This window comes from Ruditapes philippinarum, unplaced genomic scaffold, assembly GCF_026571515.1.
Source record: "Ruditapes philippinarum isolate M1 unplaced genomic scaffold, ASM2657151v2 ctg5869_1_1_1_1, whole genome shotgun sequence".
NCBI lineage: Eukaryota > Metazoa > Mollusca > Bivalvia > Venerida > Veneridae > Ruditapes > Ruditapes philippinarum.
The window spans coordinates 1-55382 of record NW_026856350.1 but is presented as its reverse complement, the minus strand read 5'-3'; the positions used below and the strand labels follow the sequence as shown (position 1 = coordinate 55382).

Sequence of the window (55382 nt, the reverse complement as noted above, 5' to 3'; positions counted from 1 at the left end):
AAATATAATTTTTATAAAAAAATCTAAACTAATAACAAAATTTACTTATCTAAAATGAACTGTATACAAAACCTGGTCAAGGATTTACAATTTTTGTTCCCAGTCAGGTTAATTTTTGATGTTCTGAAAAATATTTGTTCAAAACTACATTTACGCTCTAAGGTAGTGGTACGTATGTAGGCTAATAAAATATTCCTCTATTCCTCTTTAAAAAAGATGTGGGAAAAAAATCAACAACAAAGAATTCAAGAAGCAAGTTTGAAACCGATATGGACTACAGAGAAAAGAATGAAACTCTTGAATATCAATATTAAAAACCGTGGATGATTTATTTTAATTTTTACAAAAACCCTTTTTTCTCCAAAAAACATTAATTATGGATGTGAAAGAAATTGCAACAGCTATGTACACTTTAGGCAGACTGGTCTGGGCTTCTTTTCCTGCGAAACTACATGTACCCATACCAAAAATTATCTTACGAAAACTCCCAAAAATTATATCTTTGCCTGAGCAGGCACTGACTTTGTTCTCCATGCAGATTTGTACTTAAACATTTTTATAACTGTCTTACCAATGTGGAAGATTTCAAGAAGACATCACACTATTTTGTCTTGCTCTAGAAAAAGCAAAAAAAAAAAACTGTTCAAAAGCATCTATCTTAAGTTTTGATTTTTAAAAAACTTTAAAAAAATTTATTTAACATAAAGGCTCTGTTAAGTAGTAACAACATAATTATCACGTTTTCCATCACAACTTTAATGCAATTCTGGTTCTGACTCGCCTTAGGCTTTAGGTTAACAACTTATCTTAACACACATAGTTATATACATGTTCTATACACATTTTAAAAAATGATTAAATTTTCATTTAAAAAAGCGCCTAGTTGATTTTCTCCACATAATTTGAAGGTAAAAATCCACGCTTTCCGGTTCTCTCTACCGTGCCTTCAGACCATCCAGCTTCAAACTGCTTACAGAATACGATCAAATCTCCCTCTCGCATATCAACCTCGTCCGTGTCAACTGCGTCATAATCGTACATTGCTTTACAAACCATCTGCTCAAATGCAAATACATCCTAAATTATGATTAATAAATACATCATAAATATGTATTCATAAAAAAACAATATCCTTCACATCATATAGCTATACCCTTAGTGTTTTTAACTTGCAAATAAAATTATGGGATAAAATATTTTTGCATTGTCATTCCTTTTTATGACCCAGGGCTTCTAGTTATTGAAATTTGTTCATTCTTTTGTCTGTAAATACCGGGTTAACTTAAACCTTAAACCTACATACTAAATACATGTAAAGTTCTAGTTGTATAAATGGTTTCACACTTCTTTACCAATGCTTCTTGATAAGGCTGTAGGCTTGATTTTAGATAACAATATAAGAACATCTCTTTTTCTCAAAATTGAGCATTCTGACTTTTTTACAGCATCATAACAAAATGTGCATTCCCTTTCAAATAATTCTGCATTGCTTTATTATTTGCGTTTTAAGATGATTTTCATCAGACTGTAAATGTAACTCATCTCAAGGAAGGAGAACTTAAGTTCACAATTCAAATAGGAAAAAACTACAAAACAAATAGAAAACTCACCCCTTTGCCTGCTGATTTATCTCTTGGTCGCTTGGGTTCTAGTGGGGGCTGATATTGTTGAGGTGGGGGCTGACAAGGTTGTTGTGGGTGTTGATATTTTTGTGCTGGCTGCTGGGCTGTAAAGTCATAACTATTCATATCCTTTAATAGCGTTGATAACTTTTGACCAGCTTCAAACTCGATATTTCCGAACGATTTACCTTTTTTAAGTTTGATTTCTAATTTAGAGGCCGTGTGATCAATATCTTCAGCTTTTTTCAGGGTGACAAACCTTGTCGTTTGGTTGTTACTGTTTGATTTAATCCTTTCTCGATAACCTGCAATAGTTTCCTTCATATTTTGCAACATTCGCATTGCATTTTTCATCTCATTTGTCAGCGATTTGTAAGTATTATCAGCATCACTGATTGTAACCTTTTCTAGGTCATCCAGCTTGTCGTTGATTTCTTTTCTGAATTTCGTGATATTGTCAACTAACAGTTTTTTCCTCTCCAAGAGCTGATCTTGCTCGCTTTTTATGCTTTCATGCTGTCTTGTAAGGTACATTGACACGGAATCCAATTTCTCTTCAACTTCTTTTATAGATGTTGTTAGGCCGGTGTCCGAAATATATTCTGGTATGTAAAATGTATCTTGGCAGTTCCTAGAAGAAAATAATATTACAAGCAAAATTATTGAATTGACATCAACTGTTGAATTATTTTAATTGAAGCTTCTCAGAAATATGTACCTCAGATCATAAATATCATATATGTTATTGTTCCCATACACTGCATGACTCTTCAATGACACCTAAATGCCGATCCCCTCCCCCTAAAAAGGGCGATAATCCTATTTCAAAGAAGAGTTATGGTTCTAATACACTGCCAATGTTGTTGTTGCTTATACTTATCATTAATAGTCATACATATGAACCAAGACCTGTCATAGTGATATGAAACATCCCCAGTTGCTATCATGCAACTCCTTTGAGAAACATAATGAAATAATTACTATATTTTCTATATTATATATTCAATGAAACTAGTGACATATGTGCATCCTATTTAAGTAGTGCGACTTATTGTCCTACGAGATGAGATATTGTGCTGTTTTGTGTGTGGCCAATATCTCCCCTCTAGAAGCGAGATTCTGACGCTGAACACAGTAATCTCAGGATCTAGCTTTGGCACGTCAATTGACTACCTATTTAGGTTGAACTAACTTTGAAACATTTTCAAATTTGTAGTGCTCAGTGTTTTGTATGTGGACATTTTCTTTTAGCTGAAATAGAAAGATGAAGAATTTGATAGTACATTAATACTTTAAAATAAGTTTAAATCATAGGCACTTGATGGCAAAAAAGTTTTTTGATCGACTACCCTTTATGACCGACTACCCGCCGTGATTTTTATAAAATTTTATCAATAACACACATACATTTATCAATTCAACATCGTCTTAAAAAGGGTATATCTACTGTGTATATAAATCATTACATTTATATACACACGGTAGATATATCTAGACGTTTTGTCGGTAGATTTTTATTGAGTGTTCACTTACAGTTAAAAGTTTATAAAAATCACGGCGGAAAGTCGGTCACAAAGGGTAGTTGATCAAAAAACCTTTTTTTGCCATCTAGAAGATAAATATAATTATATTGAAATTGACCAACTTACCTATGAGCTAAAGTCATACAGGTGCCACACCCAACTTGGTCGTGAATCTGACAATACATATCAATACCATTATGACTGTGTTTGTCACATCTCTCGATTGATTTATCTGATAAAGTCTTCCTTGAACCAACTATCTTAGCCGAGTCCGATGGAAACTGGCTTTTGTCGAGAATATTATGGTCCATTATCGACGGTACATCCTCATGAACTTTGACACATTTCAAACAAAAATAATCTTGACATTCTAAACAGTACTTTTCTGCTTCGGAATTGTTGCCTTTCCGTTTACAAATTCTACACAGCAGATCAAATGTTTGATCTGACAAATTGTCTAAATTTAAACTTCCCCCTAACGCCATTTTCTTTAATATTCCCAAAGGTCAAACCAGTTTCGTTTTTAATCCCAAACCACTTTCTCTGTCGAAATATTCTTTTAACGTTTAAAACTATGAAAATTTAACGATTTAAGCAACATAACTTAACTATCTGTCCCAAGAGAGATAAAGATAAACTTTTAATGAAATATTGATTTTTTGAATTTATGGTAGATCCTTGCAAAGGTATGCTAAGACTGAAATATCCCGCTCTGTCAATTACCTCCCCTACAAAAAGGTAAACATGCCCAGCCCTATACTCAACTCGGCACAGGTCAACTCGGCACGGGTCAACTCGGCCCACTTAACAAAAAACATATTGAACGTATTAACTTTTTCTGCCTCTGTTATCACGGCAAGCTGTTTTAAATGAAAAATAAGTGATATCTGGTATACCATTATATAATTGTATAATGTACTTCTGTAGAATTAAAGTATATTTAGAAGAAATTCGTTCCGTTTATTCTTGCAGATTAGTTGAAAAATAATATAATACAAATGTGTTTCCTTTGATGTTTTTGGTTTCTAAAATAATCTTCAATACTTTTGAAATAAAAATGTGTTAACTTGTTATCATAAGCTTCAAATGATCTTCAGTGAAAATGAAATTCGTTTTCAAAAGGCTTTAGATCAGTTTAAATTATACCGGTATTGTGAAACGTGGAAACTAAATATTAATGTAAATAAAACCAAAGTTATGATATTTAGTAAAGGACGTCCAAAAATAAATAATGTTTTTAAAATTGGGCAACATGTCTTGGAAATCGTAAATGAATATAAATAATAAGGGATATGTTTCAATAAAAGTGGTTCGTTTTATAAATCGAAAATACAAATAGCTGAGCAAGCTAATAAAGCACTATTTGCATTACTGAGGAAAATTAAAAGTTTGGCTTTACCATTTGACCTACAAATTGAATTATTTGAAAAAACTATCAAGCCTATTTTACTGTACGGAAGCGAAATTTGAGGATATGGAAATGTTAATGTTTTAGAGAAAATTCAGCTGAAATTTCTCAAATATATATTTAAATTTAAAATTTTAAAGTTTTTGAAACAGGTGTTCTACCACTCAGTGTGAATATCAAACACAGAGTAATAACATTTTGGGCAATACTTATTGAAAATATCAAAAGTGATGAACCAACAAAATTATCTTCAAAGGTATATATTTTCTTACGTAAATTACATATAGATAATAAAGTTAAATCATTGTGGATAGAAAATGTAAAACAATATTTGTGTGAAACTGGTTTTTCTGGGATTTGGTACATAGAAAGTTTTAGCAATAATAAGTGGTTGATAAAAACAACATTTCAAAAGTTAAAAGATATTTACACGCAAAATTGGCGTTCTGAACTAAATAACACTTCTGATACAAACGTTTACAAATATATCAAAAAGGATTTTTCGAGAAGCTGTTACATAGATAAACTGCCTGGCAATTTAGCTAAGAAATTATTACTATTTTTGACAAGAAATCATCGCCTTCCAATTGAAATAGGACGATGGCAGAATTTACCTACTCAAGACCGTAAATGTTATATATGTAACGATATTGGCGATGAATTTCATTATCTTTTTGTATGTCCAGAATTTGAAAGTGATAGGAAAATATACATAGATAATTTTTACATAAATAGGCCTAGTATGTTTAAATTTGTAAGCCTGCTCACATCGGAAAATACAAATAAACTAAAGAATCTTAGTATTTTTGAATGAAAATAATGCAACATTTTATTAGAACTTGATGTGTTTAACTAGACAATTTTAAATCATGTCTTAAATTACAATATGCGAAAGATAAGTTATGACCTTTTTTGTGTCTTTGATGATTGAATGTTGTAATATTTATGTTCACTTACATATATATACCCAGCTCAATTTTATAGCTTAATAAATATGAATGTGGTAGGCTCTGTTCTTGGAAATCTCAATAGCCGTTTTCTACTACATTATGTTATGTGTGTATGTATGTATGTATGTATGTATGCATGTATGTATGTATGTATGTATGTGTGCGCGCGCGCGTGCGTGCGTGCGTGTGTGTGTGTGTGTATGTGTGTCGCAAGTTTGCTTATGTTTCCCGCTATTGTGGAACTTTTGCATTTATTGAAAATAAAATCTTGGAAATCTTGGAAATAAGTTGTAGGTGGTCATGAATCAAATTTGAATGATTACGTCAATCATAATTATCAACCGATTAATCGGTACCTTTAACATACACGTGGTAATTGATCGGTGATAATAGCAGTTCTTAAATGTCCTTTTCCAATTTCAGTTAATGATTTAAGAAAACACCTTTCCACGTTTGTGAATAAGTCCATATATCAATTATGTGGTTCCAAACAATAAAGAGTGATAAAACAAACCAATATATAAATAAATTAAAAAGTGGGCTAAGTTGACCCGTGCCGAGCTGAAATAGGACCGAGCTGACTCCGGGGCCGATTACATTTTAGGGCCGAGTTTGATTTGTGTTTTGTTGTTGGGAGTTACGAAGTCAAGAAGACTTCACAAAATAGTGATATAACACAAACAAGTGTATACTCTACAAGATGTAAATTTATTCTCCTAAAATCCCTAACATCAATGTAATGGCTAGACATGTAATTGAGCATGCGCAATGTGCATATATTTTAACTAGCTAATCAGCTGATATTACTACGAATTGGTACATGTATATGTCTTTCGGGTGGGTTGAAGATGTGCAGCACATATTTTTTTCTGCCAAATTTGTAATTTACGTTACTCTCTTTTCCTTTACCGAGTAACACCACAGTTTGAATCATAACTTCTGCCACAGGTTTTAAGAAATCATTTTCAAAGTAAGTTTGTAAGACACATTTTCGTCGCTCTGTTTGCAATATATGTTCTTGTATTTCAATAACTATAAAACATATATCATAACTGCAGTGTAAGTTTGTGTCGCAAACTACTTTTACAGGTTTTGAGCAAACATTTTCAAAATATATATGTATGCCGTTTAGATGGTTTCAAGATGTGAAAGACACATTTTATGTCGCTCTCTTCGTAATTTACTTTTCGCTATTTCAGTCTACTCAAGGTAATATAGTGGGTCATAGTGTTAAAAATCAATGTGTTGGTGGGTGTATTAAAGTCACAATTAGTGACAGTTTAGTTACATTTAAAGGCACAGTCATTGCCGGTTCACATATTATTACATTGTAATGTACCAATAAAGATTGTGTTACTGGTGTTAAAGAAAGAATAAATAAACTTTAAATATGAATAGATATATAGATGTAAGATTTAAGAAAGGTTCATTGATTTGTAAAATAAAAAAGTCTCCTATAAATCTTTGATAGATTGATCATGTACTTTTACGTTTTAATGTTGAATATTGATTAGTTTGTCTTGTACGTACAAGAATGAGACTGAAATAAACTATACATTTATTTTTGTATTGTCATGTTTTCATTATGAATAAATAGAATTGTTAACTAGCATACTGTCATATTATATTATACAAATAAATAAAATAGTTGTTATTGACAGAGTTATAACCCTTCATTTAGTCGAAATTGGCTTATCTGGTACCTTTTGAGAAGGCGTTTTAGATATTTCATGTGGCAATCTTTGACAATGGCTCCAGTCAATTCTAATGCCTGAAGATATAGGCGTTCCATATCTTTCATGTGGCAAACTTTGACAATATCTCCAGCGCAATCTGGCGCCTGTTCAGACAGACGTTCTATATATTTTATATAGCAATCTTTGATAATGTCTACAGTCAAATCTGATGCCTGGAGATATAGAAGTTCTATATATTTTATGTGACAATCTTTGAAAATACCTGCAGTCAAATCTGGTACATATAAAGATATGCGTTATTGATTTTTATGTGGCAATCCTTGATTATGTCTCAGGCAAGTCGGGTCCCCGTACACATTGGAGTTGTAGATATTTCATGTGGCATTCTTTGACAGTGTCGCCAGTGAAATGTAGTACATATGGAGACTGATGCTCCAGGTATTTCATGTGGCAATCTTTGACAATGTCTCCAGCCAAATCTGATACATAACAACATAATAGAGATATGCGTTCCCGCTAATGCATGTGGCAATCTTTATCATTGTCTCAAGACAAATCTGGTATACTAGTATATAGAGGTAGGATTTCTAGACATCTCATGTGGCAATCTTTGACAATGTCTCCAATCAAATCTGGTGACTGTAGAGATAGACGTTCTATATATTTCATGCCATCTCCAGGCATATCTGATACCTTTTGAGGCAGGCGTTATAGATATATCATATGGAAGACTTTGTTTCCAGAATTTTGACAATATCACCAGTCATTTCTGAGATTATTTAGAGATATAATTTTTTGGTATTCAATCTTTGACAGTATCTTCAGTCAAATCTGGTACCATTTGAGAAATGCTCTCTAGGTGTTTTATGTAGCAAAGCCTAACCTAGTACATGAAGAGATATGTGTTATTGATATTTAATCTTGCAATCTTTGACAATATTTTCAGCCAAATCTGGTATATGTTGAGATTGGCGTAATATACATATTTAATGTGGCAATCGTTGACAGTGTCACCAGTCAAACCTGGTGCCCCTAAAGATAGGCATTCTAAATATTTCATGCGGCAATTTTTTACAATATCTTCAGTCAAATCTGGTTCTTTTTTAGGCAGGCGTTCTAGACGTTTCATGTGGCAATCTTTGGCAATGTCTCAAGCCCAATCTGGTATATGAATGGTATGCGTTCTTGTTATTTATTGTGACAATCTTTGACAATGTCTCCAGTCAAATCTGGTACATGTAGAGATTGAAGTTGTAGATAGTTCATGTGGCAATTTTTGTCTCCTGTTAAATTTGATACATGTAGAGATTGACGTTCCAGATATTTCATGTGGTCGACAATGTCTCCAACCAAATCTGGTACCTATAAACGTATGCGTTCAAGATATTTCATGTGGCAATCTTTGACAATGTCTCCAGCCAAAATTAGTTTTAGATATTTCATGTGGCAATCTTTGACAAAGTCTATAGCCAAATCTGGTACTTGTAGAGATCGGCATTGTAAGTATTTCATTTGGCAATCTTTGACAATGTCTCTAGCCAAATCTGGTACCTTTTGAAGTTGGCGTTTTAGATATTTCATGTGGCAATCTTTGACATTGTGGACCCAGAGTTCCTCAAAGCTAATTCATAGATAGATAAGTTCCTCAAAGCTAATTCATAGATAGATAGGTAGGTAGGTAGGTAGGTAGGTAGGTAGGTAGGTAGGTATAGGTAGGTAGGTAGGTAGGTAGGTAGGTAGGTAGGTAGATAGATAGATAGATAGATAGATAGATAGATAGATAGATAGATAGATAGATAGATAGATAGATATATAGATAGATAGATAGATAGATAGATAGATAGATAGATAGATAGATAGATAGATAGATAGATCTTTGGATTGCTAATCCAGCGCGTTACCACTGGACCCTCCATATCACATGCGCGGATTTTACTCGTACATGTAATGGATCTAAAAAAAACATTGATTTAAGGCCTGATTGATCCTTCTGTCAAGATAAAGTTGCACATAGTTACAGTTTCTGTTTTTAATTAAATCATCAAACTAATGCCCGCTCGCACAGTGCAATTCTTGGAATATCTTGGAAAAAATATCTTGGAGATTCCTCAAGAATATGACACCTGGTTCTGGCTACACTAACAATTTCAGGAGAATCCCGTGCGGGTTTTGCCTTAACTCGGATAGATAGACCTACCATGGCCTTGTTAAAATTTCCAGCACCAAGTGCGTTATACTGCTGTAAAGAAGAGGCTCTAAGCTTTTCAACGGGCTCGAAAGTAGGAACGTGTATGCAATAACGTTTTGTAGAAGATATTTTACAAACTGGCCTCTCGTTATCTCGTTTCTTGAGTTTGAACATGGTGAAAGTAAAGGAAAACCAAAGAGAAGTACAAATGTAACTGATTATACAAAAGTAGTTATTGCACCTTATCAGATGTACGAGGGTTGTTCGGGAAGTTCTGGGAATTTTGTCATATCTCATATATTTTTTGTTTCTAAGACGTAATATTTTGCACATACTAAGATTAGCATATCACGGAACTATTCCTAATAATTGAATAGAATCAGACAACAATAGCCGGAAATAGCAGTAACCATAGCAACACTATAACGCCTCACCGGAGCAGCCCGACTCTAAAGAAAGGTATAACGCGCTACACTAATAATATTTCGTAATTTTAATAACGTAAAAAATGCGCGAAAACGCTGGTCAGCAGCGTAACGTCATGACGTCATTTCCTGAAAATATCATAAAGTCATTTAAATTCTCAACGGATCAACATTGTTTTAAAGTTAATGCCCAGAGCCAGTGAGTAAACAACATGACGTCGAGTTCCTCAAAGCTAATTCATAGATAGATAGATAGATAGATAGATAGATAGATAGATAGATAGATAGATAGATAGATAGATAGATAGATAGATAGATAGATAGATTGCTAATCCAGCGCGTTACCACTGGACCCTCCATATCACATACGCGGATTTTACTCGTACATGTAATGGATCTAAAAAAAACATTGATTTAAGGTCTGATTGATCCTTCTGTCAAGATAAAGTTGCACATAGTTACAGTTTCTGTTTTTAATTAAATCATCAAACTAATGCCCGCTCGCACAGTGCAATTGCAAATTATTGAAAGCTACAGGCCGTAATCCAGAGAGGCTCAGTCTTGGAGGAGGGGGCTGGGGTGTTTCAGTATTTTCAGTATTTTTTCAATATAAATTTTTAAGCCAATTGGAGGAGAGGGCTGGGCCTAGGAGCCATCCCCCTGAATTGTCTTGTTACATTATACTTTAGAATTTGTTTAATTACGTATTGGAAAAGATGTTCCCGTTCATCAAAATAACAAGTCCATGCTTATAACACAATTTTCGCAAGCACAACGCAGTTAAAAAACTATCTGTTAATTTAGCGGTAGCACAACTCCGCAACGATCCCTTCACCACGTTCAAAACGACTGACAACGATTGCAAAAAGTGACACCCTAACAAACATGCCTAATGCCTTGACCTTACAAAATAATGTAACTATATTATAAAATCGTACTTCAATGGTAAGTGCCCGGGAGGTCATGTGATTAAAGTCTGACTTAACAAAATTCTTAATAACTTGCCCTTCTCCACGGAAAATCTCATCAACGATAATCAGCGGGTTTTTCTGCTAGCTTACGGAATAGAAGTTGGCGTTCCTATTCGCGTGCCCGCTTCTTATTTGAAATAATGCACCAACTAAATACGCGCTCACAGTACTCTGCAGGATAAAGTGGTATGAAGTACGAAAATGTAGGGACATAAAACCGCATGGTAGGAAAGTACATGCAAATATGTTATTGAGCTACAGTCGCATGAATCGTAATGGCACCTATTTGCCTTATTTCTGCAGCTACAGCCATATGCATTATTTTATTTCATATATTTTGTCATAAGAGGAAACCTTTGAGGTATTCAACGAAGTCCATATTAAATTAAATAGGTGCCTAATGAAGATCTATTAGGTCACAGTGAGCTGCAGAAGAAATGAACTATTCGTGCAAACCTTCCATCGAATCCTTGATAAACGAAACTGGCGCACCGAAATGTTGACAGTGCGCTGCAGAAACGTGGGTTGATTGGGTACAATTTTAAAATTTTATATAGTATTGTATGCTGTCGACTATCTCACGAGCTTTTACTTGACGAAATTGGTTTGAGTAGAGATCACAGTGTGCAAAAATAATTGTGGACATTAGCGCATTGCACGGGTGTCTCCTGACCTTTTTACTATTATGAACATAATCAAATATGCTGCAAGAATGCTGGCAGTGCGCTACTGGATATAGTGGTATTGCCGTGTATTGGAGTATCCAACCTTTCTAAAGAATTCTTCTTTAACAAATAACCTGGATACGAAAAAAGTATGCAAGAAATCGTATGTTCCGAAGCGTGTACAGACCACTAATAAACCCGTTTCTGAAGTAAGAAATGGTCATTGCCGTTAAGGTGAGGCTCTCAAGTTTTTCAAGTTCTTAAATCGTCGGATAAAATGATAGAAATATCTTGGAGATTCCTCAAGAATATGACACCTGGTTCTGGCTACACTAACAATTTCAGGAGAATCGATTTAATTGGATAAAATGTGTCGCAGTGCAGACATGAATATAAATGGGTTTCCTTTCTTTTGTTCGGAATATATCTAATCACAGTGATGATGCTATAGAGTACAGGCAAAAGTGGTCCCAAAATATGACATTCCAAGAAATACGGACTTTACCCGTAGTTGCTACTATTTCTTAGACGCGATTCGTATAACGCTCTATTTATGACGTCAAGTGGAAAAAAATGTGACATTGCAAGTCAACACGATCTGGTACATAGCGGTTTGCTGCAGGGTAGACAGACGTTTCACTATTGAGACAGTTCACACCAAGACGGTTCACACCAAGACGTTTCACTCCCAAATGGGAGTGAAACGTCTTGAAGACATTTCACTCCCTTTTTATAACAAAATTATTTTAAGATACTTATGATATACTAAAATAGACCTAAAATATTGAATTGAATTGAAATAAAATAGACCTTAAATTTAATAAAAATAAATTAAAAAGGGGAATTTCACTTTTTTGTCAATGACTTAAAACTCAGTACTTTAAGTTCTATCATTTCAGATCTTTTGTAAACATGGACTCAATAGGCAATTTTAATTTAAAGCATAACAATCTTGTGACAACAATTAACTTTGAATAATGTGTTTTTTTTTGTTGTTAATTTTAAACATGGGATAAAAAATTGTTAAATTATTTAATGCTAGTATAGTGCTTTTGCGATATATGTCAAAAAGTATGATGGCCATTGAATTTAAATTAAATTAGAAGCATTGGGACTTTTTCAATATTTGTCATGTTTAATCATTTTGTGACTAACATTCATTATTATATAAACAAAACTTATGGAGAAGTTTCTGTATTTAAATTGGCTGTTGTCAAAAAATATTTTAATGGTCCAATAAACAACTGATTAGTAAACTGTTGATGCTTAAGTGCAGTGTTTATACAACTGATTTAATAGTGGTGTCATTGTCTCAGTGTTTATACAACTAATTAGGCAATGAGATAACACCACAATTACTTAAGTTTGTTTAATGTCTACTGTTTAATAAATTGATGCATATTTCAGGCACGAACGGGCACCTGAGTAGAACCACCGACGTTCCGTAAGCTAGCTGGATAGCTTCCTCACATGAAAGAAACCAAAGTCCCTGTCGGGATTCGAACCCACAGCGGTGAGGGGCAAGTGATTTGAAGTCAACGACCTTAACCACTCGGCCACGGACGCCCCCATGCCAGACTGCACAAATGTTCAAACTGACAGCTTAATGCATGTGGCAAACGTTCCAGTAATACATAGACTACCGTGTTAGAAAGGTTTATGGACTTCTATCTTCATTTGCCAATAGTTAATGAGCAAAAAAAAACAAAAACAAGTAGTACTCCATTTCATCCTTTTAATTTATTATAAACTAATGTGAAGAATACATTGTTGTACAAATGACCCAGCAAGTTATAGAAATCAAAGTAAGTTAGATTATATAATCTGAAAACACCGAGTATAATAAATTACTAGTAAATATCATTACATAATTGCGAAATACATAGTCTCTAATTCTGTTGCGATATTTCATCATCAATTAAACTACATTAAGTTTACTCATTTTAAAGGTTTCCTTGCAAAAGAATTTTTGTGCTATGGAAAAAAAACATGACATGAATATAAACAAACAATTCAAAGCTTACGGTTACTTAAAGAGGCATGCATTCTCTTTACAAAAAAAATAATTTAGAAATTGTGCCAATAAGAAAGTTCTGAATATATTTGTGCTGGAAGGTACAAAGAGAAAAGGGGGAGGGCATAAGCACTTCTCATAAATACAATGGCAGTTAAATAAATTGCAGACTGGGCTAGTGATAAAAACTGGGGACAGAGAGAGTGTTGAACAGAACAACATTGTGACCTGTTCTAAAAATATTACAGAAATCACAATGCAGTTTTGTTGTAAAAGTTCCTCATGAAAAAGTGGTGATAAAGCATGAATAGGAACTTAACGAAATCTGGTCTGTTTGGATTGATATTTTTCACATTTCGTGATCAAAAAATGATAGTATTGTTCAATTAATTTCATTTATATATATATTGCAAAATTGATACCCTATACATACAAAAATAAAAACAATTAACAATGCCATATAAACCTGTGATTAAATTTTAGATAAAAACTTAATATACAAACTATCCTGAATAAATTCTCTATTTCATCTATTTTAGTAACTCTATAAATAAACTTTTTAGGTCGATCAAATACCCGTAGACCACTTATTTCTAAAACAAAAAGAACAAACGTCTGTGGTAGTACAGGGAAGGAGTTGAAATTTGTCAAATAAAAAAGCTAATTTTAAAAATACAAAATATTATAATGGGGAATATTTTTTGCAAAAAAATTTTTTAAAATTGTAAAAAAACCCTTTTATCTGAGGAAAAAATTTAAAAATAACAAAAATTTTTAAAATTCCCTTTGGGTTTCACTTTAAATTTTGGGGTTGTTACTTTTAACGACTTTGCAACTTTTTCCCCATTTAGTTTGTTTTAGATGTAATCAGAATGTCACTATACATTTTAATTTCACTGTTAACAGTCAACAAAAAACGATGAAAAATATACCCTTGAAACTGCTAACTCCTTGTATATAAGTGAATATAGAGTAAGGAATAAAAGATTTTAAAAGCCAACAGAATAGATCACATTTAAAGGCAGAAAACACATTAACTAACAGCATAGCAACGAGTAACAACATAGCAATTGAATAAACAGCCTATCTTTAACACAGAAGCATTCTTTATCAATGATTAACTAAAAAGGTTATTGACACTGGAAACGACTTTCTTTTTATTCAAGATGCCATGTTGAAGTCATGACTTTTTGTGTTACTTTAAACACTTTCACAAATCTATAAAGTTTGATTTATATAGCCTTAAATTTCCGCTCCTTTTAAAAGGGGCCCGACTTTTATGAAGAAAAATTTAGGAGATTTCCCTCTAAAGCCAAAGCTAAAATGATTTTTTATCTCAATATTTAATTTATATAAACTGTTTTAATTCAGACACATATAACGGTTAAAGGAAGATAGAGGAACAATATATACCATCAAGCTAGATAAAAACAGGTTGTATACCACCCAGCCAGATAGTGCACATATATATCACCAAGCTAGGAGAAAAGAAGTTATATACCACACAGCTGGAAAATACAGATATATACCACCAAGCCAGATAGTCTACATATGTAACACCCAGCTAGATAATACAGTTATATACCACCCAGCTAGATAATACAGTTATATACCACCCAGCTAGATAATACAGTTATATACCACCCAGCTAGATAATACAGTTATATACCATCCAGCTAGATAATACAGTTATATACCACCCAGCTAGATAATACAGTTATCTACCACCCAGCTAGATAATACAGTTATATACCACCCAGCTAGATAATACAGTTATATACCACCCAGCTAGATAATACAGTTATATACCACCCAGCTAGATAATACAGTTATATACCACCCAGCTAGATAATACAGTTATATACCATCCAGCTAGATAATACAGTTATATACCACCCAGCTAGATAATACACACATACCACATAATCAGATAGTGCACCTAGCTAGGAAATAGTCATATATACCACCTAATTAGATAATACACATATATATCACCTAGCTAGATAATACACACATATATATACCATCCAGTTAAAAAAGCCCACCTATATACCATACATATACACAATCTAAACTTGACAAAAACAAAACTTAACATGAAAGACAAACACATGATGAATCAGGACACATTTAAAACTCCAAGCAATGAAAACCTTCTTCACTCATACAATCATTGAAAACCCTTGTGATACCCACAAAATAATATCAGGGTTTGTTTTCTACTCCATGGAGAAATTGTTATGACCTTTTCATCCCTTTACTTAAGAACTTTATTCAGTTCAACCCTAAAGCTGTTGTTATTTGTATAAACAATTTGCCCAGCTTTAAATTTGGAGCGGTCCATTCAAAATTTAATGGAATTCTGTATCAAAATACAAAAATTTAGCTACTAATACAGTGTAGAGCCTGGGCTGATGCAATGGTTGTGCAGACTGGCCTGGCTCTTTTCTGGTGGTAAAGGGTAATCAATTTTGTTTCCTTCAGGCTAAAGATTAAGCCAAAAACAATATAAATTCCACCGATTTATGAACCCCATTTGCCAAACATTACACTTGAAAATGTTTAGAATTCAAAAACTTATTTTTGAAATGTTGAAATTAATATACAACTAATTAACAATTTTTGGAACAACAACTTATTACTTTATGGGTACAAAAGGGCTACACTTTACTTCATTCTCCACCACACACTTCTAATATAAAAACATCTAAATTCTATTATCTAGCTTTAAAACAAGTCTTAACAAAGTTCCAGTTTTAAAAACATCTGTGTTAACATTTTTTTATAATACACCCTTAATAAAAAGAGACAATAGAAAATCGTGTTTCCAAGACACGCCACTATGACTGCATACCGAAATTGCACCAGAATTAGTTAATTTACTAGGTGTTGCATTGAGCATACAATCCAAGGCTTCATATATATATATATATATATAAATAGCAGTATTTGATACACATTCGAAATTGTTTATGGAAGATTCATATGAAATAACTTAGATAAGCATATATATAGATAAGTAGTTTTGCATTATTAGATGAGATACTAGATGCCTTTTTAAATATACAAAATTGATAAAACAGTTTAACCTAGTAATTTTTTGCTTTAAATAATAACAAAACCTTTTTCTTAAAACAAAACCCCAAAGACTTAAATATATTTATTGGTGTTTAACACAGCCTGAATTCACACATTAATGATCAAAAAATAATATTTGTTGTTTTTTTTCTGTTTTCAAAAAGGAGTTTTTACTCTCTTAATTTTTTTTTGTTTTTTTTGTTTTTACTCTCTTAATTTTATTTTTTTTGGTAAGACTTATCACTAACGTTGCTTATTTGGGAAAGAATGAAGCTGCTTTACGTTTGAATATTTTGGAAAACTGCATAAAATTTTTTTTCTTATTTCATTTCTAAAGTTTCAGGATGCTTTTGTTCTTTTTAATTCACACATTCACTATGATGCTAGCTAATGGGTCACTAAAACTTTAGCAATTTTCTTAAAATGTCTCACAAGAGAACAATGACAACAAAAAATACTGTGGAAATATCCATGAAAAAAATCATAATAAAAAAACAATCCTTGCAAAAATGAATGATAAAAAAAAATGCAAAAAAAAAAAAAAAAACACTGTCAAACACATGTAGTCAATCTGATCATTGAATTAAGAACAGAAATAAAGTAATAAAAACAACAACAAAATATGACAAAAATAAATTCATAGTCTGAGGAACAAAACGAAAATGATATTCAAATCGCAAGCCCTTTTCCCTCTCTCCTATCTATTCAAAATATGGCAACTTTAAAAACTAAGATATATCTTTTTATAAAAAAATCTAAACTAATAACAAAATTGAGCCGCGCCACAACAAAACCAACATAATGGGTTTGCGACCAGCATTGATCCAGACCAGCCTGAGCATCCGCAGTCTGATCAGGATCCATGCTGTCCGCTTACCAACTCTATTACAAGTAGAGAAACTGATAGCGAACAGCATGGATCCTGATCAGACTGCGCGGATGCGCAGGCTGGTCTGGATCCATGCTGGTCGTAAACGCACTATGTTGGTTTTGTAGTGATGCGGCTCAATTTACTTATCTAAAATGTACTGTATAAAACCTGGTCAAGGACTTATAATTTTTGTTCCCAGCAGGTTAATATCGATGTTCTGAAAAAATATTTGTTCAAAACTACATTTACGCTCTAAGGTAGTGGTACGTATGTAGGCTAATGAAATATTCCTCTTTTCCTCTTTAAAAAGTTGTGGGAAAAAAGAATCAACAACAAAGAATTCAAGAAGCAAGTTTGAAACCGATAGGGAGGACAGTGAAAAGAATGAAACTCTTGAATATCAATATTAAAAACCGTGGATGATTTATTTAAATTTTTACAAGAACCGTTTTTTTTCTCTCCAAAAAAACATTTATTATGGATGTGAAAGAAATTGCAACAGCTATGTACACATTAGGCAGACTGGACTGGGCTTCTTTTCCTGCAAAACTACATGTACCCATACCAAATATCATCTTACGAAAACTCCCAAAACTTATCTTTGCCTGAGCAGGCACTGACTTTGTTCTCCATGCAGATTTGTACTTAAAACATTTTATAACTGTCTTACCAATTAGGACGATTTCAAGAAGACATCACACTATTTTGTCTTGTTCTAGAAAAAGCAAAATCTGTTCAAAGGCATCTATCTCAAATTTTGATCTTTAAAAAACTAAAAAAAAACATATTTAACATAAAGGCTCTGTTAAGTAGTTACAACATAATTATCACGTTTTCCATCACAAATTTAATGCAATTCTGGTTCAGACTCGCCCTAGGCTTTAGCTTTTCAACTTATCTTAACACACATAGCTATATATACATGTTCTATACACATTTTAAAAAATGATTAAATTTTCATTTAAAAAAGCGCCTAGTTGATTTTCTCCACATAATTTGAAGGTAACATTCCACGTTTTCCGGTACTCTCTACGGTGCCTTCCATCCATCCCGCGTCAATTGGCTGACAGAATACGATCAAATCTCCCTCTCGAAAACCAACCTCGTCCGCGTCAGCTGCGTCGTAATCGTACATTGCTTTACAAACCATCTGTCAAAATGCAAATACATGTATACGTAACATGGAAAATAATGTGATACATGAAAATACTGCAATGCATATCCTTCACATAAACAAGAGGGCCATGATGGCCCTGAGGTCGCTCACCTGTATATAGCCCCCCCCCCCAACGTTGCAGGGCCAATTTAACCCAAGGGCTTTTATTTGCACAAACTTGGAAGACACCCATAAGAAGATGTTTCATGCTAAACATCTAAGCTCTACCTCATTGGGCTTTTTAAAAGAAGATTTTTTTAAAGTTTTTACTATACACATATAGTTAAATACAATGACACCACTGGGGTCGGGCCAGTTTTGACCCCAGGGCTTTTATTTGAACAAACTTTGTAGACACTTACTAGAAGATGTTTCATGCTTAATATCTAAACTCTAGCTATTTGGGTTTTTTCAAAGAAGATTTTAAGTTTTTGCTATACACATATAAAGAAAATCAATGACCCCCGGGGCGGGGCCAATTTTGACCCCAGGTCTTTTATTTGAAAAAACTTTGTAGACACTCACTAAAAGATGTTTCATGCTTAATATCTTAACTCTAGTTATTTGGGTTTTTTCAAAGAAGATTTTTTAAGTTTTTGCTGTACACATATAAGGAAAATCAATGACCCCCGGGGCGGTGCCAATTTTGACCCCAGGGCTTTTATTTGAACAAACTTGGTAGACACCTATTAGAACATGTTTGATGCTAAATATCTTAGCCATAGCTCTTTGAGTTCTTTAAAAGAAGATTTTTTAAGTTTTTACTATATGCATATAGGGAAAATCAATGACCCCCTGGGGCCGGGCCAATTTTGACCCCAGGGCTTTTATTTGAACAAACTTGGTAGACACCTATTAGAACATGTTTGATGCTCAATATCTTAGCCATAGCTCTTTGAGTTCTTTAAAAGAAGATTTTTTAAGTTTTTACTATATGCGTATAGGGAAAATCAATGACCCCCCGGGGCGGGGCCAATTTTGACCCCAGGGCTTTTATTTGAACAAACTTGGTAGACACCCATTAGAACATGTTTCATGCTAAATATCTTAGCTCTAGCTCTTTGGGTTCTTTAAAAGAAGATTTTTTAAGTTTTTACTATATGCATATTGGGAAAATCAATGACCCCCCGGGGCGGGGCCAATTTTGACCCCAGGGCTTTTATTTGAACAAACTTGGTAGACACTCACTAGAAGATGTTTCATGCCAAATATCTAAGCTCTAGCTCTTATGGTTTTTTAAAAGAAGATATTTAAAGTTTTTTCTTTCGGTTGCCATGGCAACCAGAGTTCCGCATGGAATTAAATTCTTTGAACAATTTTTAAAGGTGACCACCAAAGGAACATTCCTGTGAAGTTTGGATGAAATTGGCTTAGTAGTTTATGAGGAGATGTCATTTAAAGTAAAAGTTTACGGACGGACGACGGACGGACGCCGGACGAAAAGCGATCACAAAAGCTCACCCTGTCACTTTGTGACAGGTGAGCTAAAAAACCCATACCCTCTGTGTTTTAACCTTGCAAATAAAGATATGGCATAAAATCTTTTTGCATTGTTATTCCATTTTATGGCCAAGGGCTTCTAGCAATTGAACAGTTTTTTCATCCTTTTGTTTTGTAAATACACGGTTATCCTAAACCTGCAAATTAGATACATCTGAAATTCTACCAGTATAAATGGCTTCGTAACTCCACACTTCTTTACCAATGCTTCTTGATAAGCCTATAAGAACACCTCTTTTCTCAAAATTCCTAAATCAAAATTCCCTGGCTTTTTTTTCAGCATCATATTAAACTGTATGTCCTTATATTAATATCTTTGCATTAGTTCATAATTTGTGGTTTGAGATGATTTTCATCAGAATCTATATGTAAACCAGCTAAAGGCCCAAAAATCTACAAAACAAATAAAGATAAACAAAAGATAGAAATTTTCAAAACTCACCCCTTTGCCTGCCATATCATCTCTAGGTTGCTGGGGTTCTGCTGGGGGCTGCTGATATTGTTGAGGTGGGGGCTGATAAGGTTGTTGAGGTGGGGGCTGATATTGTTGTGCTGGCTGCTGGGCTGTAAAGTAAACCACATCTTACAATATCACGTTTTCATAATACAAACTGAATCAAATCAGATAAAAAACAAACAAATCTTGCACATAGAAAAACTTTTCAGACTTTGATTATTCATTATTTAATATATTACTGAAAATGCAACAGCACTGGCTTGATAGCATCTGCTCAACATCAAAAGCAATGGGTTAAAGCCGATTGCTTGTCTTCTTGTAAATCTCTGCAACATGTTTTCACCTATATCACTCTTAAGAAATAGTTGTCACAATCTGACACCTTAAAAATAAATTTACAACTTTCAAACTTGATTTCCAGCAATAGAAAGTCTGACCTAAATATAATTACATGTATTTATATTAACCTTTACCCAGCTGAATTCATGCAATGAATCTAAATCTGCTTGGTCGAATTTGGTCCACTGTAAATATTGCAATATTAAGGTGCCAATATCAAGTAGCTATCAGTATATAGCCTGGCAAGACTGCACAGATACTGGTGGCAAGTGCAAGTCATTACCACCACTAGCAATAACCCTTACCATACTGAATAACCTAAATGGACTTGTCCATCTTTAAAACTTGACAAAAATTCATATGAGCCGCGTCACGACAAAACAAACATAATGGGTTTACGACCAGCATGGATCCAGACCAGTCTGCACATCAGTGCAGTCTGATCAGGATCCATGCTGTTCGCTATCGGTTTCTCTACTTGTAATAGTTTGTAAGCGAACAGCATGGATCCTGATCAGACTGCTCGGATGCGCAGGCTGGTCTGGATCCATGCTGGTCACAAACCCATTATGTTGGTTTTGTCGTGACGCGGCTCATATTTAAATCTGGACAAAACCATTCATAGTACTGGCTGAATAGCGAACATTGCAGAGCATGATCAGACACCAAAGATGTGCTGGCTTATCTTGGTCTGCATTGGTCACATGGATAGAATCTGTTGCCACCTGCAGGCTAATCATTACGAGTCTTTACGCTTAAGCTAGTGGTCATAAATGATTGACTTGCTATCAATATGCTGCCAGGCCAGCCTGCACATCTGTGAAGACGACGCAGACTTTACTGGCCAGACAGCACATCTGTGAGCACTATAACCTGGCTTTATATTGTTTGCCTTTCAAATCTATTACATTGTTGTTGTTTTTTAACCTAAACATTTAAAAGTCCATCCTGCCCAAGACACAAAGTAAGCAGAACATGGTTTTAGTATATAGACCAAACAGAAATGAGCCGTGACACGACAAAACCAACATAATGGGTTTGCGACCAGCATGGATCCAGACCAGCCTGCGCATCCGCGCAGTCTGATCAGGATCCATGCTGTTCGCTTACAAACCCTATTATAAGTAGAGAAACTGATAGCGAACAGCATGGATCCTGATCAGACTGCGTGGATGCGCAGGCTGGTCTGGATCCATGCTGGTCGCAAACCCATTATGTTGGTTTTGTCGTGTCACGGCTCAAATTGAAATAAAGTCAGATGTTTAACATTGTATAGGACAGCCCATTCTAGAATTTTCAGCTATGTGAAATAAAAGAAATAAAATTTCCATTCAACCATTCATGCAAAGATTGGGAAGGTCAAGGGCAAACTGCAAACAAAACCCTGTTGTTAATTTTTTCCAATAGAATGGGCAAAAGTTCCCAGTGCAAATTACAAAATGCAGAGACATACAAAAAGAAACAAGACAGCTAACATATAAAGTTTGCATTTGAAGTTGAAGCATAGCTAAACAAATATGCCTAAAGTGAAGTGCTGCCATTAACCTAACATTCTTTTGCTTTTTTCTCTTTTAAACCAGTATCAAATTTTATTCATCAATAAAAACCAAAATCTACCACTAATTTGTTTTCTTTACACTGATGACAACAACAAAAATGTCGTATAAAACTAAAAGTTTCTCTTATTTAATTTTTGTTTTAGGAATTAAGGGTATTTTGCCCATTGTCAAAATACCTTCCTTTATTCACTAAAGTTATTGTGTTTAAAATAAATAAGAACTATTTTTTGTTTAGTCGAATTACCTCTCCTAGGATCTGTGTGTTGACCGGCTATGGAGCCGTATTTCTCATTAAGAGGGTCATAGTCACTAATTGAGCCAACTTTACGTGACTGTGGCTGCTCCACTGTAAGTATCACAAATCAATCATGTTTCATTAAAATTATATATATTTTTTTTTTATGAAATTCATGTTGTGTGAAATTTCATCAACTTTTAAGAAATTTCACATTGTTTCATTCAATTTCATTTTTTTTTTAATTGTATTTCATCATGTTTCATTAAATTACATCATGTGTTATAAAAATTTGTAAAATCTAAACAACTTTCAGGAAAATTTATATGTTTCATTAAATTTCATGTTTTTAATTTATTATTTTTTAATAGTATTTTATCATGTTTCATTAAATTTCATCATGTTTTAAAAGATTCCATTATTGTTTCACCTCTTTCATCATGTTTCATGAATTTTAATTATGTTTTATCATACCTGATCATGTTTTTGACATTTTATTTTTTCTATTGCATAGTGACATTACATTTCATAATGACATAGTTTTTCTTTGCATCATATTATCTTCTATGTTTCCAATTATTCAAATCGAATCAAGTTAATATCATATTCACAATATTCCACAATATCGTGTTTCATCAAATTTCGGCATAACTTAAAACAATAGCATCATGTTTTATTATGTCTTTTTGAAATCTCAGATTTGTTTGACATATTTTTAATACGATATTAAAAAAATTATCACAAACCAATCACAAACTTTTGTTAATAAAATATTATTAACTCCTCTCCAAATTGTACTTTTTTGTTTGTTTGATTTGGGTTTTACGTCACATCGACACAGTATAGGTCGTTTGGCGACGTTCCAGCTTTACTGGTGGAGGAAGACCTCAGGTGCCCCTCCCTGCAATATTTCAGGCACGAACGGGCACCTGAGTAGAACCACCGAAAGTTAGCTCAAATTGTACTGATAATTTTATATATAGACTCAATAACAATACTAAAAGTTTGTTACTAAATTAAATTATATGATAAAGTTACAAAAAAATTTCATCTGTACATTTATTTATATTTGATTTTTACAGATTCTTTTTTCCACTCAAATTTCTTCTTCAAATTCAAATAGTTTTAATCACAAATTAATGGATGCTGACTATTTTGAGTATAAATTAAGCTTTTTCATTACAAACAACAATTTTTGATCTTTATAGATTTCCTCCTTTTTTGTTCCTTTTTTTTTGTATTTTCCCAGTATTCACAACTTCCATTTACATATGAGCATTTTCAAACTAACTCCAAAATGTTTAAGTCGTTTATATTTTCTAAGCTATTCATGGTTTGGAAAAGTTCTGTTTACTTTAAATTTGAAGTAAAAAAGAAAATGTTCTAGTATACAGATACATTATGTGAAAGATTACTCTGTGTAAACATAAAATATACATTTTATATAAATATTGATACTATTCTGAATTTGTGAAACTGGCTATGATACTTTAAAAGTGATGTTAATTCAAGCAAGAATCATAACAGATAGTCATGTTAAAATATGGTGATTGTGTCTGTAATACAGTTACATATATTGTAAGACAGCAAAGAGATGTTAATTATATAATGAATATATTTATAAGGTAAAATGCAACACTAATATTACTGTGTAAAGACTAATAGAACAAGTCCCGAGATTCTGTCAATGTAATATATGACCAAGTCAATGTATTATAATGGCAAAGTCAATGTAAAAACCAAGAACTATTCTTGGACTAATTTCAAAATTCTTATATCCATGTCGTGTAAAGTATTCCTCAAAGGATGAAGAACACTTCCCGACATAATAGTTTATTACTAATCAGATATGGAGTTAAAAGAGTTTTCAACCAAAAGAAATTTCGATAAAATTAAATACATTTGTAACATAGTATAAATGTATATAATACAATATGTATATACAACATGATCATAACATAAATTAGAATATAAACATTAAGTACATAAAATACTATATATATACATGTATATCCTAGCACGTTGTATAATGTGGAAACATTTATTATCAAGAAAACCTAACATTTATCTTGATATTAAGTATGCAAAATCTTATCTAAAATAATACATTTCCCATACATGATCAACTGAATTCAAATATTATTGAGTCTCATATAAGTCATCACTTTTTAATTTAAAAGATTTTGGTCATTTTCTTGATTAATTAAGAATTAATTAATTAGTTTAAGTATGGAAAGACCTAAAGTTTGCCTGCGTGTTCTTATTAGGCACAAGCAGTTACTCAGAATCATAAAACCAATCAAAAGCTGGTTTTTCATACATCAAAGAATCAGCGCAACAGTGTTGTAAGTTATCTTTGCAAGTCCTCTGTAACTTACTTTAAGAGAACTTTCTTATGTAAATAAAGCGCAAGGAAAACTCTTTCCACAAAGTAAGATCAAAAGCTTAAAAGCTTAACTGTTAAACCCATTGCTTTTCATTTTTAAAGGCAAAAAAAAGCTGTATTTCTAAAGATCTGAAAATAGCGTGGAAAGTCAGAAACTAGATTTAGCACAACAAAACTAATTGGGTATATGTATCTAAAACACAAAGACATTAGACAATACGACAAAATAAGGCACAATGCTCTTCACACCCTCCGCCACTTGACGGTCACAATATCATACATTGTAAAGATGCATCGTTGTCAAACAACAACAACACCTATATATCCCACCATGCAATGTCCATAGCAAACATATAAAATGCCCATAAACACTAAATATATTTAACTAGCAAAACTATCACTAAAAATTCTAATCATTAGACATCAAAAATATAATAAATGTATAACCTAAGTTGAAATAAGTGAGTACAGGAGTTTACAAGGGTACTCCAAGATCATAGAAAAATTATGAAGCACTTGAAAGAGAATAAAAACAAGTATATTAGAATCATAAGGTTACAGATAAGTAAAAAAAAAAAATAAATAAAACAACACAACATGAAACATCATTCAACATGCACTATAAATAGATTTCTCAATAAACATACCCATAATATAAATAACAAAAAAAGAAACAAGCTTAAAATAAACTATGACTACAGTACCATTCTAAAGATTTTTTATGCTTTAAGATCAGCCATTTACTTTTTTAATAGAATGTAAAACAAGAGCTGTCCATAAACAGTGCGCTCAACTACTCTCAGCATTTGATACTGTAGATTAAGAACACATCTTTGAAAAATCTCTCGGCTAAAAAGGGGGCAAAATTATGACAAACTTCATGACACGAGTTATCTACTCATACCTAAATTTGCAAGAGGGGGAATAAGTCACAAGTATTAGCATAAGAAGTTTCACAGCAATAACTGCTAAAGAAAGTTGGGTGATACAAAAAAACTTCACAAAGTGTGCTGTCACTGACTATGACACCTAGGTCATTAAGACAGCACTCCGTATCATATTAATATAATAATTGAGCAAGACAATAAAGAATTAAAAAAAACTCCTATGCATGCGAGTCCAGGTAACTCTAAAATAATACAAACAAACGTAAATATTCTGGTTTATTACGCAAACAAAAACGAGTATGACAAATCTCTACAAACCACAACCAGTAGAAAACAAGCAGCACTAACAGTTCTACGGAAAAACTGAGATCACTGTCTTTTGGCAGGGAAATGACAATAACAGCTACAGTGTACATGTAGTAGTTTAAAGGATAAGCATTTTGTCTGTCTGTAAGGGAAAGGACAAGGGCAAATGTTAAGGACACCTCCTGAAAAAGTTGTTGTTCTCAATAAAGCTAGCTAGAATAAACAAAATATCTGTACACTTAAGATTTTCTGTTGATAACAGGAGTTTTGCCATTTTGGACTTTCTTTAGGGATTCATATTTTCTCCATTTTACTAATTCATCTCCATGTACAGTGATCTAAATTTTTTCCAGCATAATACAACTTCCCTCAGCGCACAGTATTCACAGTGATTATATTAGTGAAGGAAGCAACAATGCAAAAAATACTTACACCTCGCCGGGTCCTCATCGCCAGACGAGGAAAATCTCTGAACACGATCTATAGAATGTATAACACTTCAAATCACCATGCTTCATACGCAAATTGTAATACTAAACAGGGCTTTTTCTCGACAACTTTTGATAAAACTATCCTGTTGAACATTATATCTTTTGGGAAAAGGACAGTCATTTGGGAAAAGGTCATATTCAAAGTTATAAAAAAAAAAAAAACAACCCCTAATTAATTTTCAAGAAAAAAAAAAAATTATACACAATAGAACAACTTTTTACTACACATCTTCACAGAAAAGAAAGTGTTTACTTTCGGGAAGTGGATTTTTCTTTTTCTTTTGGATATATTACAGCTGTTTTGGGTGATAGCCAATAAAAGCCCTGTAGCTACACAATCTTTGGCACCATGCCACATACAGTGCATTTCTATGTTATATAAAACATCTGTTTCTTAGTAAAGCATCATGCATCACTCTGTGCAGTATAATTATATGTACCAAAATTTGGTACCTCTTCAGAACATACTATGCAAATATTTGATACAAACAAACATTCAAATGAAGTGATGATTTATAATGAACTTAGTAAAAAGTTGACCTTGACATAACAATTAATAACAACAGGAGGGGTAAGCCAATTTATTTTTCACACAACCATCATTTATTTTTAGATTTTTTTAACAACCATGAAGCCTGCCTCCTGGACATAACGGTTGCATTATAAAGCTTTCAACAGACATTGTTCAATACAAAAGCTACTTTTCTGGGTTATATATCAGTTCACCAGTACTGGACCAGTTGTCCTGGATTCTGCACCAGTACTGACCAGTTTTCTGCATGGGACTGCTGTCAATCTTTTTGTAAAATAGCAGCAGAGGAAGATATATGCAAAAATTTTCTCAAGATTAAATTTTCTTAAGATTAATCAGTGCCATTACTTAAACTTTCAAATAAGATGTCCTAATGTAACACTCTCTCTCAGGAGCTACTTAACTCATCTGGCTTTAAAGTAACAAATGAGATGTGGAATTATATAAATTATACAAAATAAAGAAAACAGAGTCTCAAGTACTGTTAATTTCAGAACAATTTTTACATACACTCTTTTCATTGAAACATAAAAAGAAACCATATTCTTTCTTTGTTATTGCAATTTCATCTTCATAATATAAATTCAGAATATCAATTATTTGATAATGAATGAAGTAAGCATGAAATAAGCTATGCTTGAAATATTTCATGTCTTATAGTTATGAAACTAATAATTCTGAAAACCAGTCTCTCTCCTCCTGCAGTTGATTGGTTAAATTTTGAAGAAAAAAACAATGACAAAGCAGCATTTAACCACAACGTGCTGAATTTATGTAACAGATTAGCCCTGCTTTGAATTTGGAACAGCCAATTAAAATTCAGTATAGATCCTGACCTAATTAGACTGTAAAGGCTCTAAACTTTTGGCAAAGGCTCGTCACTTTCAGTTCTAACGGGCTAAGATTTCGGAGTAGACTGGTTTTCAGAAGAAATCTCCAGGCCATGCACACAAAGCTCAGGATTCTGCCTAAAAGGAAAATCTAATGTGCAAGCAGTCTAGTTTCAAAATTCTCAATATAATATTATTACTCAATAACACAGTTAGTTTAGCAAAATATCACATGTAAGTTAAACGAAAAACAAAAAGCTACAGGATACACAAGTCTCAGACCTACAACCTTGATCACAGAGTTTAAAAACAAGAACATCATAGATTGTCTAAGCACAGCTAGGAACCTGCAACCTGAGTCACAGATTCTTCAACTCTAAAAAATCAAATGACCAGTTCATACCCTATACCCAAATATTTGTTGGGTCTTTCTTATATATGGGTACAGGGTACATAGTCTTTCATAACTGGACTTAAGGTTAATTATTGACAGAATTTCCTGTTCTTGCGCTTAAAGGCATATCTAATTACTGCAACGCAAAATACTGCCTATAGGTGGACAAGCTTTTCTTACAGGCGTATATATTTATAAATCTAGCATAAGCTATAACTAACAAAGCTATTCTTAGCCAATAATCAAATTTTCACTAGCCTTTATATAAATTTCTTCTACTAAATTTTTAACTTTTCTACAATTATATTCTAGACAAATAAAAAAAAACCTCTATAGTATGTGACTATGTCTTGTCTATTGCTAGGTCATGCTTTCTTTCATTATGGTCAAAGTTTTATTTTATCTTTTGATTATTTTCTCTTTAACAACTGCCTGATCCTTTTAAAAAAAAAAAAAAAATTCTGCTGGATTTATAATGCTTTCATAGAGGGGTTTGTATTAACTAAAATTATGTTAGAGTCAATTATCAAAAGACCCATGTTGACAGCCCCTACCCCCTCCCCCGCCACACCTTACCATCCACATTTTGCTTGTTTGAAAATGTATGTGTTGGAGAGTAGAACAATTCATTTCTACAAACTTTTACATAACTTTGATAATAAATATTGATGGACATTAATATTAAACTTTAAATGTAATTGGCAGATTATTCAAAATGGCTCTACAACTACAATTTTGAAACACTTCCCTGCAACAGTTGCAACCAAGTCATGTTTTAATTTTCAAGTACAGCTCTTGGATAGTATTTGATTTACACTTTATTATCATTTGGAAATTGAATAAAAGGGAGATAATTCAAACATTAACATGTTACTGTATCGTGATTTATCTAGCTCTCATTTCTCCTTGTTTCTGCCTGAGTAACAAGTTAACCTGATATATAAATAGTCATACCTTAGAAAGTTTTCAAATTAGGCTAGACAATGTGGTACAGACAATCAGAAGGACAAAAGAATGGATAGAAACTATTACCATATCCCTAACTGCCTTTTCAACGAGGATAACAATTGGATATTTATCTAACCAGAGTTTAGTTACATGCCTATGAATTTGTTTCCAGATGGAATCGGTCAACATTTTATCATGAACCTGGGGAAAGCACCATTATTTTACCTAATATTTAAGAAGTTAATGTAAAATTTCATACCATCCCTCAAATTTATTCATAACCTTACATCATAAAGATTTATAAATAAATATTTGGTGCTTTCCATAAAAGGCTATTACACCAGTTTTTATAAAATATTTTCCCGCCATGATGCCTACCTTTGGTCACCATGTCCACCAACAATACAATGTATACATAATAAAGAAATTTTCAAGTTTTCCTTAAAATTTTTCAAGTAAACAAAACAACCACCTTAAAATTTAAAGTTTCGTGAAATTTTAAAACAAAAGAAAATGCTTAATTATTCAAAAGAACAAGCCTAATTAACAAGAATTTTTAACTAAATGGTGCTTTATAAAGTAAAAAAGGCATAAGTGGCAGAGACCAAACACATAAATGGTGCTTTTATTAAGGCAAGTAAAAAAGGCATTAGTGGCTTGAGACCAAACACCTATAATTATGAACACCCACAGTGAGACAACAAAAGCAAGAGACGAACAAACAGAGGTAAAGGGGGGTAAAACAACATCATCCTCAGTTCCTCACCAAAAATGCCTAAAATTATCCCCTTATTTTTCTTTCTTATTTTTTTATTTTCATCAATAAATAATCTTTTATTGTTTAAAGTATTTCCGTGCTCAAAGGAAGAAAACTGAATGTGTTTATACCATAAAGACAATTTTGTTTTACAAGTAAAGTTCTTAGTCACGCATCCCTTAAAACTTCACAGTAAGCAACCCCGGAGTAGCCACGATTTTTGTTATAGCTACAGCAATAGAATACACTGGTTATAAATCAACTACCCTACTTACTTTTGACGGAACCTCTCGACGTGCGACGTTCTTGGTTATTATACTCGCCAGGGTCTTCGTCTGAGTGAAATATGACCAGATATGATTTTTTTTTCCATTTTAATATTACACATTTAGACTGGCCACACTATACTAAAGCTTTCGTAACTTAAATAATCTTAATTTTGACAATCATTATTTTAAGAATAATAAATATCTCAACAACAAAAATCTATGATCACTTCAGAGAGTTGTTTCATTGAAAAGAATTGCAAGCTACTATTCAAAACAGTTCAAAAAATGAATCAACTACTGCAGTAAGCAATGTTAACTTCCTCTACCCGCAGATTTCTATGGGCTACTGATAGAGCAAAATGCATTAAAAGCCTTCTAGAAAGTAAATTTCCATAGTTCAATGCAACAGCGTCTTATGACTTTAAACTAAACAAAACATATTAAGACCATGGAACGTTAAAATTGTCTCAAGCATCACCATGCATGTAAATTCCAAGAATATAAAGCACAGCCTCGGTTGACACGGCACAAGACATGTACACTTAGCTAGCAGTGAACTCATGTTTTCAAACACAGTTGTAATATATGCTCATGACTTGTTTAAACATAAAACACACACACATTCATGTTATTATGATATCTATCATATTAGTGGAACAAAACATAAAAATTCTAGCAATTTCATTCGATAATATTCTGACTTTCCAACTTTTCAACCTAAACAAATAACCCTATACGGTGATAGATATCCTTAATGTCAATAAACACTATTTTGCTTCCATATTATAACTATTAACATTTTAGTTACACTGTTGTGATACTATTCAGTTTTTTTGCTGTACAAATTACCTCCCTTTAAGTACAAGATTACCTCCCTTTAAGGAATAGAAGATATCTATCTTACCTGCCCAGATTCATAGTGCAACTTCCTTAACATTAATTTTTTGTTGGGTTTTATGTGGCATAAACAATTTAATGGTAATATGGCAAATTTCCAGCTTTACTAGTGGAGGAAGACCTCAGGTGCCCCTTCATTAATAGTTTCAAGCACGAGGGGGCACCGGAGTTAATAGAACCACCAACGTTCTGTAAACCTGTAAACAAGCTGGATAGCTCGCTCATGTGACGGAGTACAAAGTCCCTGGGGGGATTCAAAGTTTAAGCTATAAGGTTAAAATGCTTTGAAGTCAAAGACCTAAACCAGCCATGGATGCCCCATAACTCTTTAAACGTTTGTTTGTTTTGGGTTTTACGTCACATCGACACAGTATAGGTCATATCGCGACGTTCCAGCTTTACTGGTGGAGAAAGACCTCAGGTGCCCCTCCGTGCATTATATCAGGCACAAACGGGCACCTGAGTAGAACCACCGACGTTCCGTAAGCTAGCTTGATAACTTCCTCACATGAAAGAATCCAAAGTCCCTGTCGGGATTCGAACCCACAGCGGTGAGGGGCAAGTGGTTTGAAGTCAACAACCTTAACCACTCGGCCACGGACACCCCCTTACTCTTAACGTAACAGATATTGTATTTATATGGCTTCAATGAGATTATCATCTTAAGCAAACTTCTACACAATATACATATATACAATATGCTAAATCAAAATACTTCTACCACTTGTCATTGAAATCTGACTAGGTTTTTTTTCTAAAGTAGGATTTTTGCGACATGGGGAAGCCTATATTAACATACTATACCTCCCATGTCTTGACCAACTGGAGCCAGAACTAGTCTATGTATAGATAATTAATTACTTTATACAACATACATGACGAAGAAGTTTCTATGTTAAGACATTACAAATATAGGGAAGTATCGTACAGTATAATTATCACAATAGATGGCAGACTTATTTCTATATAATTTATATGATATACATTTTTTACTTATAATACAGGGTTAATGCCCCTTTTTTCATACAATAACACAAGTAGAAACACATAGACACATTGAAAGCCCGAGCTCCAGGGCAAGGGAATCAATAAAGTCTGACAGCTTCTGTTTTGTCAATGCATGAAAAAATTTGCATTAATGCTATTCTTGCATAAAAATATAATATAATACTCAGCTTTTTTTTTTGTACTTGTTCTTTTTGCATTAAAAAACCCGTTTCATAACACATTTTGATTTTGAAATGGTCATTATAGGGGCAGCAGTAATGTAAGTCGGCTATTCTTACATGATGCCCTATGTCAGTCACAGATATCATGTTACTAAACTTGCAACAGCACAAGTCATTCTGTCATGATTTTATCTCTTAATGCAAGTTTCTTCTCCATAAATCCACACCTCCCAGCACAGTTTTATGCAAGAATATGTGTTAAACAGGTCAATGCTAAAATATTTCTTGCTATAATTATATCAATGAACATAAAATATAACATAAATCAGGGGAGCTACAATACTGGAACAGTAGGCAGGTAGGCACTCCATGTCTGCACAGCAGTGCAACCTTGGGGGTTCAAACTCTGCTTTGACCAAATCTAGGCAAAAACACATCTCCAGACCTGGGAACACAAACTGTTACTGCAGGCATTAAATGAACTAACTCCAATAATGGTTGGTGCTATGGTACAAATGTCAATGTACTTGCTTTTGGTGTCTCCAACAGGCTATCAACATTATACTAGCATACTGGATTACTGACCTTTATAAGGAATCAAATCTACTTGAAATGCAAATCCATTTCCTTACAATAAATTATTCCTTTTTGTATTAAAATGAAGTATATTTCAAAAACAATATAAGAGTGTTTTTAAAAATTCAAAGACTTTTTTTACAGCAAGTACACTGACAATCTTTTTTAACTATAAATATAAACTGTGGTAAACATTTTGTCAAGACACATTCCCCACTTACTGCAAAGCCTCTGGGCCTGATAAGCCAACATTCGGCTATTATCTGTACATGTAAATATACACTCTGTAGTACTATATATACCATAACTATAGTAACTTATAATTATTATTATTAAATTGAATCCAACATTATTTTGAGAATTCTTATTATTTTACTAGTGTTAAAAACTGAAAATGAAATATTTAAGTAATCATTGTCACAAATTTATCATTTAAGATACAATCTACTCTACACTGTATGTCTGAAAACTTAATTGTAATTTTTTAAAAATTAGCAAAACAAAAGTTGTACACTAAAGTGGACTACTTCTTTCTTTATATTTCATCTGTGCTAAAGGATCATGAAATATAAATATATATCTCATCTCAGTGAGATATATTTCATATTCACTACATACAAACAAATATCTTCTGTAGATATCAACTAAAAACAATCACATACAGACAAAAAAACACCACTTTTCTTGTTGATGATGAAAACATTATAATTATTTTCTTTATAAATAAATCGGAAATAAAAAGTTGACTTTGCTAATTTTTCGTGCATTGTTCCCCCTACTACTCTGTGCACTGACATTTTCAAGCTTCCCTTACTACAGCAGTGTGCATTGTAAAGTATACTACTGCAGTTTTCATTCATCAAGTATGACTGACTGTCAAAGCATTAGACAGTAATTGATCTAACAAACACACACAATTGTAAATAGATTATAAAAGTATACTAAAAATATACTAAGCAGTCTGTATGATTATTGCATACAACACAGAACATCAGAAAGAACACACTCTCTCCCTCTCTGTGTGTGCAATAGGCCTTCCATAAAAATTGTCAGAATTGATACCAGAGATTGCTTCCTTAACAAAATGCATCAGTTTAAGTGTTAAACACATGTAGGGACAAACTTGGAAAGGTTGAAACGTGCCTCTTATGTCATATATGTCACATGGATTATCATCGAATCCCAAAAATTAATGTGCTATCACGTCATTAAGAACAAAAACCTGCATCTTGGAGAAAACTCAACTTGCATGGCAAAAGATAAATCCCTATATATGGGGCTTAAAAGTAAAGCACATTAAAACATGCATAGAGTAAAACATATAAAAATGTCAGAAATGTGATGTTCTTAACTTTAACGACACATTAAATTATCTTTTTTTTTATATTAATTAATCTTTTTTTCCTTTTTTTACAAAAAATCAGGCTCATGTTTTCTCACCTCGTCCAATGTTCGAGTCGTACACTTGCTTAGCACCAGCTGAGTTTCTGTTCGAATACGGTGTCCCTCCTCCGCTACCAAATCCAACCTCAGTCGGGTCGTAATCAGCAATTCGGCCAGGATTCGGTCTTACTCGTCCTGCTATGTATGAAACAAAGTAAAAAGAAAATGAATCATGGTTAAATCACAATGAATCATGGTTAAAATTATATAAATAATAGTTAAATCGCAATGAATCATAGTTTAATCACATTGAATCATGGTCTAATCACAATGAATCATGGTTTAAATCATAATGAATCATGGTTAAATCGCAATGAATCATGGTTAAATCGCAATGAATCATGGTTTAAAATATAATGAATAATGGTTTAAATCCCTATAATTTCAAAATTATAATTCATGATATAAATGAAGATACCCAACACTGGTTTATTGTTACGTTAAATGATTCCATGAATGTGAAGTCATGTTTACAACAAAAATATATTGAAAATCACATTATTTTATTCTTATATCAGTTAAGTTTAACACTTATACTACATCATGTTTTTTTCCATTTTTTTTATCAAGAATAATACAAAAATATCTTACAACATTACATTTCTACAATTATATTAAAAAAAATCAGTCCATCAAATTTGGAAGAGCAGGAAAAAGGATGCATTTTTAGCCATCATCATTGTTTTTTAGATATCAACTTCAGACATTTTCCAATCAGCTAGAATCAGAAGCGGTCATTTATCTCAAAAGTGCTCATTTGTCAAATTTAGCAAGAAAGAGCATATTTTGTTTAAAAACCTTAAAATGTCACAAATTAAACTAAATAAGATGGCTAAAGCAAGAATTGAATGTGCATCTCCCTTGTTAATAAATTACACACACAAAATATAAATTTACCTCCCCTTTTTAACAAGACTAAGTTATTTCCCATTTTAATTAAGGAATTTTCTTCTCTTCTTGTGCAAAAAGAATAGTTCTAGTTCATAAACAACTTGACATCAATGACATACTTAATTTTTTGCTTATTACCTCACTTTTTCAAATTTAAAAGTTAAATCAAGTACCTTTAGTATTGCAAATTGTCTCCCCTGATCATTACAAATGCTGGTAAATCGTTAAAACACAAGAAACCACAAATTTTACTTTCAAAAATGATGCTTTCTACAGCTACTTGTTATAACATATACACTGTAGCCTCGATAACTAGCTCTTCACTATAACGCTAATCTCAGTAGAGCGCTCATAGACCTTGGCTCCCAAAAAAAAAAAAAAAATTCCCCCCAAAAAAAAAAAATTTTTTTTTTTTAAGTAGACTTACTTAGATTTATAGCGCGCTATAACGCTTGCTCAATTTGATAGCCAAGTACAAGAAACAATTGTTATTAGGACATTTATGATCGCCAAAGGTGTGAAAAACATGCCCAGGTAAGCGTTTATCCGCTCTTTTGTTGTTTTAACCTGTCCATCAGTCATGCATCAAATTGTTTCCAAAATCTCAAATTCATATCATAAACTGTTACATTGGCATTCGGTGGTGAGTATAAATAAACTAAAATTCACACACAATATATTTTACATGTAAACCTCGCTGAATTAAATAACCCACAAGCCCAAAATCAATTTAAAATCCTGCACTGTAAATAGAGCGCCATGACAGGTGGTAATTGGCGTTTGATTTACTAGGGGACACAACTAAAGCTGGACTGTAAATGTCCAGCTTTAGTTGTGTCCCTAGTTAATAAAACGTCATTACAGTAATGGCTACCTGTTTTACACTACATTCATGATTTATAATTTTCTTTCGAAAGTTTTTCCTTTCTTTTAAATATAATTAGTATTATTTGTGAATATAAATATATGTTTACATCATTGAATGGTTTTAGAAAAAGATAATGTTGATATTCATTGAACAGTAAGTAAAAAAATCAGCGTTAAATATATATGCAGTGGTGGGGTAAATGCGGTAATTTCGCAATGAGCGTTCTAATGAGAGCCTCGTTAGAACGCGGTGTTGAGACATTGGACCCCAACATGAGCGTTTTAATGAGGCTGAAGTGTATTGTTAGAGACACATAATGGCATTAGATGTTATATAAACATGGTTATTACAAGTTGTAATATTGGGGGGAAATACTAGTTTGGGTATAGAGAAAGAAGCTAGAATTGCAAGCCATTGGCAATTTAATGCAACTGTCCGATTTAATGTATTCAAAAGAGCAAATTTTAAGCCCTAACAATGAAATATTGACATGAATAAATAACTTTTCAATATAATCAATTTGAATATTTTAAGTTTGTCAGCCAACAGTATAGAACCTGGCCAGACTGCACAGATGTGCAGGCTGGCCTGGCTCTATACTGGTGGCAAAGGCTTATAAACGCTTTCGGTTCCAGCACTTTAAGTGTTAGTTATAAAGATTGATATAATTAGTTATAAAGATTTTTTGGACAGGTAATATGGTCAAGTATCAACAGCTTATATAACCCAAGACATTTGGCACGGGTTATATAGCAAATTACAATTTATACACTATATAATATATATTACTGGTCCAAGCTTTTATAACAAATTTATGATACTACAAAATTAATGCTAATCTTTGATATATTAAGTAAAAGTTAAAATCAATTAATAAACTTTCAAATGTTAAAAGATAATACAAAATCCACAAATTGTCCAATAGTCAAGTAAACATGACTGTTTGTCAACATTTTAAGCAATGTAACAACTTATTAAATCTAGAAAATATATTCTGAAAATATATATAATTATATATATTCTGAAAAATGCTAAAAAATCAATTCAACAAGATTGAAACACAGGTTTTTGTTTGTGTGTATGTGCAAATGGCTTATAAGCTACTGTATAAAATTCAACTATATAAAAAAACGAATAAATTCTTCAAAAGACTGGTCCTCAGGTTCTCATATATTTTCAAACTCAAGAATAAACCTATTGTAATTCTTAAAACATAAATGAATAAATTTTTTATGTAAAAAAATATATGAAAAAGTGCGATTGTTCATCAGCAGCAATGGGGGCTCTCTGGTTTTCTACCTGAAACATTTTTTTATGATTATATTCTGATATACAGTAGAAATGAAGTATTCATGTTTGAACATGGATCCTTTTTTTTCCTTAAATTTTTTTATGCATAATTACTTTCAAATTTCACAAAACATTTCAATTTCTACATCTGAAAATTCAAAGACGTTGGTGCAGATTGAACCTACACAGGGCTTTTTTACCTTCTATAGCAGGGGCCGGTATAGGGCTGCTTCCCCAAAGAAAAATTCTTTAAAATCATGCAGTTTTCCCCAAAAATTCAATTTACATCAAGTTTTTCCTTCCCGTTTTGCAAATATACTGTGTTATTTTCCCCTAAAATTAAGAGCAGGGCTGCTTCCCCAACCTGTGAAAAAAAAAGCCCTGCTTCAGTGGTGCGAGTCAAATAGTTTGGACTAAATGACTTAAACTACTTAGCCATAGATGACCCTGTGGAAACAGGAAGTGATTAGCTTAAGCCAAGAGTATAAAGACATGCTAGTCATAGATGCCACATTATAAAAACTCCACCCCCATCCCACCCTTATTACTGTGTAGCTAGAAATATTAATAATATTGACGCAATGTTTCAGGTAAAAAAAAAAGATTTGATACAAATAAGCAAAAATGAAGCTGCAAGCTATGACCTCAGTAATGATTATGTAATGCAATAGGTGACAATGAATAATATATGTATGTATCTACCATCATCATCCTCCCCTGTGAAATAAAATATGTGACGGTTATACTAGGTGAATATCTTACATACAATTGACATAACAATTGATTAAACATATATAAGACATGCTGTATACGAAGTATTCTGATATTACATATTCTAAATTAGCATAATACATGAACTGTAACGAAAAAAGAATTTGATCCTTAATTACTGCCAGACTTTTGTATCAGACATACAATAAATATCATGGTATAGTTGTGGTTTGCAAACAAGGCACAAATAGTCTTCCATATATTTCCATATTGCATATATAAAAGTTTTTGGTTGTAGATGATGCAAAATTAGTATTCCATACATCTCAATGACATATTGGGTGTGCAATACATAATGTATAATTGTTGGTAGTTAGTCTTCCCAGAGACATCTACATCTCTGGTCTTCCATACATTTCCAAGGCATTGAAATTCTCTTCCTAGTAACATATAACCTAAAGTAAGACATTTATATAGTAATATTATCAACTAACTGTGGTTTTTATTAGTTACTGGAATACAAAGTTAATCTAATGGTCTTTTACAGAATGCATCCAATAGCCGAAGAGAAACATCAGGTTATTTACTGTTCAGCACATCAATTATTATGCCCTAATAGACTTACAGCAAAACAATACTTCTAAAGACAAGCTAACAAGGAACAATGGTTCTGTTATAAGTACATTGTAACCACAGGCAAACATCACAACTACACCCAGTGAGTGACATAATGCAACAATTCTTCACAGAAAGCCACAAATGCTTTACCACAGAAAGCTACAATTTATACGCACAAATAAACAAACACACATGAAAGATGTCTTTGTAACATACAAGTTTAGAAATTGTACAAAGAGCACAAAGTGTTTGTTTGACTGGGGTAATGTCACATTGACACAGTATGTAATATTGTGACGTTCCAGCTTTACTCGTGGAGGAATCCCTCAGGTGCCCTTCAGGCACAAACTGGCACCTGAGCAGAACCACCAATGTTCCTTTAGCTAGCTGGGTATCTTCCTCACATGAAAAATTCAAAAGTCCCTGCCGGGATTCAAACCCACAGCAGTGAGGGGCAAGTGGTTTAAAGTCAGCGACCTCAACCTCTCTGCCACAGAAGCCAAGCACAAAATGTATAAGGCCTTATGTTTCAACCTAATGCCTTGCCATGCTGATAAAATACTGTTAGAGGAATGTTTGACTTGATATGATATGGAGAATATTAATACTCATATTTATTCATTGACAAAGTAAAAGTCACTTTACAACTTCCTAGCTTTCATTGTGAAACCTCATCCAAGATTGTTTTCTGACCCAATTCTGCAGGCCTTTGCAGAACTTTTTGTAGAATCATAGACTATCCATGAGCTAAACAAATGACTTTTTATCACAAAAAAATATAAACATAATGCAAAACCACAAAGACGAGGGACAAGTGAGCACATTTGTTTTCATTCTCTGTTAAAGGTAAATTGCACATAAACAAACCAAAGACTTTGTATGAAACATTGCCATGACCATTGCTTTTATCAAACACAGCTATGAGTAAACTGCTTCAGAATCTTTAATAAGACTTCTTAAAATTCTATTCAGGTGAAAAATTTCACTTAACTGTCGTTGCCACATTTGACTTCTAAACTGAAAAAACTTCTTTGTTAGGGTCATATTTACGGAAAACAAGTCATAGTTTTTAATGCAACTTTTCTGGATGAAGTGAATAATAAAATCTGTTTCTATAACTACTTGAGTCCATGCAGAGATGATTCATCAATTAAATGATATGACAATGAGTGACAAAATGTTAAAGCATTGAGCAAATATTGCACTATTTTCCTATTATAAAAGTTAGTGCTCTTTCGATGCCTATAATGTAATGGCACTGTGTTCTACTATATGATATCACCCCTAAACATAAATGCCACTGACAAATATACTCCATTTCCCAATTAAAGCAGGTCCAAAGTGTTAAAACATGAATTATTAACCAGTCTAGACACATAACACTACCATTGGTCAATGTCAAACATGTGACTTAAAATAACCAATTAGAAACAAGAATTTCAAACATGTGACTACACTCAACCAATCAGAAACATGGGTTTTAGACTGGTATTCAACATTTTCACCATGGACCTAAATTCTACTGTAAAAATCCCTAAACACAGTCAATGGCAACAAACATTTACTCCATCTCAACAAGATTGTACAGCCATGCTCATGTCTTACTCACTATGTAATAGATCTACATACCATCTTTTATGTTCCGGACAATATTTTGTGCTAATGAAGACAGAAGAAAATGGTTAGAAATAAGAAATGTAAAGAATTCTAACTCTAGCTTGTCTTCACTAGCTAGTTTTTCACTCACATCAAAAGACATTTATGTCAAGCATCTGTCCAGGATGGACACTGGATTATATAGTAATATCATAAAATATTTTTAAGAAAAAATTTACATTACAATCTCAAAAATTTCTTCAAAGCACACAACTTTCTTACATAGACTATAATTTATTTGTACTTAACATGATTATTAATTTGAATAATACAAAATATAATATTAATGTTGGAATTAGAAGCACTGTAATTTATACTACATATGAAACAATAATAAGTAATTTCCTGTCTAGGATTATATTGCATATGTTATTTTAACTGATGATAGTATAAAGCCACTGATTAATTTATATTAATCAATAATGATAAAATTAATATCCCATGGTTGTATTAATCATTAATAGTGCAAATCGTAGAATTATATTAATCAATAATGATAAACATCCTATTGTTGCATTGCAAATCCTATAATTATATTAATCAATAATTGATAAACATCCTAATATGGTTATAGTAATAAACAAAAAAATCCTTAGGTAACATATATTATTCAAACTAATCAATAATACATGTTGAGGATAAATGTTTGATGAATCATCAGAAATCTGGGAAATCTTTCTAAAACCTACATAAATCAGTAAAGCACAAGATATGGGAAAGAAACCTGAATATGTTATAAAACTGCAAGCAAAGTTAGAAAACAAGTAACTGTACATTAATACAATCAATAATACTAGTAATCACACATAGTGAACAAAGTTACAGCCATATCAGATAATAGCCTTTTTTACTTTAATTAAGACTCCTGGAATTGCCCCTTGAAAAACTTGTTGAATCTAAATAATCTAACAAGTATGTGCCTCTAAAATTTAAACTGAAATATTTTCTTAACATTATAAGAAGTACACACACACATTATAAGACACACATTTCACTTAATCTTTAAAGTCAAAACATAACCCGCCAAACCAGGTGCTATGAACAAGAAAACAACAATTTGCTTCTAAAAAATCACTTCAAAACACACAAAAAAATCATGTCTATGTCAAATCAGATAAAGTAGGTTAATATTGATCATTGAGCGAAATTAGTGATAATACCAGCCTGATGCCAATAGTGCAGAGCCAGGCCAGTCTGCACAACCTGGTTATGACACAGTTTGACATGGCTCTAATTATTGCAAGGTTCGGGCACAAACAATTGTTTGGCTTTAACTGTCTGATGCACAATGCAGGTCCAGTTTTGATGATTGACTAAAACTTTTGAAAGTTCAGATTTTTTGCACTGTCTAGTCAAACTGATGTGACCATAGTTAGTTCCCAAATCTTTCCTATACTGTCCTCTGCTTAAAGATATTATTGTTTGTATACTAAAGTGCATTGAAGTACTGTAGGGACAAAACAAAAATTTTAATTTGTTAAAGTTTCAATGAAATTTGTTTTTTTATGATGTTAGTCATGGGTTAATTAAAATGACTCCTGCAACCAGCAATGCTGAAATTTCCAAAAAAAACCACTGTAAAAAGCTCTTGTTAATTTCATGAATCCCTGGTGTTAAAATGTACAGTTACTTTAACCTATACACCTGTAGTGTAGAATAATGTATAATTATAGGCAATATCATAAATGTCCCAAGCTAGAAATACAGAGATTTTAAAGATAAATATATTCTATGTCAAATTTTTATTTGACAATGATTCAGTCTTTTTAAAAAATATTTCAAAATAGGAACACAGAGGTTTTTGGTAAAAAGCATTTCTCCATTTCTAGCTTGAACACTGAATGTTTATATTTTTTCTATAAACATTGGAAGCATATAGAATATAATATTACTGTATGAGGGATAAAATAAGAGACAGTTAATGATGCTATAGCCCCTATAATCAATCACAAACCTGCGCCGAATCCGACGTTCGTCTCCCTGATTGTGATTGTTGTTGCCCGTACTGACCTACATTTCATGAATAACGATCCAACATGCAGTGTTAACAATCTTATACATATAACGTATATTCTCTAATAAACAGCCCCTCCCCTTTTTTTAAGAAAAAGAAAAGAGAACTGGGTTTATATCATGATGATAGAATTTTTTTATAAATCCAAGAAAATTAGCTGAAATTTTAACTTTAAGTACAAATAATCTGCAGGAAAATAGCTCAAAAAAATTATAAAACATTTTTTTTTATTTTGATGATAAATATTTCTTCTTTTTTTTCGGTACTACATAATAAACACTCCCCTTTTGGAAAATTTAACACCCCTGGGGATATTATATATAGAGAATATACCGTATAAACATTTAACTCTCCAGTCATTAGAACACAAAGAGGAAACACAACATAGAAACAATGTTAACAACAACAGAGACTTTTATTGATATTCCAATTAATCATATATAAAAATCTTCATTGTCCACCATTATCTTAATAAATTAAGATAGCTTTCTGACATTAACAGCAAGTTCATGAACTTAAGTAAAATCAAGCAATGAATTTGGTGATAATAACGCTACATTGCATTTCAAAAAATCTATTTTAACTAATTCATAAAAAGATAAATTTCATTTGGATATAATTAGAAAATGGATTGTTTTTGATATGTAAGGTGCTACAAATTTAGAAAATTGCTTCAAATTAAGAAAATCTTTATTCAAAAGCTTCTTCATTGTAAAATCACTCGACAACAGAAAACGGTACTTAAATAATGTGAGTGTTTAAATCTAAACAGCAAAACTGTATTTTGTGATATCATTTGATTGTAACAGAAAAATACAACAGTAAAATATTAATATTTCAATGGTAGGTCCAGGGATAATTTTAATGAAACAAAAAAATAAACAAAACTTAAAACAAAATTAAGTTAACAATTAACAAATCAAATTTAAGCATACATCTAGCTTTAAAAATATATTACCATTTGCTTTAAAATAAAACAATACCAGCGTTAAATATGGGTCTCCAGCATTCCATTAAAGTTTTCATCCACCCATTAAACCTCTCTGTTTAGGGAAATATTTTCAAACCAAAAAAATAATTTACCTTCAACTTGCTCAGCAGGCCTTGCCATCTCCATCTGGTTCCTTCTTTCTCTATCACCATGGTAACTGACGTTGCTAATCACGTCCATGTTGTGACGTACACGCTGGGTTTCTGGATCGTCTGCCACCGTGATTTTCTTACCCTTCTGTTTCTCATATTCAGCATGGTATTTGATCTAAATGAAAATATTACAAGATTTTTTATAATTTTACTTTGATTCAATAGGTTTTTGCATCGAAATCTACACTAATAGTAGGAACTTTCTTGTTCAACCCCTTAAACCTGTTAAATTGTTTAATGGATTTGCTTTGCTTTAAATTTGGAACAATCCATTCAAAATTCAAGTGATTACAAAAATTCAGCTACCAGTCTACATGGATGTTCAGACTGGTTAATGGCTCTATACTGGTGACAAAGACTAATTATTTTTCAATTCCATCAGATTATAGGTTAAGTTGAAAGAATCAGTCTCATGAAAGAAACAAAGACAGATTCAAAGTACAGGCACACAATCAAATGTACTTAATTCTCATTACAAGTATATAGAAATAAATAGGGGAATAAAGTTTGCCAAAATCTTATTTATTTATTTATTTTATGCTTATAATTTATAATATTTTTCATATAAAACCACTTTACTTAGCTTACTACCAACACAGTGTGCAAAGGAGGGAAGCATCAAATGTCTTTTTTAGTAAATTTTTACATGACTATAAGCCAGACAAAAAAAACACATTGTCATAACTCTAGAGTGTTTTATTTGTATATAAACACTTGACATGTTAAGCTAACTTGCACAAACAATAAATATTTAGTATACTTTCAGTGACAGTAGCTTTATAGCCAGGGCTCCAGATAAGATGCGTATACGCGTAAATTACGCATGGAAATAACATGTTAACGCATTCAAAACAAAATTTAAGCGTATGAAAACGCACACAAAATTCAGGTTACGCATTGAGCAACATTTCTTTCGCGTAAACGTAACCGAAAGTAAACTTTCTTATCTTATTTTTAATTTCGTCTGAACGCTTTGCAAGCGTCTACCAGTAACTTCCTGTAGTTCCGACCATCATCGGTTGTTATCGTATGTATAGCATGGTGGTGGAATTAACTTTGTATGAATGCTTTGCAACGTCTAACGGAAACTTCCTGTAGTTCCGACTATCATCGGATGTTATCGTATGTATAGTAAGGTGGTGGAATTAACACAATTTCATAAACATCCGGTACAATGTCGCTGTCAAAAGTTAAAACGATTGACTCGTATTTTATGCCGAAAAAAATCGGTAAAGGTTATAATTAATGAAATAATTAGCGCTGCCTCGTATGAGCAACAGAAGCATGTCTCAGGTTCAGATAAAATGTATGCCGTTTGGAAATGCATGATTGTAAACCAAGGGCGTCCAAAAAGCAAAAGAAATTACTTCGACATAACTTGTATTACAAGTATGATAATGCAATAAACCAGTCTTCGACTTAACCCATTCGACTGACGACCGAGTCGAGTAAATTTGCGGGTGGTCGAGTGAAAATTCCAAGCTGGTAGCCCGTCTGGTCTAGGGCTTTTTTCATATCCAAATTAAGAAAATGTTAGAAATATGCAGAGCTCCAGATAGCAATGTTTTGGCTTTATGAAAATTCAAAATATTTCTGCTGAATTGGATGGAAAACTAAAAGCACTGCTTTTAGTTGAAAACGAAAGTAGCAGGAAGTGACATCAAGTAAAAAGGGAAGGTAACTCTTGGGAGTTTCTTAAATGAAATTATTGATAAAGTTAAATTTGGTGTAATCATCGTAGGACTTAACCTAATATTCAATTTGTTTAGACATATATTATAATGTTTTTGCCACAAAATAAAGAAAATTGTTGTACATGCCACTTTAGTTATTGAAAAACAGATTTCTCCCTTGCCACCTGCAGTTTTGTACTCAATATTTTCGTACCAAGTTTACAGTTACGGACAATTTCCTCAAAGACTAATTCTTTGTGTATAAAAGTTTTAATTTTATTATATTTAGTTTTCATTAATTCTAATTTCAATTATAAATAATCAAAACCAAAGAACAGCACTAAAATGTAGTCTGTAGAAATAGAGTATGAATAAAGCCTCATGCTGACCATGTAGCTGATTGTAAAAGAATGTGACACATTCAAACAATAACATGTCAGCAACAGAAAAATGAGTCTTGTCATTAATTTGCTGTGTAACCTTAACAAACCCTAGTCTAGGGAAGCTTGCCTTAACAGAGCAAGTTTTGTATTATTTCACATTGAATCAATATTTTATTATATAAGTCAGTCTGATTTATGTAAAGAAAGGAACTTTTTAGAAGGCAGTGAAATTTGATAACAAAACGATGCAAATTCTTTTTGTAAAATTTACCCTAGAATTTTCATTTTACTCTAGATTTTGATGGGTAAACCACCTTGGCCCTAAAAATTATTAGCAGATTTATTGAACTTAAAACGCTTATGAAATATTATTAATTGTTAGACATTTATTAGGTGTCATCTCATGCTTCACAATATGTCTTTTCCCTTGTATATTGAAGGCACTAAGCCAAAAAAGGAACACACCAAAAAAAAAAAAAAAGTAATATGAAAAGGAATATAAATTTGTTGTCAATGCATGTATCAGCAGACATGGTTACAGTAAACGAGGAGAAGAGTATTTTCAGTTTTTAACAATTTTTTCCAGTGTCTGTGGACAATAAGTTGATATCTTAATAATGTTAAATGGTATATAAAACATAAAGAAAGTGTTATTTTTGTACAAAATGTATGCAAAAAATACCATTTTGGTTCGGGCTAGTTAAAATGTGTTAGGGCTAGTGAAATTTGTAAGCTGCTAGCCCGACTGGGCTAGTGCTGATAAAAAGTTAAGGCGAAGACTGTAAACATGGAAGCATAATAAATGTTTTACTCTTTCACATACATTTTAAGGAGTAAAAATACTCCTGCCAAATTTCAGATTTCAAGTTTTACTCATTCACAAAAAAATCAATGAGTAAATACTCATTGCCCTAAAAAATTATCTGGAGCCCTGTTTATAGCTATGTAACGTCCTTGTTTAATCATGTGGGCTGTTTTTTTTTATCTTGAACATCAGCTGATCATTATCACATAAGAACTCTTGTTTTTTTGTTTTTGTTTTTTAGCTTGGTAGTGTTAACCTTAACTTACATTGTAATTAGTTAGCTAGCTGGTGGCTACAGTATCTACCCAGGTAAACCAGTACCAACCAAGATTGTTTGTTTTCTGGTTTTAACAACAATTTTAACATATTTCTGGGCCATATCTCAGCAGCTGACACAACAGACTTTCCTGGATAACTAACCAGTAATGACCAACTTTAATTAATTTCCGTTACTGGTACATCTTTCTGCAGTAAAACAACTTCACACAGAACAAGAGATGTTTGCTTTGCACCTTAAAGGATTAAACTGGTAACAAAGAAAAAGTGTGACCATAAATAATGTTGCGTTTAAGTTTTCTTAATTTATGTCTCGAAGGAACGTGGATAGGATAATACTAGTATATACCTTATTATAAAATTTTATAGCTAGCGTTTATAGTGAAAACAAGACATATTGGTAAAACTTTTCATGCCCTGTAGTAAATAACATACAACAAAATTCATGAAGGGACAAATCATTCTGAAATAGGTAAGTAAAGGTATTTTAAAACCATTATCATTTAGAGAAAAGGCATCATCCTGAAAGGTTGGTGAGGAACTAAATCAAAATATATTTGGACTAATTTTTGTAATGAGAAATTTGGTATCTGAACTATTCTCACTGACAGGATCAAGGCAACCTTTTTCATAAGACCGCAAAAAAGAAGAAAGCTATCTATTTCAAAAAAGCTTGGTTTTTAAGCCATATTCATTTAAAGCATACAAAAAGTTTATCAATTGGTTCAATGGCAGCAGAATGTGTGCAGCAGAACTGACATGTATAACATAAAAGGAAAATATCAAATAAATTTAAACTCTGCTTTGCTGATTGTGGAACATGGGGAACAAAAGGTGTGGAACCACACACACTATAACAAACTGGCGGCAGTTAGAAGTATTAGGATATGGCAAATCAACACTTTTACCATACTAATATTTTGCGTGTTTCGGAGGTTGGTTTTCATCTCCGGGGTATCGGTGACCTGGTAATATCGAGATTTGCTCTCCTCAAACTCCCTGCGGTACTCTATCTGTCAAATTCATCAACCTTCCAGTCAATTTACTTACACCAACTTTATACTACCCTCTTTAAACAAACATAATTATTAACAAACAAGCATTGAATACAATTTTTTACTTTGCGTTCACCATTTCTTGTGTGATCAAGTACTCAATAATACTATGGATAATTCACTGACGTCACTATTACAGGTCCTATCATTGCTTTTATATTACCCTTTGAACTTAATCAGCTGAATTTCTTAAATGGACCCCAGGGTTGATGTTAATGAGAAGCTGGAGACTAAAATGACAGTCTTCAATACATTTTGGCCTGCCTCAAAACAGGTTTGTATCATTCCAATGGTGAGGACATTCTATTGACTATAACAACTCTAACCACTGACAATACTACTTGACAAAGTAGCTCATTCGTAAATCCTTAAGCTTCCAAAAGTGCAGGAAAGCATACTCAAACACACTTGACAGAATTTTAAAAACATCTATCAAAATCATTTAAGGCTAAAGTCAAATTATTTCCTTATAAATAGCTCAACCTTTATATACAGGACTGAAAGAAAGAAATGCATGAAGGAATAATGAAGGCATTATTTGGCAATATTGGTCAACTTGTGAGCACCATCACATTTCTTAGCTCTTAAACAGATTTTCTGGTATCATTACTCAATCAAAACTTCAAGTAAGATGGGAAATATAATTAGATTTTAAACTCTGTAGTGAAGAGTGAAGAGAAAATTGACGTAATATTGTTTTTAATTAGGATCTTTACATTTCATATTTTTACAATTAAGAACCAGTTTTGGCAGACAGACAGACTGACTGATGGACAGAGAGTAAACATAAAGTCTCCTCCAGTTAAACCATTGGGGGACTAAAAACCAACAATTTAGATGACTGCATGGACATTCATGTTGGATTGGATGTAAATACACTGGGTTCAACTCTGGCAACAAGTTCACAAATGATCCAAGCTTTGATAAACAATCTTGTTGAGTGACATAATTCAAAATTTCCCTTCAAAAAGTCTACCATACAATATCAATAATGATTTCATGATGTGACTATAAATTATAAATACCTTGCATGCCACAACAATAATAACTTCATATATTCATAACAGTATACTGAAATTAGAGCATTGCTCTGCAAAATCTAATCAACAAAATGCATTATGGTCATTTCCAATTTTCTGTTTGCATTAGCTATAAATAAACAGTGATGTACTCAACAGACACATGGCCACATGACATTATGCAATCAATGATTTTGACAAACATGCCAAACACCACTGCTATTCCCGGGATAGTCATAATAAATTAATAGTTATTAAGTGGGGAAAAATGTATTTTTTATATTTATCTTGTTTCCAAACAGACACTGATAACTTTTATTACAAAACAATTGTGCTTCAATAAAATATAAAGGGAAAATGCAAGTGTTTTTGTGTGTGTCTTTTGTTGTTGTTGTTTAAAGAAAACACCGTGTCAGAGTAGCCTTTTTTAGATTTTCCTTTCATTAGATTTTTTAGTTTTAATGAACCTCTAAGTCACATCGCTATTTTCCGGGTTTACTTGTATAATAAGATCCCTGATGCACTAGAGTAGAACCACTGGCCTTGTATTGTAATCTATCTAAGGCAGCTTCCTCACATTCACTCCTTGTGGGATTCAAACAATCAGCGGTTGATAATACTTAACAAACCAAGCCACAAAAACTTCCTCTAGTTATAAAGAATAAACCCAAAAACAACATGTGCATTTAAGCAGTGTCTATTCTAGGATTCCAAAAACAGGGGGGATTTTTAACAAAATAAAAATTTATTAAATTTGTTGATCTTTTTCCTTCTTTCTCTATGTAAAATTTTCCTCAGGCCTCTAAAAAAATAGGGGGGAATTCTCAAAAATGGGAGTGATCCCCCCCCCCCCATCCTAGAATAGACACTGATTAAAGAATGCCTAAAGTTGACTTACAATAAATCAATAATCAATTTTCAGTAACTATTCAACTATTTTTACATCATCAATAAACCAAAACTTTGCTTATTCTTGAATATTAAAACTAATTCAACTTAAATTTTCCTTATTTCTCTACCAACTTTTTTCTTGAAAACATATTAATCATAGAGGGTTTGTTTTAAAAAAATAAAATTTTCGTAATATTTTTGTTAAGAACATAAATCCACTTCTCACCATCTGTTTTAATGCATAGCACTTGAATAAATGCAAGTAGAACTTCTAGTTTAACACCTACAAGATGGATGAAAACTTCATTTGCCACCACTTAACATACAGTATAAGTTCTGGCTGATGAGTAGTTTATAATGAAATTGAAGGCTTATGATGGTTCTACAAAATATTCTAATGTAGGCAGGGTTTTTTTTATTGATAATTAAATACCAATATTGTTGCGAGCACTCAGTTACCTGAGCAAAACTGGCCCTTACATTTACTACCAGTATAATGTTCAGCCAATCAGCACTTTCAAGCAGTCTGCTTGACCAACCTCAAAATGACTTTTATATCCTTAAAATGGTCAGATTCAAACAGGACAAGCCTATTCATCACAATAATTTCTTAAAATTTTTATTGAAACAAGGCCTAAGCCTCTTGACTTTGGGAAGAATGATCGCTAATATTGCTGTACTCGAACGTAAAAAATTAGGTGAAACTTTGAATTTTTGGGAAAATTGCATGATTTTAAAGAAAATTCCTATTGGGAAGAAGCCCTTTATAGGCCTCTGTTATATAAGGTGTGTTATTTAAGGTGTAAAATCACTGTCTGATACTTACATTACTTTGTATTTTTGTATTTTCTGCTATTCTTCTGGACTCGGGTGTGTCAGCTACAGCTGTGTGTTTTGTCTGTGGATAATGTCTGTAATCAGAAATAAATACACCACTCAAGTTAGAAGTAAGAGAGCATTCTTAATTCTGCTACATGTGTTATCAAATATTACAAGTACCTCTTACCATAGAGGGCAAACCTTTGATGATAGACAGTGGGTTCAAACCCCATCAATAGCAAGCCATTTTTACCTTGAGTAGGAATTTTTACACTCATTGCTTATGCTAAGTACTTGTTGGTTCCAGCATATAGCTTCCTACACAATTGAATTAAAAATTAAACTATAAACAAATTAAAATTGGGCAAAGGGATAAGGAAAATTGGCATTTTGTCTTATTGCAAGTTTTACTAAAAAAATCACAATTTTCTGAGTTGATTTATTCATTATTTAAGTACTTCTGTTAGTACTTTGAAATGCTTTTATTATAAAATCTAATTTTCATCCCAGATTTGCTTCCGTATTCATATCCAAAAGAAGCTTATGATGAGACTTCATTGACATTATCATGTCATACCAACCGTTATCATTCATGTGAACATAGGAACACATGTTGTGCTCCAAATCCAAAAGTCTAAAATCAGTCTTGCTTACAGCAAAATCACCCTTGCTGATATGTAATGTTTACTTACGTACTGGAAAAAGACCCTTGCTAACATGTAATGTATACTTACGCATTGCAATATGGCAGTTTGTCATAGCCCTTGTAGTTTTTCATATTTAGTGTCATGTTGCACACCTGACATTTGAAACATCCTTTGTGCCATGACTGAAAGTATACAAAAAATAATTTGATTAAAGGTACAATAAAGGTTAATTTATTGAAAAGTCAGCAGTATATATTTATGTTTAAAATGAGAAATTATAGAAAGAACAGGATCAAAAGTTTTAGAAAGATCAGGATCAAATGTGTTAAAAAGATCAGGATCAAAAGTTATTCATACTGACTACTGCAGTCAAAGGTAATTTATCAGTAACTCACTTGCTAGCCTGACCTGTTAGTATTTTGATATATATTGAAGGGAAATTCAGATAAACTATGTTGCCTGATACATGTACAGCATCATGTGCCATCTTCTTACAAATGAAACTGAATCAAGAGAACAACCAAAGCTGCAGGGCATATTTTCCCTTTTATAGCAGGGGCTGCAAAAGGACTGCTTTCCCCAAAAAATAAATACACTTTTCCTCCTAAAATTCATTTTCAACAATAGTTTTTTCTCCCACTTATGCAAACAATGTGATATTTCCTCCAAAATTTAAAGGAAATGTCCCTTCCCCGGCCCGTAAGAGAACTGTTGGCTAAATTTACCATTATTGAGAAGAAAACCCATATGTGACATAAAGTAGCAACCCCAACTGATAAGCCTACAGCTTAAGAAATTAGCGTAAAAATCGATAGTGTGTTCATAAAATTGATTGTAAAACAATAAATTTTAATATTGACCATTATAAAAGTTATATGAAATAAATCAGTGATAAATTGTCTTCAAAATGATATAAAATTCATTATTCATGCATAATATGCATTTTAATCATTATCAGTTAATCTTAATATACAGGTGTATTTTCGGCCGATTTTACAAAACCCGATTGTGGACACGCGCTTGTCACATGTATGCCGCATGACCTTATTTGCGGGTCATTTGTTGCTAATTAATATTCATGATTTTTTGCAACCAATCAGAAATATGTTTACATTTCACCGCGGAATTTTCGTCATTTAAATATGTTTTCAAACAAAAAAGTTATGACGCCCGATACTCGCCGACGATTTGCTTGAAAACTATCGGTAAGTGAAGAAAAACGAATAGTGTTCTGGAAAATAAATTGAATTATCTTTAAAATGATTCATAAATCATAAAATTATGTTGCCATTAAAGCACCCGCATCTACGATTAAATACAGCGAGTTGTGGAAATTCAACAGTCCATCAGAGTCCGCCATTTTGAATTCACCGACGCGGTGTAATCCGATTATTTCCATTACTGATTTATCACGTATAAACGAGTAACAAAATAAAATTATGGTAGATAAAGTCTTGGTTTATAATAAAATATATCAATATATAATTATTTTTTTCAATATTAGCGCATTTGTCTTTAAAATTGAGATATATGTTTCGGCGGGCACCTGCTCAGTTTCGGCCAATTTTCAAATTCTAATTTTTTTTGTTTTTTTTTACCGATGCTTCAGGTTTCAATGAGATATCGTATATTTAACAAGGAAATCATTTTTTATTAAATATTAAATTAATTTTTTACGGTTTTATAATTAATTAAAGCAGAAATTTATTTCTAATGAGCAATTTACATGGTGAATGCAGGGTCGACCTGCTGCCAGTGACAGTTAAAATCTGTTAACCTCTACGCATATATATATAGGATAAATAATATTTTTAAACAATGTATTTAAACTTATTTTGCCAGCATTTCTTTTTAATTCATGTATGATTTATTATAATTACTAACTTTATACTTTATTTTTTTCCAGGTGCATGACCGACCTGACAAAAAAAAAAATATCATGAAATAATATTGATGATGACAATATTTGACAACACTTGGATCATTTGGACAAATATAAGATGACAAACCAATGCTGTTAATGAATAAATCTTGTCATATAGTAGTATACATTACCAAACACAACAAGAACTGTCCCAAAATTGTTAATGGGGATGCTGAGATGTCTGCTTTATATTCATTGAAATCCCAAATCAGCTATCTTAAGAAATGGAGTCGACTAATTTCAAAGAAAATGGCTAAAGATGAAACTCCTTTAAAAACAATCTGGAAAAGGGGAGAAGCAGATCCTTCAATAGCATTTAAAAAGTATATGATACCAACTGGCATTTATCTGCAAAATATATGATAACAGTATACATTACCAATCATTGCAAGAACTGCCCCAAAATTGTAATGTAGAAGTATGTTTAATTGCCGAGATGTATGCTTATTCATTGAAATCCGATGAAATGAAGTCAACTAATTTCAAAGAAAATGGTTCAAGATGAAGAAGACTCCTTTTAAAACAAATCTGGAAAATGGGAGAAGCAGATCCTTATAAATTACATTAATTTATTTAAACAATTATGTCCTACCGACTGGCATTTATCGGCAAAATAAATCATATTGATATTATAGAGCTCTTGACAAAGACAACTGATATCCAGGTGCATCAATTTATGTTAGCAATGAAAAACATTCTTAATTTTGATCTCAATTAATAGCAAATCAAATCAATTTCATTTCTTTTGGTCTAGTGAGGAATTTCGGGCTGTTTGACTTATGTTCAATTTAAATATACTGCTATAATTCGAGACTGCGGGAGTTCTGGAAGAAGAGAGTTATTTACTAACTGCAAAAGAAGTGAATAATTATTTTTTGAGAAAAAAAAAAGATAAAAGCATGACATTGCAGATGCTGTAGAGCAATTTGATATACATTCATGTTGGATTTCATTATACAGTGCTGCTGTAGTTTCTTGTTACTTTATATATGTCGATAAATGAAAAATGAATAAATTTTTTCAAAAAATTTATCGATACCTTGCCCACTGTATTAGACTTAGTAATTGCTCTTCTACATTTAATGGTCTGTAAAATAACCCAGTTATATTCAGTAACACTAATCTACCTATATTCCAAATTTCATCAAAATATCTCAAATAATAAAAAAGTTATGGTATTTTAAATGTGAAATTTGTCATAAACGAAGTCATTTCGGTTCCGTCAACGCGCAAGCATTTCTTATTGACTGTATATAGTAAAAATTCTTAAAAAATGCGCAAATTTCAACATTATTAAATGCCATAACTTTTTTATTTTTAAAGATATTTAGAAAAGGAAAACTGTTCTGAAATGCTTATAATGAGCACTATAAGATGAAATAAATTGTTTATAAATACAATAAAATAAAAAAATTAGTGTGGGGTTGCTACATAAAGTAATAACATCATACAACAAACATATCTATTTAGTCTTGGCCAACAATATCAACTGCCAATTTCCTCACAAGGTTGACACTTAATCCGCTACAACTTACAAAATACTAGTATTACTACTCAACCTTATTATTTTTCATGCATAACATTAATAATTTATATGACTATAATACATCTGTAGTGTATGACACAGCTTCTGTGTGTATAGATATAAACAATAGATCTGCACATTAGTAAGGGAGGGCACTTGTAATTAAATCAAAACAAAATACAGGAAGTAAGTACCAGCGCCTTAAGTGTCCACTTAACAGCCACACTCGTTTTCTTTATATATCAACGAGTTTATTTTTCGGAATTTAACATGTTTACATAACTAAATTGAATTAATTTATAATTCTTAAAGCTTAAAAGATGAATCTTCAGACATGTTTTCAAGTTACTTCCTTGTATGAATCATAAAAATACTGTTAATTATGATTTTATCCTCATGTTTGGACTCATGATGTTAGAATATCAACAAAATTAGTTTAAACTGAACAAAAGCTTCCTAGGAGTGCTTGGATACCATGCCATTTAGACATATCTGATTGTATCCTGGCTTCATACTATGTCTCTAGAAAATTTCACATTTGACATGTATTTTTCTTTCAATTTAATTTGCTATAAGTATGTATATACTTAATTGCAACAAAAGTTTCAATTGAATTTTACATTTCAAAGAA

At 32.4% G+C, this 55382-nt stretch overlaps 2 protein-coding genes and 1 long non-coding RNA gene across 18 annotated transcripts; 1 reads left to right on the top strand and 2 right to left on the bottom strand.

The window, feature by feature from the left end:
• Window positions 1–370: 370 nt before the first annotated feature.
• LOC132746261 (endophilin-A1-like) lies at window positions 371–3681 on the bottom strand. The gene is made up of 3 exons (XM_060735349.1): window positions 3272–3681; window positions 1611–2253; window positions 371–1056 (listed from the first exon to the last, which is right to left on the bottom strand). The coding sequence occupies exons 1-3, from the start codon at window positions 3628–3630 to the stop codon at window positions 880–882; spliced, it is 1179 nt and encodes a 392-aa protein (XP_060591332.1). The 5' UTR covers window positions 3631–3681; the 3' UTR covers window positions 371–879.
• Window positions 3682–16757: 13076 nt separating this feature from the next.
• On the bottom strand, window positions 16758–51484 carry LOC132746263 (LIM zinc-binding domain-containing Nebulette-like; the record flags this gene model as incomplete). 16 transcript variants are annotated; one of them, XM_060735350.1, is given in 11 exon segments in its annotated part: window positions 16758–18562; window positions 20511–20632; window positions 22668–22769; window positions 26670–26717; window positions 30465–30524; window positions 34541–34681; window positions 40551–40580; window positions 43675–43849; window positions 47780–47884; window positions 50663–50747; window positions 51390–51484. In XM_060735350.1, coding segments are annotated over 11 exon segments (1140 nt in total), but the record flags the coding sequence as incomplete, so codon positions are not given.
• A 934-nt stretch (window positions 51485–52418) lies between these two features.
• On the top strand, window positions 52419–54641 carry LOC132746262 (uncharacterized). Its single transcript, XR_009627968.1, has 2 exons — window positions 52419–52507; window positions 53209–54641. It is a non-coding gene; the product is annotated as an uncharacterized LOC132746262 (long non-coding RNA).
• The last annotated feature ends 741 nt before the right edge of the window (window positions 54642–55382 follow it).

What these genes read in the sequence shown, in the direction of transcription:
- LOC132746261 (XM_060735349.1), bottom strand. Translation starts at nt 3,630, where the DNA reads ATGGCGTTAGGGGGAAGTTTAAATTTAGACAATTTGTCAGATCAAACA. An exon ending in TGTATGACTTTAGCTCATAG is followed by an intron (nt 2,254 to 3,271) that starts GTAAGTTGGTCA and finishes ATTTTCTTCTAG; the next exon opens with GAACTGCCAAGATACATTTT. An exon ending in ATAAATCAGCAGGCAAAGGG is followed by an intron (nt 1,057 to 1,610) that starts GTGAGTTTTCTA and finishes GCATTTGAGCAG; the next exon opens with ATGGTTTGTAAAGCAATGTA.